This window comes from Thermobia domestica, chromosome 3 (genome assembly GCF_964235325.1).
Source record: "Thermobia domestica chromosome 3, izTheDome1.hap1.1, whole genome shotgun sequence".
Lineage (NCBI taxonomy): Eukaryota > Metazoa > Arthropoda > Insecta > Zygentoma > Lepismatidae > Thermobia > Thermobia domestica.
This window is the reverse complement of record NC_137456.1, coordinates 37,239,667-37,311,755: the sequence shown is the minus strand read 5'-3', so window position 1 is coordinate 37,311,755 and position 72,089 is coordinate 37,239,667. Positions and strand designations below refer to the sequence as shown.

Sequence of the window (72,089 nt, the reverse complement as noted above, 5' to 3'; positions counted from 1 at the left end):
TACCAAAATTCCTAGTTTTTATTTCGATTTCAATTACGGTACCTGAAATATGAGATTTTGTACATCCAAAAAGTCTATTTAAATTACACAGTTTTTTGTCTCTTTAAAGCTGCTAAAAATGGAAAAATATTCACTTTTGGAAATTTTCTATATAGTCCCAGGAGGCTAAACACTTTGCCAAATTTAATCGTTGTAGTTCTACTGGAAGTGCCTATACTGTAAAAAATCGTTGTATTATTTCAACGACATGCCTATGTGTTAGCACGATTGTGTTAAAATATAACACAAACAAGTGGTTAGAACAACTCACTCTCCGTTTGGAGTTGTGTGTCAAATGCCGCTAGTTGAAATGACACACAGCCTGTGTGTTAAATTAACACAAGTGTAGAATCTTCGGTGTTGTTTTCTGCGTGATTGCCAAATATGTTGGGTATCTAATTATAAAGGCTTATGAACTGAAGCTACAGTCAAACACAGTAGAAAGAAATACTTAAACAAATCCAAGTATACGCAAAATTTCAAAATACAAACCGCGCGATGTGTTTTCAATTGTTTTACAAAATGTTTCTGAAGAAACCATAACAGCACAAGATGTGCTAGGCATGTACCATTTAGGTGTTCTAAATTCATCTCCCACATTTGATGCATTTATTGCTTCTTTTTCAAAGCGGTTGTGTACTAGAAGCAACAAACGCATCAACTTTATTAGATGGCAACTGGCGCCGATCATTTGAAAGTGAATATGGAAGAACTATAAAATGAAGTAAATAGACAGTCGTCATTTTGTTATAAAATTAGGTCTACAAGGCGAGCAGATTTTATCCCGAACGGTTATCGTCGAATATACGCGGGTTAAAGGAGCACTCTGATTAGCCAAATTCAAAAGACCTTAAGAATTTATCCCTTTACAAGCGACGGTTTCTTCATCGCATCCGTGGTCAAGTCGGAAGAGCACGCGGCTAGTAATTGAAAGGTTGGTGGTTCCTGCCCCTCCCCTCTACAATTTTTCGGTGGCTTGATGAATTCAGAAGAGGCCGGACATAGCTTAAAGATGAAGAGAGAGCTGGACGTCCGGCAACAGCTGTGTCAGATGAAAACATTGCCGATGTGAAACAAATGATTCGAGAAAATCCTCGAACAACTTTCAAGGATATTGAATCTACAGTGAACGTTGGATCGCCAGCCAGAACAAAAATTCTTCATGATCATCTTCGGCTCAGGAAGGTTTCATCTCGTTGAGTGCCTCACACTTTGACTGAACAGCAGAAACGCATGCGTGTGGAATGGTGTGAAGAAATGCTTGCAAGATTTGATGGAGGCAATTCTCGACACGTCTCTGACATTGTTACTGGTGATGAGACTTGGATCTATCAATTTCACCCTGAAAATAAACGCCAGTCTACAGTTTGGATATTTCCAGACGAAAATCCACCCACGAAAGTGAAGCGACCGCGATGTGGGGGAAGAAGATGGTCGCAACTTTCTTCTCCAAATCTGGCCATGTTGCAACTGTTCCACTTGAAGAACAAAGGACTGTTACTGTTCAGTGGCACACCACTGTTTGCCTAACAAAAGTGTCTAAGAACTTCCATCCAGAAACTTCCAGAAGCTTCGGGAACGGCGTCCAAGAACTGGATTGCGTGGGATCCTGCTTCATCATGACAACGCGTCCGCACACACGTCCAACATCACAATTCAGTTTTTAGAATCTACGGAGGTCAAACTTATGACTCATCCGCCGTATAGCTTTGACCTCGCCCCGTGTGATTTTTTTATGTTCCCCAGGATCAAAGATCGCATGCGTGGGAAGAGATTTTGCAGCCCTGAAGAAGCTGTAGTGGCTTACGAGAATGAACTTTCAAAACTTGAAGAAAAATACTGTCAACAGTGCTTCCAAGAGTGGTTTTCAAGGATGCAAAAGTGTATACAGTGTAATGGTGAATACTTTGAGAAAATGTAAGTGTTAAATTGATTTTAAGTATGTAAGTTATTTCACATCTCAAAACTTTCGTAGTGACCCTCATATATTAGGGTGGGCCGAAAAAATTTTTTTTCTTTGTTTGAAACGCTATACTGCGGAAAACTTGCCCCTATGGTAGATAAATAAAATGCAAAAGAAATATGTCTCTTTTTTTACGTCTGGCGGTTGCGTAACGACCCTAAACCTTGAAAAAAATATACGATTTTCGTAACTTTTCCAATACATGGAGAAAATTCAGATAACTTCTATAACAAGTTCCTATAGTCATATTTCAATAGAGAAAATTATAGAAAAGATAAATAAATGTATAAGGAATACATTTTACAATTTATTAGCAGCGTATTACACTTACAAAAACACTTAAAAAAGACAAATTTCCATTGAAATAAACATTTTTCCTGATCGTATAAAACTTAAGTTTGTAATGAAATACAGTCTTTTACTTGTCTTTAGTTTCTTTTGTTAGTTTGAAAAATGATTTGCTTGAAAACTTGGCATTAAATATCTTATAAAACCATCCCTGGAATTGAAACCGACAACTTTTTGTGACGCCTCAGTTACCAGCTACACGCATCGTTCTAATGCTTTGGTGTGACACGGGAATTTATCAAAGTTCCACTCAGCCTCTGTTTCACCTGATTGGACCTTAGACCAAATCTCGTGATCGGTAAATTTCCGCAGCAAAGGCTGAGGTGAAAGTGTAACAGTGTTCCAGTGAATCATTTCGGTGTAGTCTCTAGCTAGGAAATTGATCTTAGGTAGTTGGAAACTCCTTATTGACTTCCTCTTAGAAGTTAAGTTTCTAGCCTTTGTAATTCTTCTGAACCCTAAGTCTGTTATCCCTTACGTGATCCTGGGTTTTCGGGGTATTTTTCAGACTTTCAGTCAAGCAGCTACTGCATCGCCTCTACTTATCCTAGGATCATGGCTCATACCTAATTCTCTTCAGAATGAAGCTGGCTTTCAAATGGTATCACTTGCATGCCCATATAATATACCAGAAGAGGGAAAATTGATGCGAAAGGGAAAATTTCGGAGAAAGAACTTTTTTAACTTTGGGCCCCTCTCGAGCGGCCCTGTGTGAACGTAGAGATCTCAAAAAAATCTGATAAATAGTACTTGGTAGACTGAATGTGTGTGCCAAATTTCAAGTTTCTATCTTGAATACTAAGGGTGGGAGAAATGTTACCAAGAATCCCCACAATGCCCCAAATTACCGCAAAAGACCATGATCTCAGGTAAAAAACAGAGGCGTCATTTAGGGGGGGCAGGGAGGGGCATTTGCCCTCCCCTGAGTTTGGGATGTATATAGATTTTATCTATAGAATAGTAGTAAATCAATGGAAAACGCGAAATTTTACTTATATCAAGGGGTCTTGCTCCCCCCAAGCAAAATCTGAAATGACGCTCCTGGTAAAAAATTTCCTGAGACACCCCTAATTACCCTAGGGTCATGTTTCGCCCATCATTCTCTTCAGAATAGAACTGCCTTTCAGACGGTATGACTCACATGTCTCCATCATGTATCTAAGGCGGGAAAATCCCGAAGAAAGGGATTTTTTTGGTCTAATTATCCCTTTTTTCAACATTTAGCCCCTCTTAACCCCCGTGTTTTAACGCAGAAATCTGAAAAAAATCTGGTAAATACTACTCGGTGGGCTGAATGTTTGTGAACAATTTCAATCTTCTACGTGCAAAAATAACCACGTCAAAAAAAATACCGAAAATGTCCAATATTCCTTTATACAGAAGTATATTTTTACAAAAATTCCCTGAGACATCCCTAATTACCCTAGAGACATATTTCGCCCATCATTCTCTTAGAATAGAACTGCCTTTCAGACGGTATGAGTCACGTGTCTCCATCATGTATCTAAGGCGGGAAAATCCCGAAGAAAGGGATTTTCTAGTAAAAATATCCCTTTTTTAAAATCTTTGCCCCTCTGGATCCCCCCTGTTTTAACGCAGAAATCTGAAAAAATATCTGGTAAATACTACTCGGTAGACTGAATGTTTGTGCAAGATTTCAATCTTCTACGTGCAAAAATAAGCCCGCCAAAAATAATGAACATAGGCTTAATAAGAGAAAATATATATTTTAAAATTATGACGTCATCTCCTCCTATGTCTGGACGCAGGAAGGTGTGAAACCATACGTAAGGTCTTCTACAATGCCCCAGGACTTGAAAAACAAAACAAAAATTGGCAACGTCTTGAGCGGTCATTCACCTACCTCCTCCTCAATAAGAAAAAATGTGACAGTAAGCCTATACCAGATTCAGTTGGTAAGTGCTACTCTGCAACAGGCTCGCAAACAGAGGGGAGTAAAGAGGGACTGGCCCCCCTAAATTTTTCATGTCCCCTCCAGACCTCAATACAAAATGCACAATTTCGATATTTGTAAGAGAATTTTTAATGACTTAGCCCCTCCTAACATATTCATGGACCCCAAAGCTCTGTGGCTGGTCTCGAGCCTGCTCTGCAAGTGGTGTATCAACGGGCGGACGTTAGAAGGGTGTAGTCAAAACGTTTTTAGAAATGAAGAGATCGATCGAAGTAAGAATTATATATTTTTTAGACTGAGTCTAGTGTTATGCAGGAACGCATTTGGCGCTAGCTTAATTTTTGTAAAGTATATTTTTATTTACGTAAATTCATTGAGCGGAACAGGGCTCATAGCGAGTCACTTTTTTAACCCTTTCACAGAGGAAGTCGACTTTTGTCGACAGAACCAAATTTCCTTAACATGCGAATGTCGACTATAGTCGACGTGTTAAAATTTGTTTGTCCGTATCTTGGCTTTGTCAATAGTAGTCGCCAAAGTTGTACCGTTCATTTTTGTTTGTGTTCTATTGTTTTCGATAAACAATAGAAATCACACAGAAAACCTTTGGCGACTACAATCGATAAACCCAAGATACAGACAAATTTTAACACGTCGACTATAATCGACATTCGCAGGTTAGGGAAATTTTTTTCCGTCGCCTTCCACAGTGAAAGGGTTAAACTAAAATTTACTTTTTTCAAGTTCCTCACTAAAAGTTACTTTTTTTTTAATTTGTCACTAAAAGTTACTTTTTTTGAGAGGTAAAGTGACTTTTTCGTGTGATTTATGTTTCGCATTGGCAGTTTTCTAAGAAAAAAAAAATATAAAAACAAATGGAAAAAAGCAGAAACTTGTTACTCATTACTCTTCTGAAAGCTTCAGTACTTGCTGCCACATGTGAAATAGTCAGTTTTATTCTCACTTCAGCTTCTATTCTTTCTAAAGCACAGTGGACGGTTGGTGAATGCTTAAGCTCTCAAAGTGAGGTTGAGAGCTCTTCTGTGTCTATTCTTCCTTCTATCATAATAATCTTTTAGTTTTCTCTCGTAGTAGTTAATGCCCCATTCAACGTTGTGCGTGTGTGTTTGTGTGGTTCATCATGTTCGTCTTGTGCTATGCTTCTTGTATGTTCTTCTTAAGAGTAGGTGATGAATTCGAATATTTCACGTTTTTGAGAACTCTTAATGCGAAGTTAAATATAATGTCTGGGATGAACGAATTCGGAAATAGGCCAGAACTGGTTTCACTTACTCAGAAGCTTTTTACATCTGCTAAGTCTGCTTACCGTAACTACAAAGCATACTTTGAAAACCTAAGAAAGGAGAAAGCTCAAAAAGAAGAAGTAAAGAAGAAACAAAAGAACAAACAAAGAGAGAGGTGTTGGAGAAATTGACAAAGGAAAAAGAGGCATGATGAGATTTTAGTCACTTTTTCGTGTGCTTTTGGCCATTTTTGGTCACTTTTCAACTATTTACAAGAGATCAGACCACTATGAGCCCTGGGATTATTAAAATTAGGGTATATTAAAGAAGACAAAACAGACAGATACAACATATTTGTAAATTGAAAAACTGAATTTCTGGAAAATAACTAAATCAATGAATAATTGCTTATGAAAGATATTCAGAGCCAATAACGTAGCTAGGAAGGGGCAGGAACAGAGATTAAGAGATCAAATAATATTACAACAATTAACGTTAATAACAGCGTTAGAATATTAAAATAATGTAATTGGAACTATGTACAGTATTAATTACTAAACGAATGTGATTTCAGCATGGGACGAGGGAATTTTTTCCCAATTAATATTAAAAAAAATAACCCACTAAAACTTGCTGGGGTGAATAAATTGAAATAATAACAGAATTTTGCAAAATAATTAGACTACAATAATTCGTATGTAATGAATTTTTAACAAAATAAAAAAAAAATAAAATAATAATAATAAATAAAATAAAATGAATTATAATATGAATTGTTGTGTTTTCTTGTATGATGTTCCCTTTCCTTGAGATTACATGCTATGTTGAATGTATCACTGACTAGTGACACCGAACCTACTGGGCCCGTATGGGCTCGTCATCAGCAGTCACTGATACAATCACCAAGCCAATCATCTACGGAAAATAGAACTCAAATTTGGCCCGAGATATAAAGCTTCCAAACTCTGTTCCATCTCAACCCGCAGCCCGATATCCAGGCCTGCAGTTCATCATTCACATCCCATCCGGAAATAGGTTGTGAACCACGACTACAGACACAGGACACCGACCCCCGAGTGGAGCTGGCACCGAGCACAAAGAAGATCTTGATGTTGTCTGTGAAAGTCCTATCTGAATTAAAAAAAAAAATCTTTTGAAACAGAATTTTGTAATAAAAAAAAATCCAAACTAAGATTTTGATAGCAATCGATGAAATGAGAAATTTCTACAGATTCGGTTGTTTTCAACTCGGTCACACTAAGGAAAGTCTCTTCCCTGAATTTCACAGCTATTTCCTTTCCCCAGTAAACTTATTCTGCACATACTGCTCTTGTTTTTTTTTTTTATGCTTCGCATGCATACCAAAAACGTCGACTACGTATTTTTACTATTTCTCAAAATTACAAGCTAGTTAGATTTCGTATTCGAAAGGAAAGATGCATTCACGGCTAGTATGTTTTATTTTCTTTCAAAATATTCATGAATGTAGCACAAAATATTCGTTAACAGGAAAATATTTACATTGAACTGACATACCCATCTGAATAAAGTTTAATAAAATCGATTTCTATACTTTTGAAGCCAAAAACATTATTTACTTTTGTTTATATTCTCGAAATATTCATATTCTTTGATATTCATTGAATATTCTTGCCTTCTAGAGCATTTCCATGGTATCGACACGCAAAACAAACAAAAGAGTACAATAGAAAATACAAAACACTACCGAAAATAATAAATTCACTGCCTACAGATTGTGGTTAGCTTAATTTGCCTTTGTTTACATATATTCCTTGGTGCTTACACTCTTCCGTGCATCGATTTCGTGGCCGGCGTAGAGGATTTACGCTCTTCGCGACCTCTTGTCAGCTCGGACCCACATGACAACCTAGCACAGGTAAGACATGCATATAATATATTCACACAACTTAAACCTAAAGCCCTAATCTAACTAAACTAACTTAACCTAAACAAGTATATATATTAAAAAAAAAAAAAATCACACATACATTTCCTAAAGCACCATACTTAACTTGCATTTATATTTTGTTTTCGCTACCACGTTTCTACCGAAGACGCAGTGGTTAGTTTTGCGTTAATGTCGTTCTGAATATATTCAATTTCTTAAAAAGAAGGAAAAATATTTACTAGTAATTATCAACATTGCATTTTATAACTTGATGGGTATCAGTTTTCTAAAATAGTACGTAGGTTTAACCTATTGATGAACGTTTTCGATTATCGGTACGCAAGATGCATGTACCCTTGCACTAGACAAATAGCCGTGATACTGACACTTGTTTACATATTCAACATTCATAATCCTTCTACGTCAAACCAAAGAAAACATGCCAAAATGAATAAAGGTTGAATTTTGAGCAGAATTACCGAAAATGAATAATTTCTAGATTTTTGGGGAATCTAAAACATCTTTCAACACTGGGGAAAATGTGTGTGTGGAACACACATTTTCTTGAGATTACGACAATCGCTCTGTGCTGAGATTCTAGCTTTCTTTTCCCCCCCATCGAATGAAAACACGATGTCACATTGCCTAAATCTACATGCGTGCGGCGTTGAGGGAAACTTTACGAATTTAGTGCTTCATATTACGAGGATTACACGAACACCAGAAAATATATTCACTCATGATAGTTTGCCAGAACAAGGAAAATTTTGAAGCCAAATACCTGAGTTTCACTTTCACTGTTCCTTACTTACTTGACATCCTCTTCTTACACCAAGATTAAACGGATATGTTAAACAACAAAAAAAAAGTCCTGATAACTTCCACCCGAGGTTTCCTGGGAAACTCGTGATACGTGGTCTCAAAAATAATTTTTGGAAACTCCTTCAGCACCTTTCCAGAAAAGCCATCGAGCGTGGCTTGACTTCTTCTTCCTCGGGTCTGCACCACTACTCAATATTCTCTCTCTCTCTTCCACCGTCTCCTCTTTCTTCTCTTAGGTTCTCTGGTTGACCGAGAACGCAAAATTTGCTAAGGAGCTCATTCCATACCACTGGATAGCTACAGGCTAGTATCCGTTATGTTATGCGAAATTACTTCACAATTGTCTTATTTCCGGATTAACAATTTGTTGAAACACCAAATGTCGTACAGTTATCTCTTCCAATATTCGCCAAAACGAAGAATTTGACACAATTTTCACGTGATTACAAATTATTCCACTTTTTAGCAGACGCTAAACACTGCACGTCTGACTCTTGAAATGGCTGACGCCGTAAGCCAAAGAGTTACGAGAAGATGATCCCCAATTGGAAGATAATGATGACGTAATCATAGGATGATAGGCTTCTGAGTGAAGATCAAAGAGAACCGAAATCTCAGCCGCAGCTGTGATTGTGGATTAGCCAATCAGATAATTTTACTTCGAAACAAAGAGATGCACCAAGAAGAAATTATGGCTGACTTTATTAATTTAGAATTTTGATGAAGATTTTACGAAATAAAATTTTTAGCTTTCTTGTGAAGATTCCCTATGCCGAAATATGAATAGAAATGAACTGAAAACCTTTGAAAAAGCCGAAATATACACTTATTTGTCTAAAATAATAATATATTCATGGATAAATACGTAAAATATATAAAATATAATTAATAATCATGTAATCTTCATCTAACCTCTATTGAAATGATCTGTTTTACTAAAGTTGCGCAAAATTCTCAACCTACGGTTTGCTCTACTATAAAATAAAAGTTTCTTTTAACATTCTAAATAAATTTTAAAATTTTCTACCAACATACAAGGTGCTCAAAAGCATCGGGCCATGTTACATTATGCTGAGCATAAGGTAACAAATTCACATGTAACTACTGGGTAAAATAGTGGAGGTTAATTCCTAATACAGTGAAACCTCTCTTAACGGGCATCTCTCAATAGTGGACATCTTCGTAAGAGGACAAACTTTCTTATTCTTCCATGCCATAAATATGTGTGGTGTTGTGTTATAAAAAAAAGAGAACCCTTCCTTTTAGGGACACCTCTCATTTACGGACAAATAATCCGTTCCATCGGTGTCCGTTTTGAGAGGTTTCACTGTATTACTTAGTTTAATAATAATAATAATAGTAAATGCTCAAATGTGTGAACTTACTTTATTGAACCTACCACTGCGAAGAGCTGATATTATTATTATTACTATTATTATTATTATTATTATTATTATTATTATTATTATTATTATTAGTAGTAGTAGTAGTAGTAGTAGTATTGCAATAGTTGCGTAACAAAATATACTGTTTTCTTGTTTGAGTTTGTTTAAAAGTTATATCACTATTCTGAGAGCACACCCCCTTTTATTTTGAACCCCCCCCCAAGTAAACATTTCTGGCGTACTTACTGTCTTCAGGCAAATCACTGCCTACCTCTTTTGACATGAGAGTTTCTGCATTTGTATATTTTGAACAAGATGGTTGTGAAAATAAATTAACATTGAACTGAGTTATTTTATGTTCAAACAAATTCCTTCCATGTCTTTGGGTAATCTCTTTTGTACCGTTATACTTCCAATATTACCTGTGCCAATATTTCTTTCGGGGTATACAAGAATTTAATTCAATGATGGATATTTTTTTTTCAGTTTTTCACAGTTATAGATAATGGACACAGGGAATTCACAGACCTCAGTATTAGTGACCTTTTGGCTATTGCAGTCAAATGTTATTATGCACTTACATGCAAAGATATCAAACAGTAAAAAACATTTTCTTTTGAAATGTTCAACTCTCCTTTTGAATCTTTCCTTATCCCGCTTAAACTACTTCATAAGATTATGATAACTTACCTGGTATGCATTTATTAACTGAACAGTTCTGTAAGACGTTGCTGTTGGTATTGAAGCTTTATCAAACACAGATTCAACTTGTCTGCCACAATATTCGAAACTTAAGAAAAACTAACTGACCTGCTGTTTGTTTTCACTACTAAGTTGTAATGTTAATGAAAGAAAACGCTTAAGAAGATCTTCATAAGTTGGAAGTTTATTCAATGATAACTCTTTTGGGTTGCCAAATAACGGGCAGTAAAACTGGCTGCGAGTAATTTTCTTGTAAACAGCCACGCCACAGTGGTTAATATAATGAAATCACTAAACAGTTTGTAGGTTTCAATCAGTCATATATTTCAAAATGTCATTTTTTGTATATAAAAAAGTATTTTTATAAGTGTAATACGCTACTAATAAATTGTGAAATGTATTTCTTTTCCATTTATTTATTTTTTCTATAATTTTCTCTATTGATATATTACTATAGGTACTTGTTATAGAAGTTATTTGAATTTTCTCAATGTATTCAAAAAGTTATGAAAATCGTATATTTTTTCAAAGTCTAGGGTCGTTGCGTACCGTCATACGTAAACAAGAAAATATATTTCTTTTGCATTTTATTTATCTACCATAGAGGCAAGTTTTCCGCAGTGTAGCGTTTAAAAGAAAAAATATTTTTTTCGGTGCACCCATATATAGAAAAATATATACAGTATGGCACTACATTCATTGTACAAAAGCAGAGGAGTTATTCCTGAGAGTAAAACAAACAAAAACGTTCCAATAAACATAGGGCGAAAACCCCATCATTTATGTGTTATAGGCTGCCAAAAACATGAAAAAATGAATTTTAAAGGTCCATAGCTCCAAAACTATGGGACCTACCGCAGTCGGGTCAAGACTTAACTTAGGAACTAGTATGTGCCCTATCCAAAAATGCGTGTGTCAGAATCCTGAGGTGCTTCCACAACAATTTTTATACAGGGAGTTTAACTACGGGCCTATGATATAAAGTATTCTCCAACTATCTCCATAAAAATTGTTGCGTGAGTACCTTAGGAATCTAAAACATGTATTTTTCGATAGAGCACATACTAGTTCCTTAGTGAAGTCTTGACTCGACAACAGTAGATCCCATAGTTTTGGAGCTATGGACCTTTAGAATTCATTTTTTTATGTTTTGGGCAGCCTTTAACACGTAAAGAAGGAACGGCCATTTCGCCCCGCTGCTACAACCGTCAGCGTCTTGTATCGTGTTTACTGTAGTTTTTCTTTCAGTGGTCGACGGGATTGCAATGATTGTTAGTGACTGAATAGGTAATTATTACTCTTTGTTGCACATTTCATGAGGACTTACGTAACACAAATGAACATACTAATACATACATAAAATAAACTATAAAATTGTATTAGTTTAGCGATGCCACGTTTTTCATACACGATACATGTGGGGTGAAACCCGATTAGCATGTACACCTGGTCTTACCCCACCATTAGGGTACTTCCGGGTGATTTGCTTTTTTGTGAAAAACATATGCAAAACAATAGACAGAAACTATCACATTTTTGTAGTATTCACGAATTATAAGTCAAGAGTAATTGTTCTGATCATCATTCCATTTTGTTGCCAATCTTGACTTTGGCAACACATCAAACCTTAGTTACCCATTTCTACCCCACTTTCCCCTATATAAAAATTACTTTAATATCCTTTTTCATTCATACATTACAATATACGTCGCAATTTCCTTCATATACTACTTCATAATATATATAATATATAAAGCCTGCCATATTTTTTTCCATGATAATACGGGACACCTTCGATCTCTTCCCCCACTTAAAGAACTTTACAACGCAATACATTTTTTGGAAACATCTGTGAAGGGTTTTTGGAAATTCGATGGGGAAGAGGGGGAGGAAGTGGGGTTCTAAGAATTTCAAAAAATTGAGCGTATCTCCAAATCACTTATCATGCCAACAGACGTATAGTCAGGCATAACCAGATTGTTCAAATTATTGAAAGACATTGCGCGTTAAGAGGCTATCAGACGGGTAAAGAGCTAGAGTTTGATATTGAGAATGTACAATTGAAACAAGACCTAATTGTTGAGAATAACTGTGTTAGTATGTAATTGACATTATCATTACGTTTGAAGGAAATGACATGGATGTAAGGGCAAAAGAAGAGAAAATAACTAAGTATGAAAGACTTAAACATTAGGTCCATGATAACAAGCGATTTGAGGTTCTCCCCTTGGTCATAGGATCCAGGGGAGCTAAAACACATGTTTGCAAGAAACGTGTTTACAAAACTTGGGGTGCCTAAATTCACCCAAAAGAAAATTGCTTTTGCTGCTTTGAAGTCTACGATTGAAATGTTAAATTGCCATTTTCATTATGTTAGTGAATGTATATTTTATGTGGATTTTTTAAAAAATTAAGGGACATTTCAATTTATTTTACTTTAATACGTATTTGAATTATGAGTAGGGATGCGCACGAGACAAGATTTGTGGCTGTCTCGTCTCGAAAATGTGCTGTAAAAGTGATATCTCGACTCGAAAAATGTATATTTCTCTATTAGAAGAACCGTGTCTCGACTCGAATATTGTAAGGAAAATCCTGTCTCGACTCGTCTCGTGCGCATCCCTAATTGTGAGCAATGATGCCGAATGTAATTGGCTATGGTAAATATTGTAAATATGTTTTTTTACACTGCAAATATGGTTAATTATATTGTAAATTTTATTATTTTTTTAATTGACTGGTTTCGTGAACAATATTTTATTAATGTGGTGAATGTAATGCTTTTTTAAATGAGAAAAGGAAATATGAATTGCACAACTTTTATGTGGAATTTATGTGTGAAAGGAATACTTTGTACATTTTGAAAATTATTGCCAGGCTTTTCAACATTACATTTTGATCGGGAAGAAAAATGTCATTTTCAAAATTTCTCGCAACTAGGACTACGTTATTTTAGGAAATATTGATAACTTTAACAATAATTATTATACGTCCAGAACGGTTTGAATTATCAAATTGCTGTAAACAGTATTATGATCCTCACAACCTTTAAAAAGAATCTACGTAATTAGACATGGTACGTATCTAAGCACTATTTTTTTTTTCGAAATAGTCTTTGGAAATGCAATTTTCAATTCCTTGCAACTGTTCTGTCCGTCTTACTTCAGTTATTAGTATTGTAGAGGCCTTCAAAATTTTCACGTTCCTGAATATTGGTGATGCTGTAGCGTCCTCGGTTTGCAATAATGAACAACAAGTTTGGTTTGGTTTGTTTTTGCTTTGAATGTAGATTTGAAATTTATAATAACCTGCCTGATAAGGCCATGCAATCCATCGCGGTAGAACTTGGTGGGCCGTGAAACGAAGAAAGTATCAGGTGCATTTTGGACTTTTACTAGGGATTTGAACTGGCGTCCTCTAAGGTGATTGTCCAAAGAATGGAACAGGTGATAATCGGACGGTGCAATACCCGGGGAATATAGTGGTTGCAATATTGTTTCCCATCCAAGGCGGAAAATGGTGACCTGAGTCATCCTAGCCACGTGGGACTTAGCGTTGTCCCGTAAACGAGGACCCATTTGCAATTCAGAAGTGATGGCTTCAGAGTTTTGAGTTTCTGTTGATCACAGCTCAACTGCTGACAGTACACAGTTGCATTGGTACACTGACCAGCTGGTAGCAGTTCCCGATTCATGATGCACCAAACACACAGAAGGACCTTGTCCTGGTACAGTGCTGGTTTCTGCTGTTTTGAAATCGGTTCATGGGATGCTAACCAATGATGACGGCGCCGTGGAGCTTCGTATAGGACCCACTTTTTATCACATGTCAACACCCTGCCCAGAAATGGCTCCGAAACAGTAAATAAACACAGGCGATTGCCGCGTTGCCTTCTGGCCCGGAGTCAAAATATGAGACCCATCGACCCAACTTGTAGTGCTTTACAAGTAGATGGATGTGCTGCCGAATAGTTTCACCACATACTGAATTGTAGTCCCAGTTCCTCTTTGTACATGTGTTGGTCTTTTGGCACGTGGTGTTTTCGGGTGTTTCGTCATCGTTCTTTAACTTATTAAACCATCCCTGCAATGTCCGCGTCGTCACGACACCCTCACCAAAGACCTGGCGTATCTTCTGTCCCGCTACAGGGGCGTTTGACTTCCATTTGAAGTCGTTCAGCATACATGCTCTTATGACGCTCTGTGGATGACCCATGTTCCCTCTGTCTTTACGCAAGCTCACGGTGTTTCTGAATTGCCATAACCAGGTAGTATGTTGGATACACCCACACCAACAACTGACGTTCGCCTTATCTCCACTCGCATTCAACTCACAATGTGAGGTCCAATTGAACACAGACCTCCACGAAAAGGGACAGAACTTTCTTGGTTACCTTTATAGTTATGCACAAAAGTATAACGTTTGGTCCCGGGCAGTAGTTCTTGATTAAGCATAATAAAAACTATCTTGAATATAATTTATGGATAATAATAATAATAATAATAATAATAATAATAATAATAATAATAATAATAATAATAATAATAATAATAATAATAATAATAATAATAAGCTAAAATAGTGTTTTTAGTCTTCCAAAAGGAAACCAAAATTTTCCTTTCTTTCAGGCCTCAAAAACACTAACAGCAACAGTTTTTTTTGGCTTTGTACATTGTAGCTGGCCCCCCTCACAAACGGCGGGCCCCCCCTACACAAACCTGCTGACTACACCCCTGAATAGGCGTATAGAAGGGGCTCATGCCCAAAACATTGGGACTCCATTCCTGGGACCCCATGGTGGGGACCCGGTTCCTGACCACCACTGTGCTGAGGGGAATCGGATCTTTCCAACGTCACCATCTGTATGCAACAGCTCCATGCTTAAACGAGAAATAGAGTGGACTCGAGCCCAACATTTCGGAACCACATTTTCTGGAGCTTCGAGGCCAGGGCCCAATTTCTGACATTACCGCTTTCATTAATCGACCCTGACCTTTCAAACGCTAACACTATAGTACAACACCATGTTAAATAGGCAAATAAAAGAGACCTCAACCCAAACTTTTGGGATCTCATTTCTGGAGTCTCAGGTCCCGCAGCTTTCCAACACCACAATGTATATCCAATAACTCCATGCTTAAAAGAAAAATAGAATGAAGCCAAGCTCAAAATTTCAGGACACCATTTTTGGACGTTTGAGACAAGGGCCCAATTTCTGACGTTAACACTGTGCTCAGACGACCCGAACATTTCCAACTTCACCACAAACATACAATTCCATGTTTAATAGGCGTATAGAAAGAACCCGCGCCCAAAACTTCGGGACCCCATTTTTCTGGAGCCTCATGGCTGGGGTCCGGTTTCTGATATCACCACTGTGCTCGGGAGACCCGGACTTTTCCAATGCCACCATCTGCATCCACTAACTCCATGTCTAACACGGCTTCCCCATTGTAGGAGGATTTTGATGAATTTTCTGCAGGTTCTTTACAACTATTTACAACGTTTCAAACTATTCATAAGAAATGAAATTTCAATACATTAGAAACTATGTTCTTTTAAAATGTTCAAAATGGATGAGAGCATTGATTTCCAGTAATAATTGTAAACTTTCGTAATTTTATTCTCTATTTGAATAGTAGTTTAATTTCGAATCTTTTACGGTTAAAAATATTTTTGTGAAATGTAACGGAATACATTGAAATGCTCCTACTCCCACGGGTACGTGTTTCAATTGTAAATCGATTTAAAGGTTCAGTGTACAAATGAGAAACTCCCAAAGCGAAGTACAATATTGTAAAGTTGTTGACATACATATGAATAACTGGTGATTAGGTCGTTAAGCTGTACATAAAATCATATAAATTTTCATTCATATTACGCAGACAAGTGCACACAGAAGAGCATATGAATTTTTATCTGACTTTTGTTTCTCTAACTTTCTGACAGCCTTTAGAAATAATATCTTTACAATCGAAATATTCGTTAAACATTATTATTATTCTTATCCTTCAATATTCATCATACATCATATTCTTCATTACTTTAAATTCTTCATATTACATAACTATTTTACATTATATTCCGTCGAAGCTGTTTCAAAGTTAGTATTACACTTCTGACATAGTCATCATTACAAATCATAATTGATTCTCAATCCATACGCCTGTAACTTGTCCATCCTACCTGCAGTGTGGATCCTACGCAGTTTCGATCCTACGCAGTTTCGATCGTACGCAGTTTCGACGCTACGCAGTTTCGACCGTACGCAGTTTCGATCCTACGCAGTTTCGACGCTACGCAGTTTCGACCGTACGCAGTTTCGATCCTACGCATTTTAGGTCGTGTGGAGTCAATGAATATAACCCTAATTTATAGCTGCACAGGTTAAACAAATTAAAGAGAGAGAAAAAAATATATATTTTTTGAGCGCATGATTAAAACTTAAATTATTTCAGGGCAACTGCGTAGGATCGAAACTGCGTACGGTCGAAACTGCGTAGCGTCGAAACTGCGTAGGATCGAAACTGCGTACGATCGAAACTGCGTACGATCGAAACAGGTTTTGAGCTGAATTTTTCGATCGTACGCAGTTTCGATGCTACGCAGTGTCGATCCTACGCCGCATTCCCACGCGAAAATTGATCTGACTTAACAACTGTTCACATGATATATGGCCATTTACAATTTTATGCAAAAATATTAGGTCAGAAATTTTGTTTCTCACTAGGGGTTTCTCTCTTTATACCAGGATATTTCTTTTTGATACAGAGGGCAAATACTTTGAACAATAGTGTTATTGGTGTTCTAACATGACATGTAGATACATCATAAAATTGCTCTCACAAGGCAGATAGAAAATAAGTATGAGGTATGAACCCGAGATTACAAACAGTATTATTTCATATTTTCCGTCGATACAAAAATTTCGAGTTTGAAGAGAGGTTTTCGCGTACACTTGGCAACGTTAGCAAACATAATGTTTGCCCTAATGGAATACATTATAGCATGGGCGCCCGAAGGAGAGGGCAGAGAGAGACCCGAGGCTTCCCGTGGCTCACGAAAATGCATTAAATTTCTTAAGATTTTCCTAATACAAATAAAAAAAAATACCAAATGTAATATAGCAGACAGGGATTTGAACCCCCATACAAACTTTTTCTTCGGGCCCCCATGCATTATAGTGACCGCGACAACTCGTGAAGCCTGGGCTCTACACAAATCATAGAACTGCTTTCCCTCACGTGTAACACATCGGAAGAATTCGGGATGATTCGTAGAGCAGCCTTCCGAACGGACACTTGAGAAAAAGCGAAACAGCAGAAGTGGACCAAGAACGTTGCCAAATATAGAGGACATGGCGAACGAGCGATAATAAAAACAACTATAACACGAACAGTAACAATTATCCGAATTAAATGATAAGAATAATTATAGTAAAAATATAAAATAAAGATAGCAAGAATAACAACGAAACGTAACTTAACGACAATTCGACAACACTGTACCCTTAGAAGATGTTCTGCATGTAGCGCTAGAAACGACGCTGTATTAGCAAAATTTCATAGGTGGGTATTGACGACAGGGACACACCCTCGCATTCCATTGGATGATCAAATTGGTAAATCTAGGTCAAGCTTCACGAGTCCTTGCAATCACTTAGAGGTAAGGATAAGCTGAAAGGGGCATCCGCGGCAGGGTTCTTACTACGTGTGACTGGCTTACATTGAAATGTATTGTATTAGCTTTTTTCTCTTACCGACTTTACCCTAGGATATAATAAAGCAATCATTTCTAACTGGCAGATGTATGCTCTAGCAGTGTGGTTTCACAATCGGTAAATAGAAGAGAGAAATATTAAAGTCAGGGATTGTAGGAGCATGAACTAGGAGAGCCAATGTTGCCAGTGTAAACGCTGTCATGGATCCAATAATTGCATGTCTGCAAAGCCATCGACAACTCTATCAATACTCTTGTTCATATGTCATCATTTTTTTTTTTTTTTTTTTTTTTTTTAACATCAGATTTCTTGCCTGCAATTTGTCCTCACTGTGTAGTTTACAAAGAAGAAGAGTCAGTAAGTTGTGACGTCATAGAGTATGTAGTTAGAAATATATCCAATGTTTGTTCCCAAATCTCAGAATATGCGACTTCCAATACAAAGACGAACAAATAGGGTCTAATACAATCTTCTTCAGTTCGCGTGAAAAAAAAACTGCAATGTGATTCATGTGAATAAAACATGACAAGTAAAAATTACTTTAAAATTTATTCGACATTCACTAAGTAATAATAAGAAAAAGTAGATTCATTTAATTTAATGTAGTAGTTGTAATTCAAGCGTATGAATATGCAGAAGGTTCTAGGTCAAAACAGCGCAAACAATAACAGCGATGGGCCAAAACCGCGTGTGTAAATACAGCGTGGACAAAAACAGCGCATGAACAAAAACCGCGCAAGGACAAAAACAGAAGTCGATATCGGTGCATAAAACATGGAGTGTGCTCCGTGTTGATATCTTGATTTCGTGCCTATGAAATTGAACTGGTCTTCTCACCTATGGAGTACCGAGAAATCTCTAGCGCGTAACTCTAACCAAACCAAATAACTTGACATAACGGCCCGATTTGTGGACCTGAGCCGCTCCATGCCATCTGTTAGCGATTGGTAGAACTACTTCCAGATTAGATACGAACGAGTGATCAGCAAGGGCGCCAATCCTGGGGGGCCGAAGGGGCCCGAGCCTCCCGAAAGTTCATGTGCCCCCCCCCTATTGTATTTATGAATATACAATATTTGGCATAATTAGGGTACAATTTGTCTTAAAATCTTCATATATATATACCTTCTGCATCTGAATGGGCCCCCCAAATTTACAGAGAAATCGGCGCCCTTGGTGGTCAGCGTGCCGTGTCGCCCTATCGCTAACTGACGTATCGTGAACTTTCTAGACCTAGTGGTATTTTATTCACGTGACTTCCCCGACGCTGAATGGACGCCGAAAATTGGGGAAGCACCAGCCGGAATCGAACCCGGGACTACGCAGACATGAATCCAACGCATCCCCAGTGCGTAACTCTACAAACGTTTTTTATATTATCATGTTCGATAAGTCTCAAACGTTTTCCCATACATTGCACCAGGCGCGCACTCTGAAGTTTTTGTTGGGAAGAGTCCCAGCTTTGGAAGAGGGGGGGGGGGCAGTACTACAGGCCACTACGTCTATTTAGTATTGAACGGATATTATTCTGCACCCAAAAAGACGATAAGTAATTGTAAAATACTTCCACCTATATTTTCAGAAAAAAATGACAGAACCATGATTGCTATGAGATAAAGAGTAAAGATGAAGTATGAGATTAAATTTTCATGCTACACCAATTATTACCTTGTTAAGCAAATACAGTTTTATTAAGAAAGTGCACAAATGTATGTTGAGTTAGGAAGTTTTGAGGGATGTCCGGACCAGGTGGACCCCTTCCTTGGGTGCACCCCTACATTGCACAAATATTGATTTCCGTTTTAGTCGTTTTATTTCAGCCTTTATTGACCCGTAACAACACACGCCAGAATTTTTGACATAACAACTTAGGCCCGTCTGTGAGACTCCCTCTGGAATTTACAGTCCTTATTAACCGATGTTCGTACTGAACAATAAAAATTGTGCATTTTTATTCTCTGTCAATGTTTACTTAACAAAATAAATGCAAATAGTCATTAGAAAGTTCGTTACATGATAACTATTACAAATACAAAAAAATATTGACGAAAACGTTTGCCTATTTTGATAATACTATATTACTATTAAAAAAAAAAGCACTTTTACTATAGTCCACAGAAACAACATGATCTACCTGAAACATTCAAAGGATCCATTATATGAAAAATACACAAACTTATAAAAAGGCAAACATTTTAAGAAAAAAATGCAGGGTGTCTATAAAGTCATGCTTTTAATGGAAAATTAAAGGAAGCGAAGGACCAGGGCATTACATTGCAACACACGCCCGTCTCTCAGACGGCAGGCCAGAATGAACAATTAATCATGTGACCCCTATAAGAGCTACAAACACATTACAGTGAGGTTGCAATGGCAGCGGCACAAGGAACGATTAGGTAGTAGCGAAATCTAAATTTACAAGAGGAAAAAAGAAAAAAAGCTAGTGAGTGGTACCTAGAGCAGTCTCAGAGACAGGCGTTTGTTGTTACGGGTTGAAATTAAATAAAAAGTGATACTCTGAAAAAAAAAACTATCTATTTTCTTCCATCTCCATAACACAATAATAATAAATATTATTAGTATCAAGTCCAACGATTATATTCTACCGAATCTATGGAAGACGGTAATGATTGTAATGAACGAAATGCTAGAAGGAAGAATGTGAGAGTAAACTGAAGAACTCCGAGAAAACCGACGCAGATAGTCTTTGTCCCAAGGATGTTATAAAACAGAGAGTTTGTCCATATGTATGTTCATTCTATTAAATCAATGAAGCCAAGAACCAAAGGAGCACCGGAACGTCTGATTGGCTACTCTCGTTTCCGCCATCGTTTGATTGGCTACTTTCGTTTCCGCCATGAATGTTGACTCAAAACATTGCGATCTTATCGGGCGGAGTGGTGGGGGAGAGTAGGTGTGGTGAAACAGTGACGTATGGCTTCACGATTTTATTGTATAGACAGATCCTCTATTTTATAACAGCCTTGGTTTGTCCATCAAAAAGTCTATTCTGCGAGAGCTGAAGATCGAGCCAGGGACCTTATGCACCAGAGAAGATTGATTACTCTATGACTGACGTATTTCGAATGGAAAGTGCTACTACAACTGTCTCACGACAAACTGAACAACATTTTTGTCCAACCCAATATTCACAACTGTTTCATAACAAATAAACTTCGCAATAGAAATCTCTTTTGATTCTAATCTGCCCCTTAAACTGAAACGAAACAAGCTGGCTACGCTCCCAAAGAAATTTCAGAAGTGACTTCTATTATACAAAAGAAACGAATACGAAACATTCATTTAAAAAGAAAAATATTAAAATCAATCAAGCGTGTTGTGATATTGCTATGATAATCTCTAACGATAACTTAATTATCTTTATTGAAATGACAAGGCAATCAATTACTAATACTCTACTACCAATATGGTAATTAATAAGTGATAACGTGAAGAATGATTGAAAATTAGTCTTAAATTATTAATAAGCTGTTGATAAAGATGAGTTATTATGAGAAAAAAGCCAATAGAGTTGATTAATGCGTTTATTATTTTTCTTAAATGATTAGCACCACAAGCGTGAATTCAATAATAAATCATTTCACTTTTACAAGTGAAAGTACAAGGAAATTAATGTAAAAAAACTACACATTACAATTAATTTTCTTAAAATTACTAAATAATCTAGAAAATGAATTACCAACATATTCTAATTTTTAGTCTTCTAAATGTGCTATATACACACACAGGGTATCCGAAAAAGATGTACCGTATTAAATAAAAGTTATTCTCGGGCCTCCTAATATAACATTAGAATCCGATATAAACTAAAATCAACGTAGCATATCAAAGTTTTTTTTTACCTACCTTACAAAGACTCAATATGGGCATCCTTCACGACACGGCAAATATCTGTCGATAGTTCATTACCTGCCATAATCGAATCAACATATCTCTCGTAACGACACCAAAAACCTCTGTGATCCACTCTAGCAGCTCCGTCAGGTCTCGAACTAATGGTGGGGCAAAGACGCGGTCTTTGACAAAGTCCCATAACAAGAAGTTGCATGGTGGCACGTCTGGAGCCTTCTCAACAGAGCTGCATCATCAGGACCAGTGTGACCTATCCAACGCTGTGGGAGATGTTTATTCACGCATTCTCTCATGTCATTATGGAAGTGGGATGAAGCTCCATCCTGTTGGAAAATGAAATCTCGGGAGTCCTCTTCAAGTCCTGGTGTCAACGACATCTAGAGGATGTGAAGATACGAGCGTCCCGTTACAGTTCTTTCTGCAAAGAAAAATGGCCTATAAAGTCTGTTTCTACATATGGCAGCAAACACATTCAACTGCGGGAGAATCTCTCACATGGTCGGTGTTTTTACCTTCCCATAGGAAACCTGTCTCCATAAATTGTGTATGCCAACCCGTAATGGAGTTCTTGTCCGGTGAATCGACCCCAAACTATTGCCGAAAATTGCATTAAACTGTCATAATAGACGTTGCCTTTGCGTATACCATAGCGCAAAATGCATTATGTTGTTGTGTGGGCGCCATCTTGAAATTTTATTGTTCTGGGAACGACGGGTATTTCAATTCAATACTTGATGTATCTACCATAATGACAATCCTTGTCACTGACACCAAGAAAATGGTAAATCTTTTTCGGACACCCTGTATAAAACTTAGAGAACAACTCTGTTCATTCATCTATTGACAAGTATCACAGTCGAAACGTAAAGAACAAATGAGTTTCGTTTCACAATATGAAACTAGGTACACTTCAAATTGCACGAATTGAATACTGAAACCGGAAGAACTAGATCTAAACTTCCGGTTGGAATAGATTATTAGTCAGAGATGGAATTTGTTCTTCGAACGCTGAATCAATACCAAAAACAATTTCTTAATTTCTCTTACAATTATTACTATACACACTGAGAAAAAAATGACTAGGATTTCTGTGTGGATACATCATATTTACGCGGGTGCGCTCCTAAAGTAATGTAATTTCATGTATAAAAGTACAGCAGGTGGGAACACCATGCCAAGTCTGGAGTTCGGCGTCGAACTACACTTGCTGTGATTGGATAATTTCATTCACATGATTGATTTCATGTTAAAAACTATTACTCTCGTAAGATAGGGAGTCACAGATTTAGAAAGAACCAAGAGGGGACACTCGCAGGAAGGTAGTAACAACATTATATATCTAAGTTACTACCGTCAGGAAGGGTATGGCGTTAATTCTAGATTTGAAATGGTGGTCCCACAATACAAAAGTTTCGCTGGACGGTGGTATAGATTGTACTACGGATGAAACAACATTACTTAATGTGGTGATGCGCGTAACCGTGCAGGAATCAATACTGAAACCGGAAGTTTGCATTAATTTTTGAGGAGTCTGATTTACCAAAACTCCCTTATATGAAGGATGTATACAATTAATTACGATACAAGAATCAATATTGAAAAGCGGAAGTTGCATTAGTTTTTGAGGAGTTTGATTTATCACAACTCCGTTATACGAAGAATGATCGAAAAAAAAAATGCAAAGCCTATTATGGCTTATGTGTGAAACATAGGTGGAAGTTCGATACCTCAATAGAGGGCACTAAAAATAGCCCATAAAGTAATCACAGTTTTTATTCAAAAACTTATCACAACGGCAGGTGAACTTTTCTATACCACTTGCGTAGAAATCCGCGTCAAATTTTCTTTGCCACCGCGTGACAGCGGTTTTTGACATAATCACATTGGAATAATCAGATTATGTTGTCCAGTGATTTTTTGGTTTAGAACAGGGAAAAGGTGAAAAGTTACTGGGGCTAGGTCAGAGCTGTAGAAGGGTTGCTCTATCGTTCCAAACATAATGTCGGTACTTGAAGTACTGAGTCTACCGCTATGGCAGAGGTTGTCGTTGATAATAATGATCTGCCTTTCTTTAAAGACACGATACCACTCCCTAAATGTTGCTTTGAAATTTAGTCCTCCCTATACCCAGATAGCACGTAAGCTTAAATCAAGGGTCGCTTTCCCTTGATTTTGGCTTAGCAATGTACAGTTGATGCGACAAGCGACAATCAACGTTTATTTTAGCTTGGTTTAACTTGGAAAGAAGCTTGAATTTATCAACTTTCTATTAAGCTTATTTCAAGCTTGGTTCAAAGCACTTGGCGTTTGTCGATTGTTTAGAAATTGGAGCCATCTGTAGGATTGGTGAGTAGTCTCAGAGATTTGGCGCTTGATTTCTCGCGAAAGGCATGGTGTGGTACGTTTCAGGACAGGCCAATACAGATTTTATCTGGGCCTCTTTGAAAATTACTTCATGTTTCATAGTCCAATTCAAATCATAAGATTTGGGTCATAGTGCCCATTACAATTTAATTCTTTTGCTATACAGTGTCTATTACAATTTATTATTTCAAGCTTTCCATTTCAAGCGTAGCACATGCTTGATATGTCTCGTTTATTACAAGCTTCTCAGTAAAGCTTGACACAAATTTATTTCTTCACGTGAGAAAATGATTCAAGTGGTTGGCGTCATGTATAACGTTTGATGTGTAGATTAGTATAATGTTCAATGTGTAAGTTACATAAATGATGGTGTGTATTATCTTGACATCCGAGGGTGTTTGGATATTGCCACCACTTTATTGGCAGTCTTTTAAAAATATTACAGAAACCATAGCTTACTACTATGTTTACTATTAATAGTGATTGTGGTATGGTTTCCCCTATATATATTTAAAAGAATGCCAATAAAGTGGTGGCAATATCCAAACACCCTCAGATGGCAAAAGAATACACACCATCATTTATGTAACTTACACATTGAACATTATACTAACCTTAACATCGAACATTATACATGACGCCAACCAGTTGAATAATTTTCTCACGTGCAGAAATAAATTTGTATCAAGCTTAACTGAGAAGCTTGCAATAAACGAGACATATCAAGCATGTGTTACGCTTGAAATAAGCTTGAGGTGACAAGCCTGTAGCAAGCATTATGTACAAAGTTTGAAATAGACTTGAGATCACAAGCCTGTAGCATGCTTTATGTAACAAGTCTGAAATAAGCTTGAGCTGACAAGCTTGAAACAATCTTACAGTATAAGCCTACAATATGCTTGTCGCCTGTCAACTTCGTCGCTTGAATCAGCATTGATATACGCTTACAGACTTGCCATAACAAGCTTATATCCTTGTCACGACAACCTTATATCATGCTTGTAACAAGCAGTTTCTGCTATCTGGGTACACCTCTACAATTTGCCTGCACCAAGACAGACATGTTATTAATCTACACATAAATTTTCGTTAGTTACAATGAATAACATAAAAGTTTTCTGGTTTATAATCTTTTTCGATCATCCCTCGTATATACTTACCCTGTCCGTTTGTCCGTGCGTCCAAGCAGGAAACAGAAAAACCCCAAGAACTAATTGATAAATCGCCAACAATTTTGATCAGAATGTGGAGGGCCAAAAATTCGGAATTAAGTTTGTTGATAGTGGCCATATTTAAATCGGAAATGACAGAAATAGACCAGTCTTGGGTTCGAATAAAAAAAAGGTGGTCTTGGGTTCGATTTTCGGTGTGAAAGCCTTGAAAACATGAAATGAAATCTTTAAGTTTGACATCCCACGGTTATGCCGGTTAGGCTAAAGGAGACGGTGATGATGAGAGATGAATGAAATGGTGGAATGAAGAAAGTGGGAGGAAATGGAAGAACCCATAGAAAACCCATACAAAGTCCACACGACACGATCTGGGATCGAACCAGGGACCCCAAGTATTGGAGGTGGACGCCCTACCACTGAGCCACCGCTCCCCATGAAAGCCTTGAAATTTGAACGGATTACGATAGTATTTTGTTCAGACATTTCCCCCAAAGTTTTGGTGGAAATTCCTACAAATTTCTGGATTTCGCAACATTTTTTTTAAAGATATTACATGAAGTAGCATGTAGGTGATTAATATTTCCACTCCGCCAGAGTTTTACATTCACTCCTCTCCGCCCCGAAATTGAGAAGGCTAGATAAGGAAGTATATTTTAGTGATTCGAATTCTGCCTCCAACTGTACGTCTATGTTTCATAATAAGACCTTAGTGTTTAAAAGATACGCTTAAGTTCAACAAACAACCAAATTCACAAATAAAGTTCTTTCTTCTGTAGCTCATGAAAGGTATGGATGAACCTAGACCATAGATATTCCACTGGGTGATATGTGGAGCTGTCACTGACCTTATATGATACTATTTCTGTATGTCTAGAAGGAAGTTGAAAGCCTTGCTCTCCCACTATCGCATTGAACTATGAAAAAACCTAATATTTAGCACTCCTTCAGGAAATCGAATCAAAAGAAACTTGTCCACCAAAGATACTGAGAAGCACAATATTATTCCTATAATAATACAACTACTATCACTACTATTATTAACTATACACTGTCTTTCGTGGCCAACTGGCTAATTCACTTCGTTTCTGTGCATGGAGATCCGGAGTCGATACCGGTGAAGGTACTAACCCCTCAACCGAACAGATAGTTCAAAGTCCTATTCCCGATAGTGAGAAACGCCACGCAATTCATGTCTCATGTTAAACTGTAACACAATGCAGATCTGTTGCTAGCAGCAAACTTCCGAGGGTAATATTCAGTTTAAAGGGGAAAGAGATATTTTTTAGTTCGGTTTCAGTATTAAATGAATTTTCCATGTGTTTGACACGAAAGAACGAGAAAAAATGAAGGCAGTGTACAGTAATTCACTGATTGCATGGTTGGATCTACAACTCATGACTTACCACTGAGAAATATTATTAAACTAAAAAAATAATTAAAAAAATAAAAAAATAAAAAATAAAAAAACGAATCTTTGAAGGTTATAGTCCCACCATTATGCACCGAGACTAAAGGAGACGGTAAAGGTTCTTCGTGGCTAAGCGGTTAGCACAAGTGACTTTGGCGTGGGATACCCGTGTTCGATTCCCGGCGGAGCTCATGTAGTTCAGATTCCACGTTAATCAGTAGGTCCACGTTTCATAATGTCTCGCTGCTGAAAGGGACTTTAAAATCAAAATCAACTCTACTGAACTTAAAGGAGACGGTGGTGATGAGATGGATCATAATATTGGAAAGATGGCAGTGGAAGGAAATGGGAGAATCCCGAGAAAACATAAAGCCCACTTGGCTGGAGCTCGACGAGGCCAATGATGAGCGTTCTGTTCTACCATTGAACGACTGCCCCACCGAAAAAAGTAAGATATATAAAATGTTTCTCTCATTTTCAACTGGTTGATCAGTACTTCCTTAAGTTTACAGTTCGAGCTTGCCTGGACCAGATTTGCGTAACTTCCGCTGTTTACGTTAATTCAATTTCTTAAAACTTGGCACAGAAGGAGGAAAACTCGTTAAATTGTGAGAATTACTAGTGATCAATCACTATTTGTTTAGATAAAAGTTGTTGGGAGTATTGATCAGAATTTGACATGATTGATTTTATAGATAAAAATTATTATGTATGTATGATTTCTACATTGCTTTTGATGAGGAACAAACAGGTATAAAAGACTGAAGATTTTAAGGAGAGAGCATCATCCACCGATCAGGAGCCAAGAATAACCAACATGAGCGCCTCCAATCTTTCACTACTCTTCGTTGTCCTGTGCCTCGTAGCTGGCGTCCGACCAAGGACCATAACCTGGGATTTCGAGTCAGGACTCGGGAGTTTAGTTCAGAACCCATATAACACTGTTGTTTGGAAGCCTGCAACAATTGAGGGCATCCGAAAATACAAGAAGAACCCAATCCCTGGAACTCCTGATGGAAGCGAGGGTGTTGCTGTTGTCGATCTTCTGAAGCAAGTGTCTGGGGGCGCCAGGTTGGAAACTCCTCCATTGAATCTTCCTGGTGGCGGTGAGGTATCTCTGGACTACTTTGCAAGAGCCTATTTACCTGAAGCGGATGGAGTGCAAGTGTTCTATCTACAAAATGGTGGCCCATACGAGATACAATTGCTTAACCTCTACAGCAGAGCAAATCCAACCACGAACAAGTGGTATTCGGCATCAGCTACAATCCCATCAGGACTCAAACAACCAGTTACCGTAAGTACGATAGTTCTGTTATACACATATAAAGACAGAACGTTTATTTTTGTGGTATGGTCTATCGTTTCAAGTTCGGAGCTCAATTCGAAAAATGTTGCAATTCACGAGACTGATAATTTTATTAAGATCACAAGTGTTTTGCCATTATTGACAGGTCATGTCACAATCACAAATCGAAACGATCTTTTGTGCACTACGTTCTCAAAATTTTTTTTTGTCTTGTCGAGGGAATTGCCTGCTATAGTACTGTCTACCAGTTGCAGTATTGTTTTTCCCTTAGATATACTTAGTTTTCCTTCTATAATATTCTTTCGAATTAAATTTATTTTCTAATATTGTACTAACCAGTTTCTATTTCGAATTATCTTCAATAATTTTCTTTTCTCTGGCATGAGCCCTAACATTTCTTCCGTTCGTTCCACCTAATTTCTTCATTCTTCTCCGCAACTACAGTCCGAAAGCCCTTATAGGTATTTTGTTACTTTTTCATTATGTTCGTGTCCCTGGTTCAAATATTACAATGTCACACATAAATATTACAATATTCAACTCAATTAATCCTGCAACTACTCGCTTATTTTTCGTAACTAGGATATTATGCTAGGAGAAGGCATGGTCTCTTACTTCTGAGAATTGAAAATATTTTTGAACCAGTGAAGATTTCAGAAAATTTTTTCTCCGAGCGAGAATTTCAATACATTGGAGGTGAAAAGTAGTCTGCAATTTTTTTTTTAGAAAAAGACCATCAATGTAGTAAACTAGTTCTTGACACCAAAATATAAAAATCTAAAATGTTCATTCAGATTCAGTTCTACATAACATGTGAGACCAGAAGGCCGGCGAAAAATATTCCGTAACACTTTCATTTTTAATAATTAAGAAAATAAAATATACCAAGTGGAGTATCCTCACAACCCCACTAATATATCCTCCCAATAATAGCTAGAATAATAATAATAATAGAGGCAATTAACAACCGTATATACAATTTCAATATTTTAAAAAGAAAGGCATGAAGCCACAAGTATATAAAGATAAAATTATTATAGGGAAAAATCAGCCAGGAATAGTCAGAATATTTTGCTTCGTAATGTGAGGGTTAAGTTAAAAGATTAAGTTCAATTACTTCATTAAAAAGAAAGTATTCTTAAATGTAATCAGCTCTAACTAATATAACATGTATTCATTGTATATAGCATTACATGCACTGTTAAAAATAATTTCTTAAATTTGAGAAACCGTTCCTTATCTGTGCACCGAGACAATATTTTCTTAGAAATGAGATTTGGCAATTCTCATTCATAAGGAATTCTCATTTCGCTTTATACAACTTCATCTACTTTTCTTCGTTTCTCATTAATGAGAGTTTCAAACTTTTTTTTTCTATGGAAAGATATTCTCGGTGCACAGATAAGAAACGGTTTCTCAGATTTAAGAAAGTATTTTTAACAGTGTATTAGACAACGCATCAGACAAGGATGATATATGTTTTCTAGTAGTTTCACCTTCTATTTCTTCTTCATAATTTATGCTTATGACAGGGTATGAGCTTGGATTCAATTATTGAAACCAAGTTCAAAATTTTGGACGATGACCCAATGCTATGAGGATAATTGGAGAGCTACTTCATTAAGTGTTAGTGTATATACTTCATGCCAATGCACTGATCACGTCGGCCATAAAAACAAAATTATTCACGTCAAGATAACTGTTTATGCTTATGTTCTTAAATGTTCGCCATTTACTTAACTGGTAATGGACTGTCTTCTAACAATGGAAACTTCCAATATTTGTTTTTAGTTTTTATTGTACCTTACTAATTGCTGGTTTTCAACTAACACTTAAAATAAACCACAAAGTACATATAATAACTGCACTGTGTTCATTGCACTTAAATAACAAACTTAACTTCAAAATTATGGAAGAAATGTTCGTGCCTCGTGCCTTATGCACCGTCTCTCTTCAACACTTTCCATCTTGAATAACAAATGAAATCTAAATTTCGTAGAAACAGTGTTTCCAGTTCTTAAAAAATATTACTACATAATATAAGACTTAACATGCCGCCCGCCAAAAAAGGGCTAGTGACCTTTTTTTAAAAAAACAAAAAACAAAAGAAAACAAACTTTACATAACAACAAATAAAATAGACTAAAACAGGAAATAAATATACTTTAACATGAATGGCATTACGATTCATCATTATTTGGTAAAACACAAAGTCCTCTAATTGAGCGTTTATATAAACCATTGGAAGTTTTAACAGTAGCCACTCGAACCAAACCGTCAGGTCCAGAATGCACTTCAGTGATGACTCCCAATTTCCACGATAGAGGAGGTAGCTTATCTTCTTTGAGAACCACCAATTGACCTGGCTGTATGTTGGCACAGCTTCTCTTCCACTTATTTCTTCCTTGTAGTTGTGACAAATATTCCATATACCATCTTCTCCAAAACTGTTGAAATTGTTGTTGGATCCTTTGCCATCTTTGAATTGAACTAATCTTCTCCTGATGTAAGTCTCGTTCTGGTAGTGCTGTCAATGCTTGACCAATAAGAAAATGACCAGGAGTTAATGCTACTGGATCATTAGGATCATTGGATAATGCTACAAGAGGTCTCGAATTTAAGCAAGCTTCTATTTGTGTGATTAATGTTGTTAATTCTTCAAACGTGAGATATGACATTCCCATGACTCTTCTTAAGTGGTATTTAAAGGACTTAACTGCAGCCTCCCAAAGACCACCGAAGTTGGGCGAATATGGCGGAATAAAATGCCATTGGATTCCTTCAGTAGTTGCAAAATTCTTAATCCTTTCTTGATGGTCAGCTGTATGCAACAACTTTGCGACTTCTTGAAGTTCCTTGTTGGCACCAATGAACGTAGTTCCATTGTCACTATAGATATGCTTGCATTTACCTCGACGAGATATGAATCTTCTCAAAGCAGCTAAAAATGCCTGACTAGTAAGATCACTCACAACTTCGAGATGGATAGCCTTTGTTGCTAAGCACACAAACACTGCAATATAGCACTTCACCTTTGTTTTTGACTTTCTGGTACCAGTTTTGATGTAAATAGGACCGGCAAAGTCAATTCCAGAATTTGTGAAAGGTCTTGTTAGTTCTACTCTGTTTTGGTAGTTGTCCCCTAATTGTTCTGGTCCAGACGCCTTTAATCTTTGACATGTAATACACATTCTAATAACTTTCTTGATGGCATTTTTACCATTAGGTATCCAATACCTTTGCCTTAGTGATGCTGGCATTAACTGACATCCAGAATGTAGCAATCGCCTGTGTTCATGTTCTACAATTAGTCTTGTTAGGTGATGATCTGGTGGTAGAATAATTTGATGTTTAACATCAAATTCAAGTTCAGACATCTTTAATCTTCCACCAACTCTTAGTAATTGTTGATCACATATGAAAGGATTGAGAGACAAGAGTTTGCTCTTATTGCTAACTCTTCCACTTTCTTTAAGATCAGCCATTTCCTTAGCATAAACTGAATTTTGAACTTCTCGTATTAGTCTGATTAAAACTTCTTCAATTTCTTCCAAGGTAAGAGCGTCTACATTTCTTCTTGATGCTTCTACTTTAGCATTCTTGGAAAACCGCATACAATAAGCCAAGACTCTCTGAAGTTTGTTCAAAGTAGAGAATCTTTCGATCATACTATTATCTTGAGTTGTCACTAAGTAACTTGATTTTTATTTCTTCTGTTCAGGAATCTCTCTGAGTGGGGCAGGCTCCGTCTTAGGCCAATCAAGTGAAGAACACTGTAACCATTGAGGACCGTTCCACCACAAACTATTATGTATTAACTTGTCAGGACTTGTTCCCCTTGATATAATATCTGCAGGATTTTCACTTGAAGCGACGTGTCTCCATTCTCCTTCCACTTCTTGTACCTCAGCAACTCGATTGCCAACAAATGTTTTCCATCTATTTGGATTTGCTCTTAACCATGCTAAGACCACCATAGAATCTGTCCACATGTATACCTGGAATATTCGTTGTTTTAATGCCTTAGTTACCTTCTTGACAAGTTTTGATGATAACACTGTCGCACATAACTCTAAGCGAGGCAGGGAAATCTTCTTTATGGGAGCCACTTTGGACTTAGCACATAATAGCTTCGAAGTAACTTGACCATCTTTGTTGACGGATCTTAAATACACACATGTCCCATAAGCCTTTTCTGAAGCGTCTGAGAAAGCGTGAACTTGAATGTCTATCAAGGTACCCGACTGAAGAACCATTCTGTCTACACTGATATCTGATAATGAAGGAATGAATTCAAGTACTGTTTTGCATCTTTGCTGTAGTTCTTTAGGAAGTGTTTCATCCCACTCCAATCCTGCTTGCCACAGATCTTGAAGAATTATCTTACATACGATTGTTATTGGACTAACAATTCCCAACGGATCAAAGATTGAAGCAATAATGCCCAACATCTTGCGTTTTGTTAAATTATTATTCGACCTTTGATTTAGAGTAAATCCATTCATCACTTGAAGTTGATCAGTTGCTGGATGCCAAAGTAATCCTAATGTTTTGACTTGACCCTTATCGTCTAAGCGTAATGGAAGTTGTGTTTCTCTCAATTCTTCAGAGATGGATCCCAATAATTCAGTACTGTTGGAACACCACTTTCTTAACAAAAAACCACCCTTTTGTAGCATTTGTATTAATTCGTCCTTTATCTTTAAAGCTTCCTCCAAACTTTCAACCCCTGAAATACAATCGTCAATATAGAAGTCATTCTTGAGAATTTGTGCTGCCTTCGGATATTCACAAGCTTCTTCTGCACTTAATTGCTGGAGACAGCGAGTAGCAAGGAAAGGCGCTGAGGCTGTTCCGTATGTGACAGTCTTTAATTCATATACCTTAATGGATTCTTCTTCTGATCTTCTCCACAAGATCTTCTGGAATTTACATTCACGCTCATCAATCAAAATCTGTCGATACATCTTCTCTATATCTGCAGTAAAAGCTATAGGGTAGGTGCGAAATCTTAATATAATTGACTGCAAATCGTCTTGCACAGTTGGACCAACTTTGAGAACATCGTTCAGTGAAATGCCACTAGTAGAGCATGCGGATGCATCAAATACTACTCTAGTTTTCGTAGTAGTATTAGCTTCCTTAATAACTGGATGATGAGGCAAGTAATATCCTTGAGTAATATTAGAGTTGCATTCCACTTCCTTCATATGTTCCAAAGCTTCATACTCTTCAAGGAATGTCACATAATCTGTGCGTAACTTGGGGCATCTATTTAACCTTTTTTCTAGTTGTTGTAAACGCTGAACAGCTGTCTGGTAAGAATCACCTAACTGGGTCACTTCTTGTTTGAATGGCAATCTCACTATAAAGCGTCCTGTTGAATGTCTTCTAGTGTTTGCGATAAAATGTTCTTCGCACTCCCTTTCTTCTTTGGATAGAGGAGTTTCTTGAATATCTTCTATTTTCCAAAACTTCTGCAGCTGATGGCTTAAATCATCGTTGTTGTGCAAAAAGAATGTTCGATGTTCTGGCGTGAAGTTCTTGTGCTTTGGCATCTGATATTGTCCTGAAACTATCCATCCTAACTCTGTATTTTGGAGAACTGGAAATGCTCCTGGACGCACCTGTTGTCCTGCTTTGAGTAGACTAAAGAAAATTCCAGCACCTAACAACAAATCAATCTTACCAGACTTGTTGAAATTAGGATCCGCTAACTGTAAATTCGGTGGAAAGTTCCATTCTTTAATGTCAATATCAGCATCAGGTAAATTTCCCGCTATTTTGGGCAATACAAAACACTCAACATCTACACTAAAATCACTTACAGCAGAGAATACTTGTAACTTACTTCCGTATTTAACGTTGCAACTTACATTGTTAATACCTTGTACAGGAACATTGATAGGAAATTTCTTTAATTTTAACCTTTGAATGAGAGATTCTGTTGCAAAATGAGATTGGGAACAACTATCAAGCAAAGCCCTAACCATATGTAATTTACCATTGCAATCTTTAACTTGAACAACTGCAGTTGAAAGTAAAACACGCACATTACTTTTAGGCTTCACAGAGCAATAAGTACTAGTATTAACAACTTCCTGTCCTTGAGACATTGACTTTTCCCCTACAGGTTCCGTAACAGAATCATTTTCAACACTTGCAGCATGATTAGGCTGTGATTTCTTGAAATCACTATGCAATAACGTGTGATGCTTGAGATTACATATTTTGCATGCACTTAGCGAACAATCTTTCCCTACATGGTTGACAACTTTCAAACAATTAAAACAAAGTTTGTTCTGTTTCGCAAAACTTAATCTTTTGGATACACTTAATTTCTGAAACTCATTACACTTGTGCAACGCATGACTTTGTTGACAAAACGAACACAAAACATTAGTACTCACATAAGATTGTCTAGCATTTTTTACATCCTTAACAACATTAGATTTACTGACATGCGACTTTGATTGTGTAGACTTTATCAATTCTAAGGCCTGGCATTTATTTTCTAAAAAGACATGAAGTTCTTCTAAACTAGCAAACTGTTCCCTATTTGTTTGATTTTCAAAGTCTTTACGTGTTTGTTCATCTAGCTTTTCCAAAACTAGGTGCGATAACAATATATCCTCCAAAGGAGTATCTAACTGTAACGCCTTAAGTGCATTTACGTTACTTATAGTTTGATTTAATAATGTCCTTAAGTCCGCCACTGAATCTTTACTGACAGTTGGTAATGAAAACAATGCCTTTACGTGAGCAGTTGCTATTAGCTTTGGATTATTATACCTTTTGCATATCATTTCCCAAGCAAGTTTGAAATTTTCATCTGTCACTGGTATATTCTCAACTAATTTGCTTGCTTCACCTGATAATGAGGACAACAAATAATGAAATCTTTGAATATCATCTAAACTTTGATTGTTTACAACCAAACTACTGAAAGTATCATGAAAATGTCTGAAATCTATAACTTGACCTTTAAATGTTGGTAGCTTTATGACTGGTAATTTTAGACACCCTGTATTCGCGGCTGAATCACCTGACGAACTTCTATTGCTACTACTAGCCTTCTCAGCTGTTTCAACAATTGACGTCATTTTTGCAAGAGTATCGTAGTAAGTAGCTTCAAACAGCTCTCTATCCTGTGTATATTCATCGTTTTCGTCCTTTAATTCAAGCTGTTTTTGCACTTCATCATATTCTTTGAATATATTGGGTAAACATGCACACCTAACTTTAATTTGCATTACATCACCGTCTGCTCCAAATTGTTCAACAAATGTTTTCATTCTTATAAGGGAAGCTTTAGCTAGGCCTCTTGCCTTTATAAGAGAATTTGTATTTGAATCCATTGCTAGAGATATTTCTACCTGAAGTCCTTATGACAACAGACCCTTACACAAGTAAAAGAAACAAAAAAAAAAAATATACTTAGCTACGTGACTGCTACATTGCGCCTTTGTTTTCCTTTAGATTGCAATGCACAGCTGAATGCGTAGGCGCGTACGTGATAAGTCCACTAGGTCAATTTTGCTTGATTCGTAACACTCACTGTCTTTACACACACATAGTCAATATGAATGTTTGAATGATTCACTTATTCTTTTTCTTGGCACAACACTTCCTCCATTCGGCACTGGAGGACCAAAAAAACTGTTTATGCTTATGTTCTTAAATGTTCGCCATTTACTTAACTGGTAATGGACTGTCTTCTAACAATGGAAACTTCCAATATTTGTTTTTAGTTTTTATTGTACCTTACTAATTGCTGGTTTTCAACTAACACTTAAAATAAACCACAAAGTACATATAATAACTGCACTGTGTTCATTGCACTTAAATAACAAACTTAACTTCAAAATTATGGAAGAAATGTTCGTGCCTCGTGCCTTATGCACCGTCTCTCTTCAACACTTTCCATCTTGAATAACAAATGAAATCTAAATTTCGTAGAAACAGTGTTTCCAGTTCTTAAAAAATATTACTACATAATATAAGACTTAACAATAACCATATATAATTACACCATATATAATTGGTGCGCTTAGCATGTCGCCATATCATCCGGTTGAACTATGGTAACTGACTGACCAGAGCTCTTCAGAGGTAGTACTACAGTTGATTGCTGTATTTTTTATTGCCATTTCTGTTCATCATAACTATTGCTGATTTAGATACTATATATTGTGTCTAAATCATAAATTTCACTATTGTTTTTTGTTATTGTAGATACTTGTATATGGTACGCAAGGAAACGGCACTGATATTGATGTGGTGGCTATCGACAATCTAAGTGTATCAGGAGTAGACGGTGATAGCACTGAAGATGGCGGTAATTCAGGTGCTGATGATGGTGGTGATTCCGGTGCTGATGATGGTGGTGATTCAGGTGCTGATGATGGTGGTGATTCTGGTGCTGAAGACGAAGGTGATGATGAGGATGGTGGTGATTCTGGCAATGAAGACGACGGTGGTGATGATGAAGATGGTGGCGATTCTGGAAATGAAGACGGTAGTGATTCTGGCGCTGATGAAGGCGATGATTCCAACGAATCAGGAGGAGATGAAGGATCTGCAGAAGCTACCACCACCACAACTACAACAACTACCACCACAACAACTACAACCACAACTCCCCCTCCACCACCACCTCCTTCTGCTTCAGAAGAAAATAATGGTTCATCATCATCGTCATCAGAAGAAGATGATGAAGAAGAGAATAGAAGCGAATTGTAAAAGTTCCAAGTTACGAAAGAAAATGTTCATTTCTTTGAAGGTATAAATAGAGAAATAAACGATAAAAATTACTTACAAGATTAAATCATTTGTATTTTATTTAATCTAGAAACAATTATAGTTGTTTACTTCAGAAGTAGCATCTGAAGATCCATAGTCAGCCTTAGCTTTTACGGGGCCTATGGCTAGGGATTCCTGTGAGCACCTTGCCCAATTTCATGGCAGAATATCAAAAATGAGAATTTCATTTACAAAATATTATTTACCAAGATATTGTCAAGGAAGTACAGGGTTTGTGAAAAGTAGTAGAATTGAATTTTTTTAAAAAAATCACAATTTAACACATCGACTTAACAGTTTTCAAAAGATGCCCCTTCTGCATCAACACAACGTTTCCAGTGATTCTGCCAATCACTGAAGGTTCCCTGGAACGCAAAACCTGGAATGTTCTTTAGCTCCCTCGTTATGTCCTGGACCGAGCCGTGTTGCCGTCCTTTGATGACCCTTTTCAGTCGGCGGAAGAGGAAGAAGTCTGCAGGAATGACATCTGGGCTGTAGGATGACTGGGGAGGCTGTGTGATGCCATGTTTGGTCAGGAAGTCCATGGCAGCAAAGGTGGTGTGGCTCGGCGCGTTGTCGTGACAATTTGTGCCACTCAAAAACCTTGATCGACCCATGGCATCACTCCCGTATGCAGTCTTCGTCATGTCATGGATCTCACTCGCAATTTTATCCAGTTTGACGTAAAATTTCACCCGGTAACGCTGCTCTAAGAAATGATTCGTTGTAGAGATGACAAGGCACCTTGAAAGGAGTTCACCTTAAACTCGATCTACACTCCGTGAAGGCTTGAAGACGACTGGCGACTGGTGCGGGTGCGCTGGTAGCTAAAACCTCCTCACCACCTTACCAGCGCAGTAACATCCCCCTCCTTTACTATTTTTTTGCGGGAAAAAATCAATCCTACTACTTTCCGGTCAAACTCTGAATAGAATTACTCTCGATTTCAATAGTATCTTTATTTACAAATGGTAATATTACAGAGATATGCTTAACATAAGTAGTGTCTAGTGTACAACAAAGAATAATTGAATATATGCTTTTGTTTGACATGCATTTTGTAAATCAATTTTGGACATTTCCTTCAAGATGTCTCCTGAATGCTAAATTGTATGAAACTAGAAACTGAACAATGGCTAATAGCCTAAAAAAAACATGTTGTTCTGTCTGAATTTGAATGTGGGATATGTAGTCAATAGTTCTTCCACGTTCAATCCTTTTTTTTCGAAATCAGATCAACAATCTTTGATACTCTTGTTGGCTAGCATGTATACCTTTGGTCCTGGATTCCGATAGAAAAGCATTACCGTGGTTCGGAATCTACCTTAATTTAGGTTCACGTCTCATATAGCCTTCGTGCTAAACTTCAACAAACAAACAACAATTATACTGAGAACAATGAGAAATATGATCCAAACTACCACTCAGGTTTGTATCCGATACAGGGCTTCACTATCTGGAGTCGAAGCTGGAAGCATGGTTACAAAAAGCACACACGTTAAATGTTCGGTCATGCAAGGACACTGGACGTAAGTTTATATTTTATAGAAGCGTTGACAAAAATACAAGGAACAGATAATGACGACTGAGAGGGCTGGTAGAGTGGCACAAAACTAGGTGATCTACTTTCCTTTTCAATGAATATATACTACAAATATATGTTTTTAATCGGTCGAACCTATATCTATCAAAAAACTCCGGCATGAATCACTGAAGGCATGTAACTCTCTGTAGCTTATGGAACTCTTAGGTTCAATATCACGGGGTACAAAAGAAAGAAAAAGAAAAAAGAGAAGAAAGAAAAAGCCTGCCAGGGATTCTGTTCTGTGCGCAATCAGTTCAAATAGTATTGTCATTATCCATCTCTTCCAGATCTTGTATTGCATATCTGTAAGAAAAGCTTACTTCCAAGAGGCATTTCTGCGAAATACGCTTTCCGCGTCTATATTCCTATGAGCAACAAAATGGAAGAGTTTCGTTTCATTCCGAGGATTTTTTTAAAACCATATCTCGTATCTTTTAGTCTCTAGAGTTTCTAGTACTGACATTGGAAACTGTTGAAATAAAACCCAATTGATATTTGTAGCTAAGGCAAACAGTGCTTTTCAAATGGGAAATTCACATTGATCGCGGTTGGTTCAATCATGTAGTTGACTGTCAATTGTTTTTTTGACACTTGAATGTAGTGATGAGCAAATGCAAGACCAAGACCAAGACCGGGGTGGTCTTGGTCTTGGTCTTGGTCTTGGTCTTGGTCTTGTACCAAATTTCACAAAATTAAATCCCCACGTTAAGCGGGTTTGCATATCCAGGCTCCTAACTATGAAAACATTTACGCTCAGTCCAACCTCAATCATTTCACGAATTCAACCTGATTTACGTATGTTATTAGGACATAATATCGATTGTGATTTATTCTAAAAACACTTTTATACATTGCAAGAGCTGTAACGTCCAAATATTTACTGAGAACTCATAGTCGTATCGGAATAAACAAAAGCGAGTATGGAACAGCAAACTGCTTTCACAAAAGGAAAAAGAAGATGTGCAAAAGGCATACAAAACGGTCGAGTGGTTTGGGTCGATACACTATCAATCACATGTTTCTGACTTCAAACCCTGTAGCAAGTTGTTTCTTTTTTAAGTATCTTCCTATTTTCATCCGGAGGCTGAAAATATTTCTTTGAGTAACTCATTGAAAACTTCTTTTGTTTCAAATTCGATTAGAACGGAACATTATATGAATTGCGAATCTTAAATCCATAGCTAAAAAAAAAAAAAAAAAAAAAATGAAGTATACTCATTACTCCATTATCCTCTGATTTGTAACGAAAAACTATTTATAAACAGTGGTGACTTCAGAAAATTATCCTCGGGGGGAATTTCAATATGCGGGTGGAGGGTAAACATTGGTAGTCCACATTGAGCACGATCGAATATATGGTCCTGAAGGCGGAAATTTCTTAGCTCGAGAGGGGTCTCAAATTCTCCCTCAGATCACGTCCTGAAAGCATCATTGCTTAAAAGCTTTTCGTAACAAATATAATATTACACTTGTTTCTCGTTCTACATTTAGAATTGGTAAAATCCTAACTTATAGAGGATTATAATAAAAGCATAAAAATTACAATACCAATCATGTATAAATTATCCTGTAAGTTACCAACTTTGGGTCAGATTAAAACTCAAATATTTGTTTTCGGATTGCACTTAGAAGTAAGTCCTCTCTATATAATCCTGATTGGAAAGCCATGTTTATCACTAATTAATTAATCAATATTTATACGATTTTTTTTATTTTACTATATTTACTATTCAGTATTATATACACTTCATTTCCAAAATCAAAATCTCGAAAATGTATATTGTACGAGTGCAGACTCGCAAATAAATGATTATTAATCATATATATTGGTCTCTATTCGAAATTCTATTTTAATCGAATCCGGCAGGAACACAGACAGAAATATCGAGAACAGGTGACAAAAAAGAGAGAAAAAAACGTTGTACCCGGCGGGGACTCGAAGTAAGTTCGAAGGGTTCTTTCTCAGCCGAACGCCTTAGACCACTCGGCTATGGTAGCAACTAGTGATTGTAGCAAAGGCTTCGAGTAGTAGTTCTTATTACAGAATAACATTTTCTATTGCCTAAAATTTAAACCTAATTTACTGTAATATAATATATCTATTGATTTGTTACATGAACACGTTTTCGTTACTTTGATGAATGATGTATGTTGTTGATATAGATTCTATTACACTTTCTTTCGTAAATATTATAGAAAGTATCAGGGTTATTTATGATCTTTTATGGAAATTGACTGACGCATGCGCAGTAAACAGACAGTTCAATTGGAAGGCGAGGAATGAAACGCTTACACACTGTTAGAATGTTTCCCTCGCAAGCAGTAGTTCCCAACCGAGGGACGGCGGGACGCACTTCCTCCTCCTGGGGTGGCGTGAAGGGTTTACGAAGTCCCTTCGTTGTCTTATATTTCTTGAATGATTATACACAATATCCAGTCACATCTTCTACACATTTGCAAGCGATAAATCGTAGTATAAATAAACCATCCTCCACACACAGTGATTGTTGCTTTTCCAAGATTATAAACTGAAACACTTTTTTATTTCAATAGAATATAAAAGTTTCAATGGAGGGGTTACAACCCCCTCAGCCCCCTTGGTCTTCGATATGTCACCGCCTAAACTGTAACTTTCAAGTTAGAATCGAAAAATGGAGACATGTGACCTACTAAATATACTTTTAGTTCATTATACATTTTCATAAATAAAATATCCACAATTACAATGACAGTAAATGCTAAGTAATTTTTGTAATTTTTTTTACTTTCATTTTCCCTCTTTCTTCTCAACTGAGCTTGAAAAATGTAAAAATGGGAGGTTAAGAACTTCAAATATTACGTACCGTAAAACGGGGCTACTTTGACATTTAGGGTTACTTTGACATAGAGCGGGGCTACTTTGACAGATGAGCAATTCGTGCTTCCTGTGAGAATTGTCGCATATACTTTCATAGATAAAGGCTGATATGGTGTCCACGGTGCGAATTGCCGGGGGGGATGAGGGATTTCTCCCATTGTATTTCTACCCCCTCTCAATATCCTTCCTGTCTCTCAATATATAATATAAGGATTTCTAGATCCGCCACTGTTTATTCTCCCCAAAATGAATAATCTAATTCACACTCTGACGATATATATCAACGTGTCGTGGAAGGGTGGAAGAGAGTGGATTCAATGTGTGGTGTGCAAAAAATGGATGTGTGGGTTTTGTAATGGTGGATCAAAAAATCCTCAATATGCTTGTTACGACTGTGATGTTGACGACTAAGGTTTTTCTTTCCATTGTTACATGTAAAGGTAACATATCGGTACATGTTAAAAGTAAAGTAAAGTAAAAAATAAAGTAGAGTAAAAAATAAAGTAACAATGTAAGGTATGTATGTTCAAAGTAAAAATGTTAAAAGTAAAGCTTTAGAAAAACTTGTATAGTGGTGTATAATGATGTACCACAACAAAATAAAGATTTCGTGCTTATCAAGTATACAGTATACCGTACCTTACACATGACCAAAACAGTGTTTTATACACTTTACATAAATTCCATGTCAAAATAACTCCATACGTTGAGTAACTTTGACCTTATGCAGCAAATACATAAGATGTCAAAGTAGCCCCACCCCCGGGGCTACTTTGACCGGTATTTCTTAATTTCTTCCCGCCAAAACTTACTTGCAGAGACTTAGGTTTAGTAGTGGATGTGATAGCCCAGATACCTATTGTTATGATGAGAATAGTATCATTCATTGGTTGCAGAAAGTGTCCCGTGTACACATCTAAACTAGTCCAAAACCTGTCAAAGTAGCCCCGTTTTACGGTATATTTTAGCGTATTACGAAATTATATTTAATAGAATCCGGTAGTATCACAAACAGAAACGTCAAGAAGAGGAAAACCAAATTGTACTGTGGTGGGATTCGAACTACTCTTGAATGGTGCCTCAGAATCTCTGGCCGAATGCCTTAGTCCACTTTTTTTTTTTTTTTTTTTTTTTTTTTTTTTTTTTTTTTTACTCGGCTAATGTGACAAGTTGAAAATATAGTAAGCGTGTTTCATGTTCAATCTTTTGTTACAGTATGAAATTTATTTTGTATTCTCTGAAGTTTAAGCCTATTTTGGCCTGATGTAATAGTCTGTTGAAATTGTTTTATGTTTACGGAATTCTTTACATTGACGAATGATGTTGTTAATATAGGTTCTATTACGTATTCGTTCATAAATATTACAGCAATTGTCAGGATTATTTATGATCTTTCATGAAAATTGACTGGTGCATGCGCAGTAGAAACAGAAAGATCCACTTTACCAACATTTGTCATACACGCCAGAACGCAAATTTCTAACAGGTTCTCAAAATGCCTCGCTCTAAAGGTTGTGGAGAACTCTCTATTGCTCTGAGAGGAGAAATCATAGGCCGAGCAAAAATGGGACAAACTGTGCCTCAGATTGCTAGAGATCTGGGATGTGACAAGAAAACGGTCAAGAAATGGGTTCAGCGACATGAAGAAGGTGGTGAATGGTTCAGGTCTCAGTCAAGAAGTGGAAGGCCAAAAGTGACAACTGCAGCTCAAGATCAAGCTTTAGTTACAGAAGTAATCAACAGACCTCTATGCCACACGTCAATCCCCTTGGACAAAGCCAGAGAATATAATTGTTCTCACGAAACAATAAGAAGAAGATTATTGGGGGCTGGTCTACACTGTTCAAGACCCGCTAGGAAGACTCTCCTGACTGAAACTCACAAGGCCAGACGAATGGAATGGGCACAGAATAACATAACCCAACCTCAGTCATATTGGGACTTAGTCATCTGGACCGACGAGAAGGTTTTCAAGTCTAACCAACAAGGCAGAGTTATATTGTATAGACCGCGCGGAACCAGGTATGCTGAACAAAATATTATCAGAACTTGTTCAGGACGAATATCAGCACACTTTTGGGGATACATGACGACTGCTGGTCCTGGAGATTTAGTTGCGGTGCCTGAGAGAATGAACAGCGGTGTCTACATTAATATCCTCGAAAATACGTTGTTACCGTCCTTAGAAAGAAACTTCCCCGAACAGGAAGAATATATATTTATGCATGACAACAGTGCTGTTCACACTTCCCGGCAAACACGAGAGTGGCTAAGTGAACATCCAGAGTTAATTTGTATTGAGTGGCCACCTCTATCCCAGATTTGAACCCAATTGAACATCTGTGGGCCTACATGGTGCAAGAATGGGAAGAGAGACGTGAAGACAGAGACCAAACGTTTCTTCAAAATCATGTTATGGAACTGTGGCAACATTTTCGTGACACACCGTCGTATTGCTCGAGACTTGTATCTAGTATCCCCTCCAGACTTCAAGAAGTTACTGACTCTGGAGGTGACTACACGAAGTACTAGTGTGTTATTTTTTTTGTAAACATTTATTTAAGTTTCATTTATTTATTATATTTTTTCAAGAGCAATACTTTCGTTCTTCATTCTTTTCCTTTGCTTGTTTACTTATTAGTTCGTTAAAACGTAAAGGAAGAGTAGTATATCTTCAAAAAGTTTTTGAGAATTTACTTTGAACGTTTCTAAGAATACATTTACTTTTTTTTCTTACTCTATATCATGCCCAATATTACTTTCATTTCAGTTAATTAATAACTTTATTTCACATCTCGGATAAAAATATTATTTTCTTTTTAACGATATTTTTCCTTTTGATTGTGTAATTTCTTGTTTCATTGAATTATCTCAATTCTAATGAATAAATCACATTTTGTTTATTGTCCCTTCCTTAGCTCAGTTCGAATTCGAGAACAATTTGGTGTAATATACGTTCTTTATTCTTCATATTGTGCAGTAATGACAATATTAATTATTTTTCATGAGTCCAGTTGATTAGTGAGAACTTGGACAAACATTAACCTGGTGATTCTTTACGCAATGCCAAGCGTAAAATACATTTTAGCTGTTCTTTATCCTTCATAGCGATGAAACATTCTAACAGTGTGTTAGCGTTTCCTTCCTCGCCTTCCAATTGAACTGTCTTTGTACTGCGCATGCGCCAGTCAATTTCCATAAAAGATCATAAAAGATCATAAATAACCCTGATACTTTCTATAATATTTACGAAAGAACGTGTAATAGAATTTATATCAACAACATACATCATTCATCAAAGTAACGAAAACGTGTTCATGTAACAAATTAATAGATATATTATATTACAGTAAATTAGGTTTAAATTTTATGCAATAGAAAATGTTATTCTGTAATAAGAACTACTCAGCCTTTGCCACAACCCTAGTTGCTACCATAGCCGAGTGGTCTAAGGCGTTCGACTTGTAAAGCACCTTTCGAACTTACTTCGAGTCCCCGCCGGGTACAACGTTTTTTTTCTCTCTTTTTTCACCTGTTCTCGATATTTCTGTCTGTGTTCTTGTCGGATTCGATTAAAATAGAATTTCGAATAGAGACCAATATATATTATTAATAATAATTTATTTGCGAGTCTGCACTCGTACAATATACATTTTCGAGATTTTGATTTTGGAAATGAAGTGTATATAATACTGAATAGTAAATATAGTAAAATAAAAAGAAATCGTATAAATATTGATTAATTAATAAGTGTTAAACATGGCTTTCCAATCAGGATTATATAGAGAGGACTTACTTCTAAGTGCAATCCGAAAACAAATATTTGAGTTTAATCTGACCCAAAGTTGGTAACTTACAGGATAATTTATACATGATTGGTATTGTAATTTTTATGCTTTTATTATAATCCTCTATAAGTTAGGATTTTACCAATTCTAAATGTAGAACGAGAAACAAGTGTAATATTATATTTGTTACGAAAAGCTTTTAAGCAATGATGCTTTCAGGACGTGATCTGAGGGAGAATTTGAGACCCCTCTCGAGCTAAGAAATTTCCGCCTTCAGGACCATATATTCGATCGTGCTCAATGTGGACTACCAATGTTTACCCTCCACCCGCATATTGAAATTCCCCCCGAGGATAATTTTCTGAAGTCACCACTGTTTATAAATAGTTTTTCGTTACAAATCAGAGGATAATGGAGTAATGAGTATACTTCATTTTTTTTTTTTTTTTTTAGCTATGGATTTAAGATTCGCAATTCATATAATGTTCCGTTCTAATCGAATTTGAAACAAAAGAAGTTTTCAATGAGTTACTCAAAGAAATATTTTCAGCCTCCGGATGAAAATAGGAAGACACTTAAAAAAGAAACAACTTGCTACAGGGTTTGAACTCACAAACATGTGATTGATAGTGTATCGTCCCAAACCACTCGACCGTTTTGTATGCCTTTGCATATCTTCTTTTTCCTTTTGTGAAAGCAGTTTACTGTTCCATACTCGCTTTTGTTTATTCCGATACGACTATGAGTTCTCAGTAAATATTTGGACGTTACAGCTCTTGCAATGTATAAAAGTGTTTTTAGAATAAATTACAATCGATATTATGTCCTAATAACATACGTAAAACAGGTTGAATTCGTGAAATGATTGAGGTTGGACTGAGCGTAAATGTTTTCATAGTTAGGAGCCTGGATATGCAAACCCGCTTAACGTGGGGATTTAATTTTGTGAAATTTGGTACATCCAGTCTTGGTCTTGGTCTTGCACACCCAGTCTTGGTCTTGGTCTTAGTCTCGCATGCAAGAGTCTTGCAAGTAATGCATTTAAGAAATCTCAAGCTTTCCATAGTTAAATTTTCTATGGATATAAGTGATAATAAACTATACAATGCGCCAATAGTAAGGGAATACAACGTATGTTTCTAAATGTAATATAGTTTAACTTTGTGTAAGTATCATGGTAGTGTACAACATAGGTGATGACCTTTCCTTTCTTAATGGGTGCCCACGCTTCACTAATTGTAAGATATGCCTAAATCACAACGTTTCGTAATCTGTTTATATTTTTAACAGATCTAACACTCCACAGGTTCCCAAACTGGGGAGGCTACCCCTGAGACGCATGAAAGAAAATCAAGACGGCACAGATTATTGAAATACCATGAATTGCAAAATTATGTTTACACTCTAAAGGCGTCAGATTTTTCTTTTCAACCACGATTAGCTAATCCTTGTATTAATCACATTTCCAATTAAATATTGAGATTTTGTTTTACTGATTCCAATATGTACTCTATGGGGTAGAAACATTGACATTACGCAAAAGTGATGAGAACATTGCAGGCTTTCGATGAAGAAAAAAGGATAGAATTAGCTGTGTTGAACGGATAATGAACGAGAAGGTGTTAAAAAAAATAGCAGTAGGGAAAAAAAGAAGAATTTTAGATATTATTAAGAGGAGGAAGAGGAACAGGTTAGGATATTGGTTGAGGAGGAACTGTATTATGAGGAAGGTGCTGGAGGGTATTGTGGAACGAAAGAGACTGAGGGAGTGAAGGAGACTAGTTGAAGGAAGGTATTAAAACAGAAAATTGCTACGTCAAGACGTAGAGACTAGCTGAGGACCACCGAACGTCGAACGTTCTCAGTTGCAGCAAGTAACCTGTCAATAATGGCAGAATATCTATTATGAAGATCATGGATATTTAGCAATATTGACTAAAAAAGAGAGAGAGAAAATTAAAATAATTATTATTATAATCAAACCTCTTAATATTTTGGAATAATTTGAGTCAAAACTGGAAACGATTCAACTGTCTATGTCTTTTGTGTAAATTCAATCTATATAAATACTTTTGACCTGTATTGGAAATACAAAATAACGGCATCAAACTCCAAGTTATTTGAAGTCTAACTTTTGAATATGGATTACTAGCATCAATTACCCACTTCTTTGGGTTAAACTTGAAAATAATAATAATATATTTCGTTAGTCAGTCACTTTTTACTATTAGTAAAGTGCTCTCTAATATCGGTCATTTTCGATTATTTTTATATTTCTCTCTCTTCCTCCTCCCCAAGTTGCGGGGCTGAATTTGAATTTAAACGCATCAGAAGTGTCACTGTTCGTCTCAGAGACCCCAAAAACTAAGGATTCGGCACTAATATCGGTCATTTTCAATAAACTTATATATATTCTTCACCTCCATGTTGCGAGGTACGGCATCGGATGTGTGATTTCTCATCTCAATGACTTCGAAAACCATGAGTTCGATATTGATAATGGTAATTTTTGATAATTTTATATATCTTGTTCTTTCCCCAAGTTGCGGTGCTGAATTTGCATTTAAACGGGATCGGAAGTATCACTGTTCACCTTAGCGACGCCGAAAACTATGGATTCGACACACATCATTTTTGATGATTATTACGTATCTCCCTCTCCCCAAGTTACGAGGCTGAATTTGGTCGTAAACGGTATCGGAAGGGTCAGTATTCAACTCAGCGAACTGGAAAAATATGGATTCGACAATAATATTTGTCATTTTCGATCGTTTTTATATATATTCTCTTCCCTCCACCAAGCTACGGGGCTGAACTTGGATTTAAATAGCATCGGAAGTGTCACTGTTTATCTCAGTGACCCCAAAAACTATAAACTCCATTTTAATATCGGTCATTTTCAAATATCTTTCATTCCCCCTCCCCTAATCTGCACCGTCAAAGTGATATGACAGAAACCACCTCAGGCCTGAACTTCATCTATGTTGAAAATTTGATCAAGATTGGTCGGGTGTTTCAAAAGTTATTAATTTCCTCCTTCCCTCCGTCACTTTCAATTTTATAATATAAATTTATTGTTGTAGTATAATGTTATATCGTTCAATCCTCGATGTGCCGTATACTTAAGGAGGCTAAAAGTTATATTAATGAACAATTATTCATGTATAAGCATCAGCCCATGAAATCAAACTTGCGGTCACATGCACTAAGTTTTTGTCAATGTCATGAAAATGTTATTTCGATATTAGTTTTAAGAGCACACATTGAAAATTTCCAACGGATGCTTGAGTCTCAGAGCCAAGGTCATACCCATGTAGTCGACACCTATGGTGTACGGTATTGCCGATGTTCAATACTACATTTCTCTTTAGTTTTGGAAGAACAACACTAATATGTTTTGAAATGAAATGAAGTATCTACTTTAACGTCCCATGATTATGCACCAAGGCTAAGGGAGACAGTGATGATGAGAAATGACTGAAATGGTGGAATGAAGATGAGAAATGACTGAAATGGAGGAAACGAAAAAATACCGAGAAAACCCACGCACACGGTGTTTGTCCACCAAAAAGGTCACATGGTGCGAGATGACACTTGTGTGGCTTAAAAACGAGTAATATCTACAGAAAACGCGAACAACCAATTTAGAAAACGATATACTGTTGCTATAAGATACAGGGGCAGATCGACTCACACGGATTGCATAAAGTACTGGGAACACATTCACTCCAGCAGCATTTTTGCTGAAGCCAAGAAATCCGTCTCCTTCTTTTTTTATATTATATAAAAAAATCAAGTAGTGCCCGTACTTGTGCAAGACTCTTGCGCAAGAGTCTTGGTCTTGGTCTTGGTCTTGCAGGTATGGTCTTGGTCTTGCATGCAAGACTCTTGCAAAAACTACAAGACCAAGATTCTTGCGCTTATCAGTACTTGAATGTAGGAAGATATGTGATCCACGTGAGACTAAAATTGAACAGTTTTAAAAAGCAGAAAATAATACCTCGTCGGAATTGAATGGGATTCATTGCTCACATTATAAAAATTCACGAGCAGAAGATAACAATTTATTATTATCTTTTCTAAATGACATATGGGAAAATGGCAAAAATGGAATGAAATTTGGAAAAAGTCCTTATCAGTACCAATATTAAAACCGAATATACCGTGCGATGATTTAAAAAATTAAGATCCATATCATGGGCACTCGAGGGGAGAGGCAGGGGGCCTGGCCCCCTGGCTCACGAAAAGGTAAATGTAATATAGCAAACACGTATATTAACTACTTGAGTAATATAGCAAACCAGGGAGATGTTCCCCCTAGAAAATTTTCTTCTGGCGCCCATGACCCATACCACTCCTATCTCTTGAACTTAAAATATTCGAACAATTAATTTTAAATAGATAAAATGGTCCGTTGAAAACCACTTCATTCTCCCGGATAATATTACAAGATACAGGGAAACAGTTCTAACGAAATGCTATAGATCCATTTTTAATTGATAGGAAAACCCATCAACAAAATAAAATTCCTAATAGCAGTAAATGTGGACTTTCAGAAAACTTATGACTAAATTCAAAACATTCCAAAAATATATCCTTTTAATCCATAATATGCTTTATGATAGTCATGTCCGTGAACTTGGCCCCACTCACAGCACCACCAATTTTAAAATATATCTATGCCAAAAATTAGTGCGTAATTATAGCTGACAACCTATAACGTTTTAAAAAAAATGTCCCGTTACACGAACGTTAAAAAAGCTAAAACGATTCGGGGTGGGACAAGGTTCACGCTAACCCTGATTACTTCTCCGATTGAGATGAAACTCATACAAAAATTCCACATCTATGTTCTTATGGACAACATAATGGAAGTGTTTCGTTTCATCCCGAGGATTATGCTTTTCTATATCTCCCACAATAGACCTATCTAGAATATTTTGTTTTTTGAGGTTCATGTAACAGCACAATTTTTCAACATTTGTCATGTGCCAGTCTACCACCAAACTGTACACTGAGAAAAAATGTAGGTGGCGTATACTTACAAAGGTAGGTTACATGCGTAATTCCTGTAGTTTTTGGACTTAACGTACAGCAGATGTATCACTGAAAACGCACGTTTTATAAGTTTATGTCAGTAGCGTAACGCAAAAATGTTGGGCCCCGCCGCAGGATTATTTTTGGACCTTCCTTCCCATGTCCATTAACTTCCCACTATATTATGCCCCTGTAGAAGACAATGGTTAATAAATCCATGAAATATAATAAAATTACAATTAAAATAATATTCATCGAAAAAGGCAAAATTATTTCCCCTTAACCTTCGAGTGTTTAACATGATTTTTTAAACTGATGTTGCTAGAATGGATGAATTTTCACCCAGAGCATATTTTTCTTTTCTAAAGTAAATAATTTTCAGGGAAATGGATATTCTGTATTCAGGTCACTTTTTGTAGCCTATACTTCTTGACATTTGCTTCTCGGTGGCCCCCAAACACTGCGGGCCTCCCCGCACTGCAGGCCCTGCGGGCCCCTCAGTTACGCCATTACTTTCCGTATAAGTGTTCCATCTATACGTGCTTTCCGTATGAAACAATATAGGCCGTCAGGATCTAAATACAAATGGACGTATATAACATATAGCTGACGAAGGTAACATAAGTATATGCATGTGATATACGGAAAACTGTTAGATGTCAGACATCATGCAACGGCATGATGTAACAACTAAGGGCAGTGCGTATGTAGCATATGGATAATGTATGCTCCACAATGATTTCTGTAGTAAGCAAGAGGATTTCGTTTATTCGTACGATATACCACTCTCCGGAGAACGGATCCGGAGATAGAGATCGGCACACTAGAGATATTGTGAAAATGATTTAACATTCCAAAATTATAAATTGTAACACAATTTGACTAATTCAGATAATAGTTAAATAAAATTTACAAATAAAATTAATGAAAACAAACTGTAACGAAATCAGGCCGTCAGCACTAACTAGGCACTAACTTTTGACATATTTGTATAATTAGAGCTAGTGTGGGTGACTTTAGGTTTACGTGAAGATAGCCCCACTCACTTTTAACAATGCAGCACTAATTTTATAAACTACATCAAAAATAGTGATAAATTAGTGCTGAAAATATCACAAAGAAAGAAAAAATAGTGCTCTTATCATTATATTTCATGTATGGGCGTGTAATGCTTTTGAAAATATAGCCTTTTCACATCGAATGAATCATTTATGCTAACTCTGTATTATTGAAGACTTGTCGATATATATATTAGAACATGTCAGATAAAATTATAATTCAAATGTTGCGTGTGTTACCACTAACATAACAAGTAGATTTAAAGCAAGGAAGAGAAAAAGCGCTCATCATTAATTGCTAACAAAACTTTATTTTGAATATGCAATGCACTAATCAATATAACACTTTTCGTTAGTGTAAAAGTTCACTACTTCTGACTGGAATGCGTCTTGGTGGACAATCCTCATAAGAAGTTAGTTGAAGCTGACTTCAATACAGTACACCTTCTCATCAGTAACGTTGCTAGCTTTAATTTCTTGGAAGGGACTTGTTATTTTTTCATTGTATATCGAAAAGGATAATTTTATATTTCTTAACTTACATCAAATACAACATGTCTAGAGGGAGTAGCGTACCTGCCTGGGGGACAAGGGAGTGCTAGCCCCTTGCCTCTTTCTGCTTCCTACTATTTGGATCGTCTCTGTACATTGCGAATGTTCCAGAGTTGGAGTGGGTCGATGGGTCATAGGTCAACAGTACGTGACCCATTGCGAACCACCATCCACCGTGACCCAACGACTCACTCTACTCAGTGCATTATAGACAGCATCTTCTGAACACGGGTGAATTTGTCCATGTTTTTCACATTTAAGGCCTGTATTTTTCTTCCTTTTTCATTTGTTTCTAATTACTTACCTGAGATGAGTATAACTAAGTGCAAAAAGAACTTCAGGCACTTTTGGATATTGATATTTATATTGCAATAAAAGCAAGAGGGACTACTACTTGGCTTCCGAGACAGAGTTTGTGCGTTTTTAGAGGAGTTGACTACTGGAAAAATATTTTCAACAAGAAATAATTATATGTGATAATTAAATTGAAATTCATCGTAAGGCCCGTGACAAACAATTTATCATTTTATATAGTAAAGGTCAGATCCACCGACATTGTAACAGAGCGGTTCTTGAGCGATTGACCGTAGAAATTCAAACTCCGATTAGTGATAATTTTACAGCCTTGTTTTATTACAAGTGTAAACTACTTAGTCAGTGGGAAGGAGGGTGTGGATCATGAGTGAGGGTTGATGACGATGAATTTTGGTGGGCGGTGGATCAGAGTGGGTCACCGTGAGTGATGGGTCGGAGTAAGTTCAGTGGGTCAGAGTGGTTCACGGTGGGTCGTGGATTACGGTAAGTAGTGGATCATGGGTAAAGTTTTCATTGACTCACGCCAACTCTAAATTCTATATTCTTATTCATTGAATGGCGTAAATAGCAAAGATTGCATATTCATAGTAACCAGGTGAAAGTCTACTTGCAAATATTGATTTTAATCAAGATCGGACTAATAGCATTTCAATAAAATATCTTGGATTTACAAAGTCAAAACTTCGAATTTGATTACCAATAATTCGGAAACCAAATGATTTGCATACCATAATATTTCACATGCGTACAAATTTCCTCAAGTATACTATAATATCAACTTTGGTGCATATCGGATGGAATTGATCGATCGCATTTTAGTGATTTTTTTAAAAAAAGAAATTTCACTAAATTTAACCACAACCTTGGTGGCCAATACGTCGGGAGCCAAAGATCTGCATATCATAGTATTTCATGTGCACACTAAGCCTGTCAAGGTCTGCTAGTATACCAAATTTGATCAAAATCACATCAGTTTAATCTATTGGGTTTTAGTAAATTTTTAAGATTTCATTGTATCTAAATTCAATTTTGATGCCCGATAAATAAGAAATCGAACATCTGCATATACCATATTTCATACCCGTATTTATAGGTCGCCTAGGTATTGAGCTCTTCAAGGCCTACCATAATTCCAAGTTTGGTCGACTTCGAATAAGTTTCATCGATTACATTTTAGTGAAGGTTCTTGATTTCAAAAAGTCCAAATCCAACTCTTCTCACAGAAGTCAATTAGTCAAATAACCTAAATAAATAAAAATGGCGTAGACGGTAAAGACCGCTAATACTGACGTAAGTGACATTGTACACAATCTTTCTGGTAGATTGCAGTGAATTTAAACATGTGTTGCTTACGACTCTCAGGCTACACAACATGAGGATAGATGATACAAATGCAAAACAAAATCATATCATCGTCAGATAACGAAAGGTTAATTGAAGTTACTTAAGTATGTATCATGGTAACCTAAAGATCTCCGGAAACGCTAATTACGATGAAATCTAAAGAGGGATTAGAATTAAATAGAATTTATCCAAGTATATGACGCAAAGAAATCAACACGAACGTCATGCGTTTTTTCTAATAGCGCTCACAAACAATGCAATGATTGATTCGAAGAATAACAACATATTGAAATAACAATATGTTATCTACATAATTTTTCTATTTTGTTAAATATAAAAGATGTTGGGTGACTGTTCAAAAGCAATAGTCAGGAGTAGTCTGAATTTCCAGCAACCACCTCCCGCACAACCATGAAGGCTTCAAGGATTTTCCTCGCTTGCGCCGTCCTCTGTCTCGTAGCTAGAGTCCGATCAAGGACCGTCACTTTTGATTTCGAGTCAGGACTTGGGAGCTTGGAACAGAATCCTTGGAACACCGTGGTCTTCAGACAATCAACTATTTCTGCTATCAACAGGGGAAGATCTAATCCTATTCCAGGACCTCCTGATGGAAGTGACGGAGTTGCTGTTGTTGATCTGTTGAAACAAGTGTCTGGAGGAGCTGCTATTAATACTCCAGGACTCAACATTCCCGGCGGTGGTACTGTTTCATTAAGTTACTTTGCAAGAGCTTATTTACCTGAAGCCAATGGAGTTCAGGTATTCTACTTGGAGAATGCTCCCGTTTATCAACAGGAACTACTGACTCTGTACTCAAACTCTGGTCCAACAACAGACCGATGGTATAGTACATCTGCAGAAATTCCTGCTGGGCTTAGACAACCAGTGCAGGTAACTAATATTTCATAACTTAATAAAATATCGTAGTATTTAATATACCAATTTTTCTATGTTCTATGCTAGCAAAGAGCAAAGGAAGGTGATTTTAAAGTTTTATTAAAGAGATATCTTGAGCTTCGAATTTTAGGTACAAAATTTCGGTAAAACAATTTTGCAAAATGTTGGAAAAAGGTGAAAATTTTAAAAGTTATTGTTTATAAAAGACTTAATACATGGAAGTTCGTCGAGATCGTGATACGTCAAATTATGGATGCGTCAAAGTATCAAATAATACTTTTGAGAAAGTGTTTCAAATATCTAGGTTCAATATTAACAGATGAAAACCATATTCGGAAAGAAATTAAATGTCGACAAAAAACAGGGGATTCGGGTTATTATTCAGTTCAAAATTTCTTGTCGTCGCGAATTGTGTCGAGGAATCTGAAGCTTAAAATGTATAAAACGATTATCATGCCTCTTATACTATAAGGTTACAAAGCATGGTCGCTTACTCTGAGGGAAGAACGCAGACTGAAAGTATTTGAGAACAAGATCTTGAGACAAATATTTGGACCCAAGAGGAAGCGGAATGGGGAATGGAGGAAACTTCATAACGAGGAACTACATAATATATACAGTTTACCAAACATTGTTAGGGTCATCAAATTTAGGAGAATCAGGTGGGCAGGCCATGTAGCCAGAACGGAAGAAAGTAGGAACGTTTTCAGTCTTAACTGGAGGACCAATCGAAAAACACCGATTAGGTAGACCTAGGAGCAGATGAGAGGACAATATTAAGATTAAGATGGATCTCACAGAATTAGGAATGCAAAGTAGAAACTGGATCCAGTTCACTAAGGATAGAAGTTAGTGGAGAGCTTTTGTGAAATTATCATTTAACCTTCGGGTTCCATTGGCCATAGAGTTAGTTAGTTAGTGAGAGTTGTTCATAAAAGCAGCACCTGTACTAATTACATCATACATAGGGACTCAAAACTTACTGATGTATTTAATAGTCTTCCTGAAGGAAGTCCCAGAATACTATTGAAGTCACAAGTCTGGAAAACTGATAATATATAACATTTCAATATTTCATTTTTCAGTGAGGCTGCATCTCCAATCACTAAGTAAACATTTGTATATAGAAAAACACTTAACAATGTCGATTGCTGATAGCCATGATTACCACATCCTTATACGTCCTATCATTGGTGGCCCTTACATAGGGCGAACTAAACAACTGTATGGGGTCACGTGCATGGAATGATCCGTTCTTCATCGTAATATTACTGATTTTTAAAAATAATTTACGATAACAGATAGTAAATCTTAAAAAACTTCGAATAATCAAACCGATTACAGTTCTATTAGTAACCCATCGTAAGGACACGAACACTTGTACCATGGATGAAAATAAGTTCTATTATTCCTTCCAACTATATGTTCAAATTAGTCAATCCCGTTGTTCTTCAAGTCATCCTATAGTGTTTCTGTAGGTCAGTACCTATCAAGAAAGTGCTATGTGACGTCAACAATTCAAGATTTTTAATTCCAAGGAAACTTTGAAGTTTAGCCAGAGCATTAATCTGCCGGGAGAATAATATTATACAAAATCTGGCATTGCCACCAACCGAATGGGGTAATTATGTCAAAATAATCTGAACTTTATGCAATACCCAAAGGATTTATGTACACCTTCCTGTGTTTCTTGAGTGATATCACTGGCAAAATCTTGGTGCATGACTTTCTCAACTTTCATAAACTGCAACCTGTTTAGTTGAGTGTCTCAAACGCTGGCCGGCGAACGCACTCGAGTGCAAGTTTTGCTTGCTAGGAAAGAAGTATATTTTATAACGTGATATTATATTGACTCTATAGTTATAATCGTTTCTGATTTCCGCATTTATCTTTCATAACTTCGTTGTAGTTATACAGTAAACGCGAGAGGACTGGGTTCGATTCCCGCTCGGAGCTAATGTAATTCGAGTCCCACATTAAGCTGTAGGTCTATTTTTGTACTGAAAGGAGTGTAAAACTTCGAAGCAACTAATCAATCTATTTACTCTGTAAACACGAGATGTTAAGTAAAGAATTAACTAATTAAAATAACAATAATTCCGAAAATACTCATTTGCTCAAAGATGAATTGAAAAGTATAGAGAGACTCAAAAGATCTCATGACATTCTGAAAGCAAATTATATTTAAGATAGTGAACCGTTGCCATTCCACTGGTGGATGGATGTCTCTCTAACTCTTCTTACAATCATAAATCTTTGGCAGTTCTTTTGCACATTACTTTAGTGGTTCTTGATTTCATTCCATCACCCTGTAAGGATGTTTCTTACTTCTCTCCTTGTCCCTTGACATCAAAACAAGGATTGCTTTTGTCGACCTATCATTATTTCTTCTTGCAATATAACCAATTTTCATGACAATATCCACTACTCTTGTCCTATTTTTGATCCACGTGAATTCAACTATTTTCTTGGGACAGCGAAGAAGTTTTGTTGATCTATTATTTGACTACGTGGACTAGTACGATGAATGGCCAAAAATATGCAGATTTATTTGACTCAAGTTCGTGAGGCAGACTTAGAGAAGTAACGTGGGAAACTTAGTCTCGGAGGAGGACTACACGATGGACCAGACGGTGCGCGTGTGAGTTTCGAAACAGGCTTTGAAAGATATACGTTTCACAAAGATAGATCACCTACCTAAAGTCCAGACATCGTTCTCAGCAACTATTTGCTTTTTTTTTTCAATCTGGAAAGGTAGTTACTAGATCGAAGATTTGAAGATGAGAACAGAATTAAGGCGGATGTAATTCTTATAGAACTACTTTTTCATTTAGACGGGTTAAAGTTACAATGGTATCAGACATTTCTCTTTGTTTTACAGAAATTAAATCAAACTGTATTGTAATAAATCCGGAAAAAAAGAACTTTTTTCTTTATATCCTAAAAATTTCACTGACATGTAGTGACAGTTGAATAAAACTCCGTTTTACGTTTTCTGTAAGCAGATTAACTTATTTAGACCTGCTTTTTTTTTGTGGGTAAATCTCTCGTTTTGAAAAAATGACTTACACCACTCTAACTTTAACACATCCGTTAGTGTACTGTATATGTAAAAAGATATACAGTGTTAAATATCAATATTATTTGTTTCCTCTTTAATGGTAAACACATGCTTCTAACAATGACGTAATAGAGTAATTACAAGTTATGATTACAGATCTGGGTGTATGGAAACCAAGGAAACGGAACAAACATAGACGCAGTACTCATTGACAACCTCAGTATCACTGGAGTGGAAGATGATGACTCTGGAGAAGATTCTGGAGAATCTGGAGAAGGTGATAACTCATCCAGCTCATCCTCAGAAGGAGAAAACTCCAGTAATGACTCTTCATCTGAAGAAGATGATGCCACAAGGAACATTCAGTAAATTATACTTTTAATCCTATGACGGACACAGAGCTGGTTTTGGAGCTTTGAAGATACAATAATACAATAACTGCCATACTTTCTAGGATGATTGCGTAATATCATGAAATTATTAAGATAATCCTGACTCAACTTCAGAGTATGCCTAGCATTTCGCAAAGTAATTTGTATTCACGAATCAAACACTAATTTATACCCAAGTAAATCTTATTCTATTTGTATTTTATTGTACAAATTATTATTTTATTAAATGATTATTTTGTTGATTTGGCATGAATAGGCTACATTGTTTTCTAGAAAATAAAAATACTGTGGATAAATCGATAACTCGAAGCTAATCGAATTATCGAGTTTTTCGAGTAATCAGGATTCGAGTTGTCAAAGTGGCTACAACAAAAAGTCGAGATACCAAGGTTCTGCGTTCTTCATTAAAAGTGACTATATAACCTAGCAACAATGGAAGAACTAGCAATGATAAAAGGACTAGCAACAATGGCAATTACGTAAAAGCATAGAGCTATATTTTCTAGTTATTGAGATCGCAGCAAGAGAAATTCGACTTATAGAGGTCACAGGTACGAAAGTTCGAGTTACCGAGGTTTTAAAATAGGATTATGAAACCTTTAAAATTCGACATATCGAGGTTGTAATTTTAAAACATTCGTCGTACAGAGGTTATTTTTAACATTGAATCTTATGAAGAGTTCAAGGGAGTGTAAAAAAATTCTAATTTTCAAGGAATTCAAGTTTCTAGGTTCGAGTTATGGATGTCCAACTGCATTTAGAATAAAACAAGTCTGTATCGTTTTTCCCCCTCTAATTTAAGGTTGATACTCGCTCAGGATCTAGAGCAGTGATAATTTAGTAATATATGTTATTTAAATTTGGTTAAATCGAAGATAACCTTGTATTTACTGGAGATTACTCAGATGAAAAGATAAAAAGCATAAAATAATCGAAGCAATTCAAAGCAGTGGCGGCTTTTGAGGCAAGTCACATAGGTAAAATTTACACTTTTATCACTTAAAGATGAGAAAATCAGTGGCGGATCTATAAAGTAAACACTTGGAAGACAGCCAGAACCAAGACTATGATAGGTATAATCATGAGTTTACAATTTTTCATGAGTTCTGCAGAAGTTTCTAACTTAACTTTTTCCCGATGGATATTATGGCTAGATTGGATGTTGACATTGTGGACCTCAAGTATTGTCTTACACATTGCATAATAGAAAAATGCACAGAAACTATATCTAAATGTTTCAAAAATTTTCCAATCTGTATATCAAAATGCTTCATTTATGTGTTTGTTCGCAATCCTTTCGACAATGAAATCCACAACACCACAAGTGTGAGAAACGTGCCGTTTTCACTGGTCGATTCCAAATTTTGTGTAGATTGTTCACTTCTAATTGAATATTAAAAAAAACATGGCCGTTATTTCTTTATTACATTTTTAGGGGTACATTGGAAGTGTTGGTATTTTAAAAAAGTAAAACATCATATCCTATGAAGTATACATTCCAACACAACACAGTTCTATATAGAGGTTATATATATATCTCAGGCGTTTGTTTCATGGCCAAATGACAATGAAAAACGAAGGATAACCATATCTCCAGGCTAGGATGAATATTTATTGTTTGGAGTGTTTTGCCCAATGATAACCTTATATCACTGACATTATAATTAACTGTGTATGTAATGTATTTGCTTATTACATACTGCATCCAAGAAGAAAGAAAACGCTGACCATACATGAATTAGAAACTCCAACTGAATGTAAGCCCAAATATTGCAAACGGTGAGACATTGAAAAAAATAGTCGAATAAAATTTCCCCTATGGTACCCTTGGTGATTTTTATCAAGATATCAAGACTTCATTCACTTGTCTGTAAAGGGATGTACATATGTCGTTGTGAGGAGTGACAAGGAGATTCATGCTCATATGTGAATGATACGCTGTGTAGAGAGCGCAGGTTCAGCTAGTCTATATATTAAAATGCAAGGTTTATATGTTTGTCCGCAATCCGTTCCACAATGAGATCTCGAAAACCACAACTGCTAGAAATGTCGTTTTCACTGGTCGATTCCAAATTTTGTGTAGATTATCCAGTTCTCATTCAAATTTTCAAAACCCGTGTCGTTATTGTTCTATTCAATATTTTAGACGACATTTTGAGCCCATAAGATTAACATTCTTGCAGGCCGAAACTACGGTGTAAGATAACCAGCAGAAAAGTTACGTATGGCAGATTGACTGATATTGCAGACGCTTTGCTTAAATCTGAATGCGAAACACATTGCATGCTGGCAACTTCAAAGGCTTCAAGAGACACAATGAGGCGTACGCGGACGGATATGGATTTATTAGAAGAAATATCTCCACTTGATATCGTGTTACTTTTGGAAATTTGCTATAAACTCACTCCAACACATATACAGAGCAATTCACTTCCTTTATGACTCTCCCATCCTTTACTTGTGTGAGTAAGGAGACATGCACTGTGTGAAGGAGATTCATGGTCATAACAGAACGATACGCTGAGTAGACAGCGCGGGTTCAGCTAGTCTATAGGCCTATATTAAAATGCTAGGTTTATATGTTTGTCCCCAATCCTTTCGACAATGAGATCTCGAAACCCACACGTGCTAGAAACTTGCCGTTTTCGCTGGTCGATTCCATATTTTGTGTAGATTGTCCAATTCTAATTGAATATTTTTTTTTAAAAAAACGTGGACGTTATTTCTTTGTTGCATTTCTGAGGGATACACTGGAAATGTTGAAATTTTAAAAAAGTAAAGTATCACATCCTATGACGTATACATTCCAACACCACTAAGTTGTATACAGGAGTTGTATATCTCTCAGGCGTTTCTTTTATAGCCAAATGATAATGAAAAACGAAGGATAACCATTTCTCCGGGTTAAGACGAATCTTTATTGTTTCGAGTGTTTTGACAAACAAACACCATACATTACTGACATTATAATTAATTGTGCATGTAATCTATTTGCTTATTACATACGTTATGCAAGAAGAAAGAAAACACTGATCATACATGAATTAGAATCTCCAACCGGAAGTAGGCTTAATCTTCCAAACGGTGAGAGATATTGAAAAAATAATCGGAAATATCTCCCCTTTATGATATCTCTTGCCCATTTTAATCAAGACGTCTTTCACTTGCGTGTGTAAAGGGACATGTACAGATGTTGTGAGGAATGACGAGAAGATTCGTGCTCATATGTGAATGATGCGCTATGTAGAGAGCGCAGGTTCAGCTAGTTTATTATTAAAAAATTTTTGAGACGTAATTGATTAAAACAATGAAAGCGAGATAATTAAGAATGGTTTAATTAGAGTTGATTGAACAAATTATTAGTTGTTTCAGTTAAATGGATTTTGAGAGCCCATAATAGATGAGTCAAGAAACATCCGTCACTTCCGCTCTCAATCTGAGTGCAGGGTTCCGAAACTTACATTGTTGATTTCAAACAAGTAATCTGCTAGATAAAGAAAGCATAGGGTGTATATGTTTCTCTTTATTTTCATGTATATATAATTCCTTACCTTATCTTGGATCCATTTGCTCTTTGAAGATCTTCGTTCGGAAATTTAAGCAAAAAAGGTAGTTTTCTCTTTCATTATAATATTTATAAGCCCACGTAAAGCATAACCATTTTAAGGTATGCTCGAGCGGCCCCGGGGTCCCGGTGGGCACACTCGGTCGAAAAAGTGTAACAGTTATTTCAGGCCAGCCATCTTGAATGAGGTTTTCCCTGGATTTCCCTCATTCACACTAGGCAAATGCCGGTATGGTATCTAGCATAATAATCCCAGACCGCTTCCTTCCTTTCCCAATTCTTTCTTCCTTCTTTTGCTGGATGAAGGACACGATAGCAGCATTAAAAAAAAAAGAAAAAAAAATTGGATGGAATTTTCAAATTGTGCAAACAGTTCCCCAACTGTATACGTTTTACGAAGATGTTGGCAGTATGGAAAATGAAATAAATATCATTTCGGTAGCTTTTGCCTTCCTGCTGAACAATAAAAGAAAACTTACGACTTCCTTTTCAATAAATCAAAGGAGTGTTTACCGGGTTGGGCTCCACAAAAGATCATGCTTGACTTTGAAGAGGCGTGTATTTTTGCGCTTGTTTCCAACTTTCCGGATTGTACGATTAAGGGTTGCAATTTTCATTTGAGCCAATGGTTGTGGCGTAAAGTGCAAGAACTAGGTTTGGCATTTGTGCACCAAGAAAATGAAAATGAAGAGTTGTCCGCATGTGAAGCACTTTCATTATTATTTTCCGGGAATACGTTGAAAATGATTATCTAATAATACCGAGTACTATGCCAATAGAAGATTAAGTTACAGCATTTATAGATTACCGGTATTTTGTGAACGAATGGATGCAAAATGTGAATGTACTGATCTACGTCTGGTACTGCGAAGGTGAACGGCATTGAGGAAATAATGCCGTTGATGGGTGGAACAACAAGCTCAAGAACAGGATTAACTAGCATCCGAATTTCTATGTGGTTAAAACACTGAAACAGGAAGCTGAACACAGTGCTTTACATTATGATAGGATTTGCCTCGGTTTGGAAGGAGGAGGGTTGAGGAAAAAGCATATGAACGAGTACGACTAACAACAGAGTTGAAAAATAAAACTGCACAGATATAAAACAAGTTCGCTCAAAGATATTATTCAATGTCTGAGAAGTCTAGCTTACATCCAAAGAATTGGAGTGAAAACGAGGAAGCAACATAAACACACAGTAACAAGGATGAAAAGGGAAATAATTGAATAAAGAATAACAAATGATGATAAAAGACAGAGGCAAAAACGATGACAAAAAACGTAATTATAGCACATGTAGGTGCAACATTCAGTATTTTCTCCTTTTTAGGTACTTTGTTTGACGTACCGGTACCGAATCGCTGCTCTTTGAGCCGAGTGGTTAAAGCATTTTAGATACCATGGATGGGATCTTCTGCAGTATATTATGTGGGCAATCTGTTAAACACTTGTTCACGATCAACGGGATACATCCCACACATTCGGAATCCATTGATCAAATTTCTCTTGATTGGTGATGTTATATTGCAGTGGAGATCATATGTGTGGCACGTGCTACTACTGCGTCCATCTTCTTCAAAGTTTTCGTCAGTAGAGTAGAGAACACGTTCTTTGGAACTATGCTTAATTTTGGATTTTCTACTTTGAAATCAGTGAGACATGCTCGCCAGACTTCCTTCGTGGGTCTGAGAAACACAACATCCAGTGGCTGGGAAAGATGTGTGGAGTTAGGTACCAAGCAAATAAAATCAATATCATTTTCAGCGCACAATGACAATACCTCAACATCCAAATGCGATGACAAATCGCCACCTATTAGCACCTTTCGACCTTCTAAATGTTTCATGTGAGGTAGAAAGATAACTTTTAACCAGTCACGGAATGTAGCTCCATCCACCCATCCCATCGCTTAATCAATGTTACCCCTATGGTGTGATCAAAGTTACCCCTTCAATTTTAATCTTTTCTACAACATACATGAGCACCTACATTTTGCATTCATGTTTTTCCTATACTCCCAGAGCTACCAAACACAAGTTAAACTCAGTTCAATTGGTATATATTTTCCACTTACCTTTGTAGATGGGAAGTTTTACAGACGTTAGTAATGCTTACAAATTTATACGTATTTTCACTGCAGATAAAGCACTACCCCATAGGGACACGTACGAACTGGTCGAAAGCCGTGTTGTAAGTACGTAACGTGATTCTCAGGGCTTACACATTCGCAGAAATAACTAGATATATTTTGTATTGGTGCCGCTAGGTGATTCTCTATTTAGTTTAGAGATTTTGATCAAAATATCCCGGGATTTAAAGTATCTCCATGTCACGGAATTTACTGGATAAGTTTCGCAAAATATCACACGAAACCGTTAAATAGAAATAGAAAAGAGAAAGATATTTATTTAGAACGTCATATCTTCAACTACTTTCTTGAGTGGAACTTAGTGAAAATACTGAATAAATTCAAGCATATTCAAAAGTTACTTCTGAATTCAGAACCTCCATATTTGCAAATGAGAAGGGTAAAATACAGGTTACTTGTACATTTTTTTACAAGTTTATTAATTATAATGCAACGTTATTTTTAATTGTCAACAATGCCATCTACATTGAGATAACTAGAAATTAAGTATTGACAAACATGATTGAATAAACTATACAAAACCAACCTTGTCGGTTCAAGAGTAAATGAACTTTGACTTAATAAGGGCGAGAATCAAACAAAGTTCTGGAACAACACAAGTGCATTCTGTAACTCAGACTATGAATTTGAAACATTTTCGTATGTATTATTAAAAATTCAACTTGAATTTTATTAATCAAACTCTGTATAAAAAGCAAATTTAATATATACAGACTGTCCCATAATTCGTGTGTAAACTTTAATTTCATAGTACTCAGAACTCGTAAAAGCTAGGACTGTGAAATTTGCAGGAATTTTAGAGGAAGGTCAGAAGATTTGTTTCATAACAAAACGAGATCACGGTTGTTATTGTTTGCGGAGTTACAGGGTCAAAGATCAAAATGCGATTTTTTCCTTATGGGATTTCAATGTTAAATAGTAGTCTCACATGCCTTTTTTTTGAATACCCATCTCCGGCATCAAAAATTGGTATATCGACATAAATTCTGATCTGAAACAATGTGATAACGAGAAATGTGGGCAATCGTGACCCGGTGACCTCTAGAAGGTTATCTGTGACCCTTGAGGAAAAAGCTCCCTTTTCAACAGCTTATTGTACACAACCAATTCAGTTGAAAATAATGTTAAAAAAGATATGCACAAAGGATCTACTGAACATCCTTTTCAGCAAAACGAAGAGGTCAGCAATATCATCAGAGGTCAAAGGTCACGTAGTTAAAATGTCATATTTGATGTGTTAACAAATAAGAAACTGTGACATTGGAAATAATGCTTTGAAGTGCCATAGAACACATGCATAAAGATCCTTCCAACGAGTGTGTATGGCCATAGAGAAAAGGTCATTATAAGAGGTCAAAGGTCACGCAGTTAAAATTTCATGTTTGATGTGTTAGCAACTATGAAACTGCGACGTTTGAAAAACGATTTGAGCTATCATGGAACACATGCATAAAGGTCCTTCGAATTGGTGTGTATGGGCATAGAAAAAGGTGAACGTGTCATATAAGGTCAAAGGTCACGCAGTTAAAATGTCATGTTTGAAGTGTTAACAAGTATGAAACTGCGATTTGGGAAATAAGGATTTGAGCTGCCACTGGACACATGCAGAAGGGATCTTCCAATTGGTGTGTGTGTGAGGTCAACAATATCGTAAAAGGTCAAAAGTCACACAGGTAAAATTTCATGTTTGATGTGTTAGCAAGTATGAAGCTGGGACGTTTGAAAAATGATTTGAGCTCCTACAGAATACGTACATAAAGGTTTTTCGAATTGGTGTGTATGGGGATAGGAGAAAGGTCAACAATGTCATAAAAGGTCAAAGATCACGTAGTTAAAATGTCATATTTCATGTGTTAACAAATAAGAAACTGACATTGGAAATAATGCTTTGAAGTGCCATGGAACACATGCATAAAGATCCTTCCAACGAGTGTGTATGGGCATAGGGAAAAGGTCATCATAAGAGGTCAAAGGTCACGCAGTTAAAATTTCATGTTTGATGTGTTAGCAACTATGAAACTGCGACGTTAGAAAGAATGTTTTGAGCTGCCACAGGACACATAAATGCTGCACAGGACACAGGTCCTTCCAATTGGTGTGTATGGGGAGAGGAAAAAGGTCAACAATGTTATAAAATTTCAAAGGTCAAGTAGTTAAAATATCATTGTTTGATGTGTTAGAAAATATGGAACGGTGACTTGTGAAAAATGATTTGACCTGCCATAGAATACATGAAGAAAGGTGGCCATGGAATGGTCAACAATGTCATAAAAGGTCAAAGGTCACGAAATAAGAAGTTCATAGTTCGAATATTGGCAAGTACGAAACGGCAATGTTTGAGAACTAATTTAGTTGGTATGGTATTTAAAATTAAGAATGTTTATTTGGGCTCTCGGACATCTTTTCTTTTAAATAACAAGAATACTTAATTTTAGGAAGTCATTATAGAATGCGCACTATTGTGTGCAGGACATTCTAAACCATAGTGGGTGCACGATTTTCTTTCGTCTAATAGATTCTAAAAAACATATTATTTGGGTAGCATTTTCCAATGAAAATATCACATAAATCCAAATCACTCAGGAGTCTCCCCCACCAAAAAAAAAAAAAAAAAAAAAAAAAAAAAAAAAAACAGAGACTGTACTACAGATTGTTCGTTATTTCTGTGTATCCATATCAAAAAGGATAATGCATTGAAAATAAACTATTTCCAAGCAATGCATTGTGTGAGGGGAGAACAAAGATGTCCCTGTTCTCATGAAAAATAAATATGGCAGCCTTAATATTGCCTTGATGCTTACCGGAGTTACTTTGGCAGACCAGCAGTTACTCTGGCCAACAAATTTTCAGGGTTGCAAGAACACAACAATGATTATGAAAAAAATTAAACGAAACTGAAAAATACCAAGAAACGAAAACTAAAAAAAAAACCTGCAATAGAGGGCTTTTACTTCATCAAAATCTACATATAATCAAGGCTTCAGAACAATTGCATTGGCATGGTTAAAATTATATTTAAAAGGAAAATACAAGTAATTCTAGTTTTTCGTTATCTGCTCTGAACCCTACAACTCAGCGCATCACCAAAATAGAACTAAATCACACAATGGGTACCACACTCTCATTTTCCAAAATATAAGAAAAATCTAAGGCGTGTTTCACATCGTAACGGCACGGTAAACATTATATTGAAAGAGAAAATACAAGTAATTCTAGCTATTTCCTTATCTCTACTGAACCCAACAACGCAGCGAATCATCAAAATAGCCCTAAATCACACAATGAGTATCACACTCTCATTTTCTAAAATATAAGAGAAATCGAAGGCGTGCCTCACATCGTAACGGCACGGTAAACATTATATTTAAAGAGAAAATACAAGTAATTCTGGTTTTTCCTTATCAGCTGTGAATCCTACAACTCAGTGCATCACCAAATTGGTCCAAAATCACACGATGGGTACCACACTCTTATTTTCCAAAATATAAGAAAAATCAAAGGCGTGTCTCACATCGTAGCGGCACGGTAAACATTATATTGAAATAGAAAATACAAGTAATTCCAGATTTTCGTTATCTCCTCTGAACCCAACAACGCAGCGCATCATCAAAATAGCCCTAAATCACACAATGTGTATCACACTCTCATTTTCCAAAATATAAGAGAAATCGAAGGCGTGTTTCACATCGTAACGGCACGGTAAACATTATATTTAAAGAGAGAATACAAGTAATTCTGGTATTTCCTTATCAGCTGTGAATCCTACAACTAAGCGCATCACCAAATTGGTCCAAAATCACACGACGGGTACCACACTCTTATTTTCCAAAACATAAGAAAAATCGAAGGCGTGTCTCACATCGTAGCGGCACGGTAAACATTATATTGAAATAGAAAATACAAGTAATTCCAGATTTTCGTTATCTCCTCTGAACCCAACAACGCAGCGCATCATCAAAATCACCCTAACTCACACAATGTGTATCACACTCTCACTTTCCAAAATATAAGAGAAATCGAAGGCGTGTCTCACACCGTAACGGCACGGTAAACATTATATTTAAAGAAAAAATACGAGTAATACTAATTCTTCCTTATCAGCTGCGAATCCTGCAACTCAGCGCATCACCAAATTGGTCCAAAATCACACAATGGGTACCACACTCTTATTTTCCAAAATATAAGAAAAATCGATGTGAGACACGTACCAGCACGGTAAACATTATATTGAAATAGAAATTACAAGTAATTTGAGCTTTTTCGTTATCTCCTCTGAACTCAACAACGCAGCGCATCATCAAAATCACCCTAACTCACACAATGTGTATCACACTCTCATTTTCCAAAATATAAGAGAAATCCAAGGCGTGTCTCACATCGTAACGGCACGGTAAACATTATATTTAAAGAGAAAATACAAGTAATTCTGGTTTTTCCTTATCAGCTGTGAATCCTACAACTCAGTGCATCACCAAATTGGTCAAAAATCACACAATGGGTACCACACTCTTATTTTGCAAAATATAAGAAAAATCGAAGGCGTGCTTCACATCGTAACCGTACGGTAAACATTATATTGAAAGAGAAATTTCAAGTAATTCTAGCTTATTCGTTATCTCCTCTGAACCCAACAACGCAGCGCATCATCAAAATAGCCCTAAATCACACAATGTGTATCACACTCTCATTTTCCAATATACAAGAAAAATCCAAGGAGTGTCTCACATCGTATCGGCACGGTAAACATTATATTTAAGGAGGAAATACCAGTAATTTTTGTTCTTTCGTTATCTGGTCCGAACCCTACAACGCAGCGTATCATGAAAATAGTCTTAAATCACATAGCGGATATTACATTCTTATTTTCCAAAATATGAGTAAATTCGAATTGGTGTCTCGCCTTGTTACACACGAGAAACATGCTTTTTGAATTAAATCGAAAGAGGACCGGGAGTTTGAGTCAACAAAAGTTGCTTGTGATTCTTTACGAGACCGTAGACCTAGAAGACAAAGACGAAACCATATTCAGTTTCGGTAGTCGTTTTTGTTTGTTTTCTTGACGAAAATGTTCTGAAATTATGTTTAATTAATGTTCAGTCGCGGTTTCTTTTTATGTGGGTTCGTAGAATTATTGCAATTAAATAGTGGTAGGGGTATGAATTAGGGATGGCCAGACGGATCCGGATCTCGGATCCGGATCCAAAATTTCGGATCTTGGATCCGGATCCGGATATCCGGTTCCTGGATCCGGAATTTCGGATCTTGGATCCGGATCCGGAATTTCGGATCTTGGATCCGGATCCGGAATTTCGGATCTTGGATCCGGATCCGGAATTTCGGATCTTGGATCCGGATCCGGAATTTCAGATCTTGGATCCGGATCCGGAATTTCGGATCCTGGATCCGGATCCGAAGTTTCAAATATTGGCCTTAGATTGAGGCCCAGAACTAAAATATCCATATGTATAAAATTTACTAGGTGAATTTTATCTAACTTAGTGGGAAGACAATTCAATTTAATTGACAAAAGATTACATCAAAATCTCATTTTCACATTTTTCGGGGTTAGACCACTGTTGCGCCCACCTCATCATTTAGTCTTTAGTATATCTTTAAACGTACTACAAGTATGCCACTTTCATCTCAAGTCAGTAGTTGTATAGATCTGCCTTTTGTTATATATGAATCGAGTTAGGATTAAAATTCGATTGTTTGTGAGACCTATGATAATATTTTCAGAATGAGTTATAACGTTGAAAAACTGCATAGTAATGCTGCATATTTTCTTTGTGCCACATTGGAATTTAATGTAGTCTATCTTATACAGTCGGCTCTTATGATTAATTCAATGATCTGAACTCCTGCAGCATTACGCTAAAATCATGGATGTCTTTGAATTTTCGTCATCATTTTTTTTTTATTACGAGCAAAATAAATATCATAAGCGGTATTTTACATAATATATATAGACGCAGATCAGTCAGTTGATTGCTTAAAGTTTATAGCAAAGCTATTACATTTCTAAGACACTGGCGGCCTTAGGACAAAATCCATGGCTTTCCCATAAAATCTCTCTATATAAAAAGGGCAAAGTCCTGAGTGACTGAGTGAGTGAGTGACAGATCACCGTACAGGCCAAACCGCTTAAGCTACAAACTTGAAATTTGGACAGTTTATAGGCTTTGTGACGTAGGATACCACTAAGGAAGGACTTTGGGAAATTCGACGAGGAAGGGGGGAAATGGGGTGAAAAATATTGATGATTCTTGACGTTAGATACTTCAAATTTGGTATTTGGGTTTCTCATGAAAATAATTTGATACTTGTTTAGGTGCTTTTTGATATTTAAATTGGAAGGGGCAGGGAAGATAAAAGAGCGGGTGGTAATTGCAATTATTGCAATCAGTATAATAATATGCCTCGGAAACTTAACGGGTTAGAAACATGGAATTTGGTATTTGGACTTCGCACTTAAAATAATTAGATCCGTATTTCAACGTTTTTTTTAATATGTGGCCCAGAAGGGAAGAAAAAGGGCGAGAAGAAAATTAAGTGGGGATTACAATTATTGTATTAATATGTTCAATCCTTTAAGGTCAGAGACTTGAAATTTGGTATTTGCATTTCTCATTGAAAATAATTTGACATGTGTTTCAGTGTTTTTTGACGTTTTAGTAAAAAGGAAAAGAAAAGAGATCGAAAGGAAAGGGGGTGGGATTGTAATTATTATAATAACATGTCGATATCTGGGAACCTCTGAAGGTTAGGAGCATAGAATTTGGTATTTGGACTTTACATTTGAAATAATTAGGTATGTACTTAAGCGTTTTTTGATGTATGTCTTATAGGGGAAGAAAAGGCTGGGAGAAAAGACTTTTATATCTCGGAATCCTGGAATGTTAGAGAAATGAAACTTGTTATTTGAAAAAAAAATCGTTATGAAATGAAATCCTTGAGTTTCACGTCCCACGTTAATGCCAGTTAGGCTAAAGGAGACGGTGATTATGAGAAATAAATGAAATGAAGAAAGTGGGAGGAAACGGGAAAACCCCAAGAAAACACACGAGCACGGTGTTTGTCCACCACAAAGTCCACACGGCGCGAGCTGGGATCGAACCAGGGACCCCAAGCACCGGAGCTCTACCACTGAGCAACCGCGCACCCTTAAAAATTCGTTATGTTTGCAGGCGTATGATGTGCGAGGCCGTAGACCGAGCAAATGTGTGGGCTGGGGGAAAGCCCCCATGTACTCGCACTGAAATTCGGTATGTCTCGGGATACCGGAATGTTATTACATACAATTTGATATTTGAACTGAGATTCGGTATGGTTGTAGGTTTACGAGGTACGAGGTCATAGGCCGATCAAATGAGATATCAGAGGGTCTAAGGGCAAATCCCCAGACATTTCTTTTTAAATTTATTATGACTAGAGGCTTTTGTGGTGCGAGGCCCTAGTAACGGGGGTCTAGTGGCGAAGCCCCCAACTAGCCGAGGTCTATTAAGTATATAAATGTATTTGCGTAATGACTGGAAATTGCTTGTATGCCTGTGGACAAAATTGCATATGTAGCCACGAGAAATGACAATCCTTTAAGATAAAAATTTTTAAAAGCTACCAAAATGTACTCTTGAATGAGCTGTATATTATGTTTGCGCAGGGGCGAATCCAGGACGGACTCCTGGAGAGGGCGGATGGATTCTTAGGGGGCGGTTGGGGATGCTAGCAGTGACAAATTACTTAGATGATCTGAAATCGCCACAAATTACTACTAAAGTACACTGTTAATGGTGGCGCTGGGTAGGGGCGAACGACTTTTCGCCCTCCCCCTGCATCCGCCTATGTGTTTACATGAATGATATAGCTCCTTATACAAGCAGAGTTAATAGTAGTGGATTACTAATTACAAAGATACGTGTTACTGCTCGAGGCTCCATATGGTATTTTGTATACACATACAGTACATTAATACATTGATTTTGATACATTAATTGCCATTTAAAACTTCATCTCTACTACAATTCTTAATTCTAACTGGAGTGGTACGGTCACAGAGAAACGTATTTTTAAAGAAAGAAAAAAAGCTCATCAAGAGCAAGAAAAGGAAATTGCTCCTTAATTTCATTTGATCTATATTTTATGGGCTGTTCTATTAGCAATGGCCTAGCCCATCACGACTAGGAAATGGCCTCATTCAGTGACCACAATAACTCAGAAAGAATTAGAAAAGTAGAGCCTAATGAAGAAGCTTGGGCTTGAGACTGAGGTTTCATCCTAGCATTTGACTAGTGTTACAGAAAACAAAGGACAAATTTCCATCAGGACGACCGCTTTAAAAAAGATATACTACCTTTTCGGTCAAGTACTACCTTTTCGGTATTTCCACTAGAATCGAATCTGACAATGAGATTGCTCTCACCTAAGTCGACAGTTTTACTCAATCAAATTTGGAGTAATTGTGACATATTAAGGCACGAAAACCAAATATCAACAGAATGAAGAGAGCGCAAGGCT

At 36.7% G+C, this 72,089-nt stretch overlaps 2 protein-coding genes across 2 annotated transcripts; both read left to right on the top strand.

Annotated features, from left to right (window-relative positions):
• The first annotated feature begins 27,644 nt into the window (after window positions 1-27,644).
• LOC145681417 (uncharacterized) lies at window positions 27,645-36,989 on the top strand. Its single transcript, XM_081753060.1, has 2 exons — window positions 27,645-28,161; window positions 36,409-36,989. Exons 1-2 carry the CDS (start codon window positions 27,682-27,684, stop codon window positions 36,913-36,915), a joined length of 987 nt encoding a protein of 328 aa, XP_081609186.1. The 5' UTR covers window positions 27,645-27,681; the 3' UTR covers window positions 36,916-36,989.
• A 16,905-nt stretch (window positions 36,990-53,894) lies between these two features.
• On the top strand, window positions 53,895-58,032 carry LOC145681416 (uncharacterized). Its single transcript, XM_081753059.1, has 2 exons — window positions 53,895-54,402; window positions 57,626-58,032. Exons 1-2 carry the CDS (start codon window positions 53,923-53,925, stop codon window positions 57,836-57,838), a joined length of 693 nt encoding a protein of 230 aa, XP_081609185.1. The 5' UTR covers window positions 53,895-53,922; the 3' UTR covers window positions 57,839-58,032.
• The last annotated feature ends 14,057 nt before the right edge of the window (window positions 58,033-72,089 follow it).

Coding starts and splice junctions, on each gene's coding strand:
- LOC145681416 (XM_081753059.1), top strand. CDS start 53,923: ATGAAGGCTTCAAGGATTTTCCTCGCTTGCGCCGTCCTCTGTCTCGTA. Junction 54,403..57,625: donor GGCTTAGACAACCAGTGCAG/GTAACTAATATT, acceptor TTATGATTACAG/ATCTGGGTGTATGGAAACCA.
- LOC145681417 (XM_081753060.1), top strand. CDS start 27,682: ATGAGCGCCTCCAATCTTTCACTACTCTTCGTTGTCCTGTGCCTCGTA. Junction 28,162..36,408: donor GACTCAAACAACCAGTTACC/GTAAGTACGATA, acceptor TTGTTATTGTAG/ATACTTGTATATGGTACGCA.